The sequence below is a fragment of the Jaculus jaculus genome, chromosome 16 (genome assembly GCF_020740685.1).
Source record: "Jaculus jaculus isolate mJacJac1 chromosome 16, mJacJac1.mat.Y.cur, whole genome shotgun sequence".
Classification (NCBI taxonomy): Eukaryota; Metazoa; Chordata; class Mammalia; order Rodentia; family Dipodidae; genus Jaculus; species Jaculus jaculus.
The window spans coordinates 22,873,500-22,945,588 of NC_059117.1; positions in this window are offsets into that span (position 1 = coordinate 22,873,500).

Consider the following 72,089-nt stretch of genomic DNA (forward strand, 5'->3'; position numbering starts at 1 on the left):
AGACCTAGATGAGCTACAGGGAAATTTACCAATCTAATTGAAACTAAAAAAAAAAAAAAAAAAAAAAAGAAAAAAAAAAGTAATTGGACAGCCTTTCTAGGATGCCCCGAACTGCAAAATACATGTACATTAGCTATATCATTAACTTGGTGCTAAAAATTACTCTGGGCTTTGCAAAGGTAAAGCTCATGGTGGAGAGAAGTACAGCAAAATTTAACCACATATTCTGAGTCCATATGGCAAATTAATAAAAGACATCATTCTGGATCCCTGAAAGTTATATTCCACATTTTACTTCATAAATTACTTTGAAATTTATTCTTCTATCTTGCCATGAGATTAGTTCAGCCACCTAAAGGCTACCAACAGTGTATTGAGTGACAGACTATGTATTGGAAGTTAAGTTGTAATTTGCACTTCAAAGCATTAATTTATAGGCAGGAGAAGTCAAAGATCCTTCCAGAACCATCCTACCTTCTTAAAGTGAGTGCTTAGACATTTCAGTGCCAGAATTGTGCCTTAATCACTGCCAGCTGTCATGGGCATCCATTTCCTGCTGACCCACCTCCATGAGGTAAGAGGAGGAATTGGAGCCCTACTTCTGCTTCCATGCCTTGCCTTTTACTGGAGTCTAGGGGGCACACGATAATCCTACAGGAGTAATGTGGTTATATTTTCACTGGGAACAAGTGACATCGTCAAAGAAGGAGCCTCTTTCAACTTCTATTTAATATTTTGTTAACTTTTAGGACCCCCCCCAAAATCCCTCATAGTAGTTTTATATAATATAATATTTATTGGGAAATTTCATGTATGAGCATACAGCATATTGGTCATATTCTTATCCTGTTATCATCTTTTATGCTCCCTCACCTGCCCCCATTCCACTGAAGGAATTCTGTAGTGGGATATCCTTAATCACTGAGGGGTTATGATTGCACCAGTAGGCTCCCATAGGGAGGACAATCCCTTGTAGTAAGGCTTCCAACCCTGTGACTCTTACATTCTTTCTATCCCTTCTTCCTCAGTGTTCCCTGAGCCTTGGAGGGTATGTTACCATTGAGCTTTTGGTGTCCTCACAGTTTCTGATAGGATGAGTTTTGAGTCTTCTCAGTGTCTAAAGTCATCTCTCTGGAGATGATTCTCTGGCCAGCAGTGAGAGCACCACTCACATTTAGTCTGCCACTTCCTCTGTAATGTTTCCTGGGCCCTGGCACACCTGATAGAGATGACTCATCCCTTTCTAGGCACTTGTCTTTCTCATCTTGATATTGTGATGGGTCGTGGCCCTCCTGGGTATCTGCTGCCATCTATAAAAGGCAAGATCTGAAAGCAGGAGAGCAGTGTGAGTCAAAGGGGATAAACAGTCCTTTAGAAGGCCTTTTGATAGGCATAATTTCCACACTTAGACAAAGAACAGTAGAAGCATCCCTCTAAGGTCTATGACCTTCTAAACTATAAGCTTCTGATTTGGTTTTCAGCTCAAGGCATGAGTTCCTTCCTACTGAACAGGCCTCATATCCACTCATGCAGTGGTTGATTACCCCACAATTTATGTGCTACTATTGTGAGTACCTCTTAGTTTTTCTAGGTTGAGATTTGAAGTTATTTTTAAGTAGCCAGTCCAGCAACTACTTACTAAATACCTAAACCAGTGATGACAAAGGGTTTTATTTTTCATAAACTAATTAGTACAAGTGTGAATTAGTGTAAATAGTCTGTTTATTTATAAAACATGATTTTTTTTTAACATCTATAAAAATAGTATTCAGTGAGAAGAAAAGACAGACAGACAGAGACACAACAGTGATCAAAACATGAAAGAAAATGTTAGGAAGTATAACAAATAAAAATACCAGGTAGAATGGGTCACATCATATGTTGGTAGATGCTGATGTAGCTCACAGTTCTACAGAGGACTAGGCCAATTTGGTCTCCCGCCTCCTAGAAAAGTAATGCCCTGCATGACCCTAACACTTGTGACAGGATGCCACTGGTGCAGCACACTAAGTCAGAGGAAGAAGGGCTTCGACATTGGTAAAGTAGAAGCTGTTGGATATGCTTCCATATGGTAGACATGTGAGGAGTTAGAAACATGGAAACATAGAGAGAGATGCTGAATTGGCACAAAGCAGGGTGGCTCAAACAATGGGCAGGGGAATCATGAGGGAGGCAGGGAGCCAGTTATCAGCACATTCTAATCAAGACATTGCTGGCAATGAGCTGATAGGTTATGACATGAGACTCCTTCTAGCTCTGTACCTGGACCTAGTCAGGACCAAAGCTATGGAAGCAAACTGGGACTAGACCCATAATCAAGAGCTTTGAAGACAAAGACAGAATGGCAGGATCTGGCAGAAATATTGTACTTAATACTTTTAAGTTCTTGGTGCATTTGATTTTTATCTCTCTCCAAAAGTATTGCATCGATTAAAGAGTTAAAAATAACTCTTACAGTTATATAATTCCCTTCCTAGAAGTATAATTATTCTTATTCTGTAGCTGTAAGTGTGAAAAAACAGTGTTCTCTTGAGAGAGGAAAACCAAAACAGATCTACAATTAATTGGAAGCAAGAACTTGCCTTGAGGTATCCTCCATGAATCCTTAGGGTTGAAGAACAGAGTTTGCAAAACCACAAAACAAGAAAAATGTGTGCGCATGTTCGTGTCCACCCACACCCACACACAAAACACAACACATACATGTAACTTTTCACTGTGACATAACGTTGTATGGCATATCACATAAATAGACAGGTTTATCAATTTTATCAAAGTAATCACATAGAAGAGCTATGTTACCAATGTTGCCTTCTTTTATTGTGACTGAAATGACTAATAGAAACAGTTTAAGGGATTTATTTTGGCCCATGGAGTCAGAGGGCTGAGTCTATGGTTGCTAGGCCCCAAGTACTGGAACAGAACAACTGTTGAACACCACAGCAGGGAGTCAGTACAGCAGTGGTGCTTCTTTTGTTTATTGGCAGACAGAAAAGGTCCAGGGAGAAGATACCCCTAGAAATCTCCAGAAAGTGGGGCCTGGAGAGATGGCTTAGCAGCTAAGACACTTTCCTGTGAAGCCTAAGGACCCAGGCTCCATTCCCCAGTACCCATATAAGCCAGATGTACAAGGTGGCACAAACATCTGGAGTTTGTTTGTATTGGCTAGAAGCCCTGGCGTACCCATTCTCTCTCTCTCTGCCTAGCTCTCTCTCTCTCTCTCTCTCTCTCTCTCTCTGCCTTTCTTAAATGAAATAAAATAAAAAAATATAAAAGAGTAATCTCCCAAAAGGGACCTATTTCCTTCAGTTAGGTACCACCTACTAAAGTTTCTGGAAACTCCCAAAATAGCACCACCAGCTGGAGACCAAGCATATAACACATCTGTCTATGGGGAGAATATTCCATATGCAATCTGTAACAAGTGTCTAGAATAAGAACTATTGGTCATATCCTGGAAAGATTGTTTTGTGCTTGTTTCTTTCAATTGCTAATCCCCTCATTGCTTATCTTGACCTCCCAACATGGAGGTTGATTTAAGTACTTGGTACATAATAGAATTCAATGTCATTTGGGGGTTTGCTTTGATTTTCTTTTTCCACACTACTTTTCTCTTTTCTCAAAAATGGCAGTGTAATATGTGTAGATTGGATAGCTCCTCAATTTAATTTTCTTTTTCTTTTGCAACAAAAATATGGCTGCAATAGAAAGTGAAGTAAAATAGAACAGAGATTTGAAATAAGATAAGAGATACTCAAAATAGATATCAGTGTTTACAAAGAAAATTTTTTATAGACTATAAATAGAAGGACATCAAAAAGCACCCAACAAGGTGGTGATCTGAGCCTACAGGGGCAGCACACAGTGTAGAGTATGCAGATGGTGCTCTGAGGCTAGAACTGGGAGACTTGGAACAATGCAGTGACACTATATAAACAGTATACAGGTCTTATCCAAAGAAAGTATTGTATTTGAGCTAGGTGCTCAAATACAACCGAAAGAAAATTGCAATGGATCATTTGTTGGGCTGTGTTTTTTATTGATACCATCTAGGGGTGCTGGTTACATTTTTTTTTTCCTGCTGATTAAAACATTAAAAGACAGGAAAGTTTAAGATAATAAAGTTTATTTCAAAGTGAGAGTTAAAGAGGGAAGAGAGCACCTACTCCTGGGAGGGAGAAGGGGATTCCAGAGCTGGAAAATCTCCAATCCCAGAGGAAACTGGACTTTTATTGAAGTGGGTAACTGCTACCATCCAGAGTCTCTGATTGGTCAGCTTAAATGAAGGAGAAGGCACTGATTGGTCCATAATTCATTCAATACTGTGCAGGTTCCAGAAAGCCTGACAAGGAAGCCCCCTAGCAGGAAAATTCATTGAGGCCAGGAAGGAAGAGCAAAAAGTTGCTGTTATTTCCTTCATCAGCTTGGTGAGAATATAGTCACCTACTGAGGGTCTTTTATTTCCCCATATGTCTGCCTAGCCAAGGAAACTGTTTAGCTCCTGTAGTGTTTCCTGAAGTGTTTGCTTATGGAAAGAGGAACAGTGTTTAGTCATGTGGTCATTATTATGATCTGTATACTTTTACCTCTGTGACTTGTTCTAATTTGTAAAAATTAAGCCATGCCCACTTTTGCAAGAGGCAGGAAGTTTAGATAATAGAAACCCCATAACTTGTAGCCAAAAGTGCAAAAGAAGATAAAAACTACAATAACAGCAAAGTTCTACTTAAAACAGCCCTGTAAATTAATCCTTCAAACATGTTAAGTCAGGAGGTGTGGTGGTGCCTGCCTGCATTTAGAAGGCTGAAGTAGGAGGATCAAGAATTTAAGGCAGGGCTGGAGAGATGGCTTAGCGGTTAAGCGCTTGCCTGTGAAGCCTAAGGACCCCGGTTCGAGGCTTGGATCCCCAGGTCCCACGTTAGACAGATGCACAAGGGGGCGCACGCGTCTGGAGTTCGTTTGCAGAGGCTGGAAGCCCTGGCGCGCCCATTCTCTCTCTCTCCCTCTATCTGTCTTTCTCTCTGTGTCTCTCACTCTCAAATAAATAAATTAAAAAAAATATTTAAAAAGAATTTAAGGCAAACTTTGACTACATAGTGAACAAAAGGCCACCCTGAACTGCAGAGTGTGCCCCTGCCTCAAAAAGAAACACAACAAAGCAAAAACAAAGCATATAGGTCAAACTAAGAAAGACTGCTGCTAAGTCAAATTAAATAATTGATACACAGAAAATTATACTAATAATCTAAAAATCACCTTGAGGAATTTGATTAATTCAGAAGTATAGTGGGACAAATGATATTCATTAAAAGAACTAAAAGCAAAAGTAAGAAAAGATGATATGTAAATTCACTAATTAAAATTCACTAATAAATCCTGGAACTGAAAAAAATGCACATGAAATAGAAAAAATGTCAGTATTCTGGCTAACTCTAATGTGAGCATAGTTAAATGAAGAAGATAAACTTATAGAGATATTGAGTTAGCAAACATCTTAAGAAGAAGTTGAGGAACAAGGAAGGCAGGGTTAAGGCTGTTTTAGGCCCATGCTATTAAAGAAACTGGTAGGAGGTCAACAGTCCAAAATATAGTTACAAATTTGTTTTGAAAACAAAGAAAGCAGACTGGAGAGATGGCTTGGTGGTTAGGGCACTTGCCTACAAAGCCACAGGACCAAGGTTCTATTCCCTAGGACCCACATAAGACAGATGCACAAGGTGACACATATATCTGGAGCTCGTTTGCAACAGTTGGAGGCCCTGGTATGCTCATTTTCTCTTTCTCTCTGCCTCTCTCACTCTCTCTCAAATAAATAAATAAAAATAAAATATTAAGGACTGGAGGGATGGCTTAGAAGTTTAGGTGCTTGTCTGCAAAGCCAAAGGACCCATGTTGGACACTCTTAAGCCAGATGCTCAAGGTTGGCATATGCATCTGGAGTTTGTTTGCAGTGACTAGGCCTTGGCATGACCATTCTCTCTATCTCTTTTTCTCTCTACACTCTTTTTCTCTCTGTCAAATAAATAAGATAAATAAAAATAAAATATTAAAAAAGAAAACTTAAAAACTAAAGATTAAAGTGCACACACACTTATCATGCACCAGGAGAGATACTATTAATTGTACACTGTCCCCACGCGAGCAGACATCAAGGTCAAAAAGGAAAAGGAAAATTTAAGTGTAAAGAGAAAAGACAAATCACTTACACATCAATTAGAATCAATGTTGACTTTTCATCAATGTTGTGGCTTGAATATAATGCCCCCATTAATCTCATGTATTTGAACATTTGGTTTCCAGCAAAATGGTGCTAATTGGGAAGGTTGTGGAACCTTAAGGAAGTGTAACTTTGCTGGAGGAAGTGTGTCACTGGGGAGCAGTGTCATGGTTTAATCTTGCTTGCTGTTCTCTCTCCCCCTCTCTCTCTCTGCCTCTACTTCCTCCCTGCTGATGTGATGATGCAACATCACACCAGCACCAGGTTATTGATCTTTCTCTGTTTTCCATACCATTATGGACTCCCTGGAACTATAAACAAAATTAAATGAGTTTTCATGAATGAGCTGTTTCTGATGAGGTATTTTCTCCTAGCAGTGAAAAAAAAAAAATAACTAATGCCATCAGCAAAGCTAAATACTAGAATATAAGGAAAGGATAGACAAAAGAAGATAGTATGAGGGTATTCTGTAATATTTTTATATTTTTAAATAAAAATTAAAAAGAAAGAGATGACAGACTAGATATGGCCCACAGGCTGTAGCTTGCATCCACTATGCAGAATAATATAGAAAGTTTTTTTTTTCTTTGTTTTAGTTGTCTTTAGGTAGGGTCTCACTGTAGCCCAGGCTGACCTGGATCTCACTCTGTATTCCCAGGCTGCCTTCAAACTCATGGCAATCCTCCTACCTCTGCCCCCCAAGTGTGACACCCTGCCTGGCAATAGAAAGTATTTTAGGAATACTAAGTCCCTCCTGATCTAGGCTTATGTAGCATTATGACTAATATAGAAATGAGATGGAATTCTCAATTTCTGTGTTTGCAACATCTCCACATACAGACTTCTAGAATGTAGTACTCAGACTCGTACTTTGACTGCCTATTCTGTTCTAGCTGTTATCACAAGTTTACATAACCCTCTCCTGATATAAAGGCTTTCTGGTGCAGAGTCTCACTGAGCACCGAAACGGTGATGGCAAGGACTCTTCATGAATTTTTGTGCCTGTGGATCAAACAATAATGTCACCCGGGCTGCATGCCACTTAGAAGACTTGGCATGATCACTCAGCTGTCTATCCTACAGTGCTGTTTCTGTCGCTCGTTTCAGATAGCCTTTCCACAGAAACATCTTCCTCTCAGGGCTGGATTTTGCAGTCAGGGTTTGCTTGACTAATTTATTCACAAGCAATGCAAGAGTCCATTCATATTACTGGTTATTGGCAAGGTTAGCAATTTTTTAAATTTAATTGATTTCTTGGCACTCAAGGTTAGACTTTTAAAAACACTTTTTATCAGAAGAATTAGGAAGCAGCAGCTGAACCTGAGACCTAAAGTCACCCTCGGGATTTGCCGTAACTGTTCATTCATGCAACTTGAGATAAACACTATGTCCCAGGCAGGTGGTGGATGCCTGCTAGTGTTAACAAAGTGAATACATTATAGAAATATTTTATTCCTAGAAACAAGATTTTTCTTGGGCTATGAACTCTTCTAAATACTTCTTACTGAGAAATACATGATTCCTTTAACTATTTGCTGACTTCATTTTTATATTATATGTAATGTTAAATGTTAAAAATACATAATGCACATGCTATATAGAAAACTTTTTAGGGCTGGAGAGATGGCTTAGCGGTTAAGCGCTTGCCTGTGAAGCCTAAGGACCCTGGTTCGAGGCTCGGTTCCCCAGGTCCCACGTTAGCCAGATGCACAAGGGGGCGCACGCATCTGGAGTTCATTTGCAGAGGCTGGAAGCCCTGGCGTGCCCATTCTCTCTCTCCCTCTATCTGTCTTTCTTTCTGTGTCTGTCGCTCTCAAATAAATAAATTAAAAAAAAAAATAAAAAAAAATAAAAAAAGAAAATTTTTTAAAAGAACTTAAAAAATCTGAATTGTGCTCATGGGGATATGGAAAAATTAGGATTTTTCAAATATGGGTCAGTAGTGTAATATGCATTTATTTAAATTCTTCATTGCTCCAAAAATGATTTTAAAAGATTCAAGCATAAAATATGAAATGCAAGACCAATACTGAAATAATATAAAAATAGTCTAGAAAGAAAATTAGAGAAGTAATGTCATGTAGAATTGAAGTTTATTATAACATTTGTGGTGTTAGACATTTCATTTGTGTTGGATTGGGCTATAAATTTCATGCTTTGTGTCCAAATAACCAAAGTAAAGAAAGTTAACAAATCACTTCTGGTTAAGGAAGAACAATTTTTCTTTAGTAAGTAAATCATGGGTTTTCATAAAGACCAGCATTGTGATTTATTAAACAAAGCCTTCTTTCATATATGGCAACACATTCCAGGGACAGTTTGTAAAAACACACTGTATGCAAATATCCATACATACTGTAAGTATGTAATGAAAGGAGTTCAGCTGTCCTATCCAGAAATGGACAGCATAGACTGAGTATAACTACTCCCTTATGGTGGTGGGGTTTACTGAAGAGCAATTTTGGGAAATCTACTGGAAGAGATAAAATGAAAATCTTTTAGTTGGTACTCCACAAAATTATATAGCTGAGCTTTTTTATTTAAAAAGTTTAATTTATTTATTTATTTGACAGAGAAAGAGGGAGGGAGAGAGAGAGAGAGAGAGAGAGAGAGAGAGGGAAAGGGAATGGGTGTGCCAGGGCCTCCAGCCACTGCAAACAAATTCCAGATGTGTGTGCCCCCTTTTGCGTCTGGCTAATGTGGGTCCTGGGGAATTGAACCTGGGTTATTTGGCTTTGCAGACAAACACCTTAACCACTAAGCCATCCCTCCAGCCCTGTAGTTGAGCTTTTTGTATAATTAGTGTGACACATATTTCATTTTTGTGTGGTGTCAAGATTCAGAAATACAGAAGGAACGTAGAGCATGTTGCTAAACGCTGATCTAAATGCCTTGACAAGCAAATGGCAGTGGATAGAGTAGACATTATAAGAGAGAGAAATCGAATGAAGGCTATTTCCTGTGTGGATAAATCTCCTTGAATGTGCTGTGTTGGTGCATTTCAGGTGGCAATATGATTCACTATTTCAAGTTATTAATAGCCTAATCAGTTAACTCTACTGAAACAAAACTAATTCAACTATGAGTTTACAAAGCCTTGATATGTTAAAGAAACTTTCAGAACTCCCAGGTTGTAGGGTTTTTAATTTCTTAGATCTGTGTGGAGTGTAGTGACAAAATTAAAATCAGAATAAGCTAGGAAAAATTTAAGTTTCTTGTTATATGAAAAGTACAGGTGGAGACCAAGCTGACTGGAAGTGGTAAGGTTTGTCTACCAGCAGGTACCCATTTCTAAAGCACATAAGATGATAGGTTTTGGCATGCTTCTATGATTGGCTATTATACATTAATAACCTTTTGAGGAGAAACACAGATGTTTTCAATGATTTGTTTGCACTTGATAGGTTTAATTTCACTGAACCACACTGACAAGGAGAAAAGCTTTTGTGTTTGTGACTAGAAATAATGTTTTAGAGAAGTCAGAGTAACTTAAGCTTGGGTTGCATTGCTTAGAGCTGTTGGTTTGGGAGATATCTAAATGGTGGCCTCAATTTTTGCTTTTCTTTAGTGACCAGAGTCTGAAGTATCCAGGGAGACTAGGACACATTAGTTTTAACACATTGATTTAAGCATAGTTTTGCTTTACTTTGAGGCTGAAATTATTGCAAAATTAACCAAAATTGTGTATATCAACACTTATTTATTTTTGGCACAGGATTGTTTCTCTATTCATAAGATTTTTATATAATTGCCTTTTTATTTGCAGCTCCGTGATGAAGGGAAGATGAAGATTTCTTTGGATATCATAAAAGTCCCTTCTAGTAAAAGAATTTTCAGTGAATCTCTACCTTGTGCCATCAATCACCAGGTCAGCAACTCTGCTTTTACAGTGTATTAATATAGTCCATTGACTTTTAGTACTGTTCTTGGAAACTTCTGTTTATTGTTTGCAGAATGCCTAAGGGAGGCTGTGTTATTCATAGTTGTGTGGTTATAAACAAATCAAGAGACAAGTTTCTCACTAAGTGTCCAAATAGGGACAAAACAGGGCAGCAGTTTTCCCTCTCACAGTCTACTTAGGTGCTGGTGAGAATGGATCATTGAGCACCTACTTGAGTGACTCAGGTGGACAGGCTGCATATTTTAGCCTCTCTATCATCCGTTTATTTTCTTCAAAAACAGAGCTGCCAAAAACACTGTGTCATGCTTAAATTTACACTAATAGCACTGGCAGAGCATGAGCTATTTATTTATGTATTTGAGAGAGCGAGCGAGAGAGAGAAGACAAAAAGAGAGAGAGAGAGAGAGAGAGAGAGAGAGAGAAAGAGAAAGAGACAGAGAAAGAGTGCACCAGGGCCTCCAGCCACTGCAAATGAACTCTAGACGCATATACTACCTTGTGCATCTGGCTTACATGGGTCCTGGGGAATCGACTTTGCAGGCAAATGCCTTAACCGCTAAGCCATCTCTCCAGCCCATGAGTTGTTTTTTGTACATCTTAAATTGTGCATCAATTAATCACATCCAAAATGGAATTCTCTGTCAAACACTAGAGAATTCAAGCACTCTGAATAAAATTGCAAAACTGAAATGTGTCCTTTCTACTCTTTGCCAGGCAATATTTGTTCTTGGAATGTAGAGGTGAAAGAGGAAAGCTGCTATCTCCATGAGATCATATTGAACCCTCTCCTCTCATAAGATTCTGATGGTTTAGTTCACCCTCTCTTTACCCAGATATTTCCCTTTGTGAGACACATACCAAGTCAGCATGGTTTATTTTCTGCTATTGGGTTATAAGTTATTATGCTTTTACTACAAATTTCATTGTGTTTCTATTTTCAGAGAATTGAGGTATTAAATGCAATTAGTTTTGATTAGGAAAACATTAATGGGACAAAGGGGAAACATGGAACAGGTAATGAAATGGCTATGATTTTTCTCTCTACCTTGGAAATTGACTGGGGTTGCATGCCACTTATGTAGGTGTTGTTGGCTTTCTGCCTCCTGCAGGGATCAGATGATATCAGCTATGTCCAAGTGATAAGGAAATTCTGGGAATATTGAGTGAGACCATTTCTTTCCTTAGTTAGTTGCTAGGCTTGTCTGTTGTCAGAGTGGGCACAAATGAGTGATCCTGTCATACCTTTACATGTGAGTGAGGTTACAAATTTTGTAGAAAAGCCAAGTTTTAGAGACACATAATAATCAAGATAGCTGAGTTGAAAGGGATTATTCTATTTTACCTGGATGGCAGGAAATAAAGCCAGACTTAGTAGTAACTGATAGCAAATGGGTTTTTCAGTTGGTATTATTTAGAAAATTAGCTGCATGTCCCCTGAATATTCAATTACTTGAATTTAGATATCTATTAATCTTCCCCATAGTTTTATGATATATATTTATATTTGGTTTATTAAAACTCAACAAAACTAATTCAACTATGAGTTTACAAACATTCCATGTACATTAATATTATTGATTAAAGAATGTATGGACTCCCATTGTATCTGTGAGATGATTAATTATTAGGATATAGTGGCCATAAGATAAGACCGTGCAATAACAAATGTATGAAGAAACAACCTTCAACAGACTTGCTATAAGATTATATTATGTCACCCATGGTGTTATAGTTTGAAGCTTAAATGTTTCCCAAAGATTCATGTTCTGAAAGTATTATCAGCTCATGGCCCTATAGGCAGCTAGCACATAGTTGGAGAAAGCAAACCTCAAAGGCCATCCCCAGTGATACAACTCCTCCAGCCAAGCCCCCCACCTCCCAAAAGCTCCACAACCTTCCCAAATTGCCACCAGTTGGGGACCAAGTATTCAAAAAACATGAGGTTAGTAGGGAAATTTACATTCAAACCATGGCGCTGTGTATACAATTTATACCCTAATTCACTAGTGGATAGACTGTAACCTATTGGTGGGGAAAGGGGATTCTAGACAAGGAATTCCTATAGAAAGTAGTCTATGCTTATTTGGAAGGGCATATTGACTTGATTTGTCCAAATTACTGAGATCAGCATTCCCCATCTCCCATGCCCCCTTCCTCACACACATCTATATAGACTGATACATATTAACAGTCAAAGGGAATGATGGAGCAACTATCACAAAGCAGTGAATGAGAAATCCTGATCGAAGGCATAATAGACTTCTACTTCATGTTGTTATATACTTTATTTTTTAACTTTCAGTCATTTACTTTTTTCTATATTTCTTACTTTATTATCATTAGCAATGTTTGTATTTTGTTAATGTACTGTGCTTAGACTTCTCTTACCATTAAGGACTAGCATGATTGTTCCTTTATTTTATGCACCTATAAAAAAATCTTTGCCATATTGCCACAGTAGAATATTGCTCTCCAATTACTCCTTTACATCCAATCTATTCATTTTCCTTCTCATTCATCACTCACATATTGTTTCACCTTTCCTTCTTCAACTCATGATGTAAATGTTTATATATTTAGCTCCAAAATATCCATAAACTACATTTTATCCAACCATTATCGAAATGTTACTTTTTGTGAACCTTATTAGTGGCAGAGTTGAGGACAGTTTTCTAAGAGGACTCATATAAAATTAAAAAATATAAAAATAAAATTGAATAAAAAGGAGAAAAGTCAAAACTGGAATACATTTGTATTTAAATAGATGTGTAAAACCTAACAAAGGAACAAGGATATAAGATGACCCACCACAACACATTCTGAGCCTCATACTTCCCTACATGAAAACCAAAGATACTGAGATGACTGAATTGTCAGAGAAAGAATTCCAAAGCCAATATTACCCTTTTATCAAAGTCAGATAAAGCCTATTGATATATGGAAAACTACAGAACAATTTCCTTGAACATAGACCTAAAAGTTCTCAACAAAATACTTATAAATTGAATTTAAGAACACATAAAGAAGATCATATGAGTTGGTTTCATTCCAGGAATTCAAGGTTGGTTCAACATACACAAATTAATGAATATATCATCTTGATAGTGTAGAAATGGTATTTGACAAAGTTTAACATGTCTCTATTGTAAAAGTCCAGACAAAATTAAGAATAGGGCTGGAGAGATGGCTGAACTATTAAAAGTGCTTATATACAAAGTTTGCCAGTTCAAGTTGTATTCTTTAAAAAAAAAAAAAAAAGCTGGACTTACAAAGTGGTGTGTCTGGAGTTGATGTACACTGACAAGAGGCCTTAGAATACCCATACTTACTCACTTTCGCTCTCTTCTTCAATCTATCTCTCTGGCAGATAAACAAATATTTAAAGATATTAATAATAGATGGAACATACCCCCAAAAGTGTCATACTTGGCAAACCTATAGCCAACATGATATTAAATGGGGGAAAAGGGATCATATGCCTCTAAAATATGGAATAATCTAAATATTTCTATTATTTTTTATTGAATATAATGCTCAAAGTCTTAGCCGTAGCAATGAAACAGAGGAATAGTATAAAAGACATAAAAATAGGAAAGGAACAAGCCATACTACAACTATTTGCAGAGATGTATACTTAAAGAACCCTACAGACTCTACCAGAAAACTTCAGATCTAAGAAAAACTTTCAGTAGGATACAGAACACAAAATCAACATACAAAATTAGTAGCATTTTATTTGTTTATTTACTTGTGTGGGTATATATGGATGTGTGTGTAATAAACATTGAAAACATTAGTATTTAACTTGATTATTTGTCTGCGTATATACGTGTGTGTAAGTAACATATAAAAATTAGTGACATTTTACTTATTTATTTATTCTCTCATTTGCTTAGGCATGTTGGCGTCACAGTCAAATATGGCACATTGTATCCAGTTTTACATTGGTGCTGGAGATAATTGAACTTAGGTCATCTGTTTTTGGGAGCAAGCTGCTTTATTCACTGAGCCATCTCCAGTTAGTAGCAATTATGCATACCAATAATGAGCTTCCTAAGAAAGGAATTAGGAAAGTCTCACTCACAAAAGCTCCAAAATTAAAAATGCGTAGAAATAAACCTCACTAAGGAAGTGAAAGATTTTTACAATCAAAATTTTAAGACACCTTAAAAAGAAATTGAAGTAAACACTAGATAGTCATCAAAATCTCAATACTATTCTTCATAGAATTGGAAAAAGCAAAAGGCTATCCTAAATGTCAAAAACATAAAAGATCACACGTAATCACGGGGTCCTAAGCAGAAAGAACATTCACAATACCTGACTTCAAGTTATACCACACTGTGACAAGGACAGCATGGTCCTGCATAAAATAGACATGCAGGGGCTGGAGAGATGGCTTAGCGGTTAGGTGCTTGCCTGTGAAGCCTAAGGACCCTGGTTCGAGGCTCGGTTCCCCAGGTCCCACGTTAGCCAGATGCACAAGGGGGCGCAGGCATCTGGAGTTCGTTTGCAGAGGCTGGAAGCCCTGGCGTGCCCATTCTCTCTCTCTCCCTCTGTCTTTCTCTCTGTTTCTGTCGCTCTCAAATAAATAAATAAATAAAAATTAAAAAAAAATAGACATGCAGACCAATAACTACACTAGAATAGGAGACTCAGAAAGAAACCCACACAATGTGGGAAACTTAATGTTTGAAAAAAGTGTCAAAATCATACACTGGAAAAAGACAGCCTAATCAAAAAAAAAAAAAAATGGTGCTGGACAAACTTGATACACTTTTGCAGAAGCATGAAATTAAATCTATATAACTTACCCTGTATAGAAATCAATTCAAGTGGATCAAATAGCTCATTTTACAATGTGAAATGCTAAAATTGCTAGAGGATATATTCAATATACATTCATACACAAGAGCTTTCTGAGTAGGACCCCAATAGCCTAAGAATTAATTGAAGTATTGGCAAATGGGATTACATGGAATGTAAAAATCTCTACATAGCAAAAGAAAGTATCAGCTGAGTGAACATAAAGCCTATGTTCGTGGGCACCACATGGGAGAAGAGCATTTTGAGGAAAGAGTTAGGGTAATAGAAAAGTGGAGCGGAAGTGTATGGGTAGTGGAAGGACTAGGAAAAAAGAAAGGAGGAAGAGGATGAAAGAAACAATACCCAAATTGTTGGTCTGGACAGATGATTCAGTGGCTAAGGCACTTGCCTGCAGAGCCAGGTTACAGGTTCCATTCTCCAGTACCCACAAAAAGCCAGATGCACTATGTGACAAGAGTCTGGAGTTTGTTTACAGTGGCTAGAGGCCCTGACATGCCCATTTTCTCCCTCTCTCTCTCTCTCTCTCTCTCTCCATATATATATATATATGTAAGCTGCCTCTCTCCATCAGATAAATAAATAAAACTTAAAATGTTTTAAGAATGCATGTAACCCTGCATAGTTTTGTGGGCACCAAATGCCAGTGGAATATAGTTTTGAATGTGAGAATATTATTCTCATGCACGTATTAAAAGCTCTATTCTGTGTGTGTTTTTGTGTTTCTTTGCCCCGCCTTAATTCATGGTCCCAGGCATAAGGTCTTTGAGAGATGCCATCTATATCTCAGTCTTGTAATCAGTAACACTTAACAGTGAAAACCTAATGAGCCAGAAAGGATTTTAATTGTTCATAGTCATATTTTCACTTTTTACTAATCATTTTGTGTGTATTTTCAATACATCTTGTTCTGTTAAAAGGGTTCTCAAAAAGGACAGAAGAAAGGCTTTTAAAAAACGTCCTGTAGACACTTTCAAGTTATTCTTGACAATTCCATAAGCAATACAAAGGAAAAAGTAATGTGTCCTGCTGCTATCAAGGCTCCTCAGTGATAAGTTAGGCTTTGAAGGGTAGCCTGCTTCTCTTTTAATTACCTTTCACATTTGTAGCTCCCTTTTGCTACCTTTTCTACAAAATATATGTCTTTAAATTTTCCCAGGCTAATATCTTCATGTTAATGATTACTGAAAGAGAGAAGAAACACTGTAATGAGTGTATTTCCTTCACTCATTTTGATTCCTTTTCTCTCTTCCTACATGTGCGTCACTTGACTCCAGTGTCTGTTGTCATCTTCAAAGCACACTTGGGGTCTGTGTCACAGTGTCGGGGAACTAGACAGACACTGAACCTTGGAATCTTGCTGTTCTTTGAAATTTGAAAAGTTCGGAAAAATCCATCCTGTTCCCCACTTGGTAGGTCAGTCTAAACTTAAGCATAAGTTTCACTTTTAAGAGGTATAAAGTACGTCCTTTCATACTAACAAAAATTCTACCGTCTTCCTATCAATAGAACTTGCACTTTATTGATAGAAAGGCTCAATCAGGATCACTCTGAGACCAACACCAAGCTACGAAAGGTGTACAACTGGTGATACTAAGCAAGGGAGACTTCTTTTTTTTTTTTTTTAAATTTTTATTAGTTTTGTACTCAGTGAATACAGTCAGGTTGGTGCCCTTGTTAGCCTCCTCCCTGATCACCTCCCTCTGCAGGGTCTCTCCATGTCATGGGTCCTGCTTTGTGTGGTTAGCCATCTGTTATGAGTAAGAGGCAATGCCTCTGTGTGTCATGACCCAACGTGTGGCTCTCACATTCTTTCTGCCCCTTCTTCCTCAAGTTTCCTTGAGCCATGTTGGGTTCATTTTAGATCTGGTTCGGTGATGACACAAGCATGTACAGTCATACATGTGCACAAGGGAGGCTTCTTGCTAAGCACAGAACCCTATTCTGTGGTGTGATGTTTCTGCAAAAAGAAACTTTTATGAAGACCACTGTCATAAAATGAGGCAGTAGTAAGACTTTAAATCCATGTCTCTGATCAGTTGATGGTGGGTAGGTTGTAGGCAAAAGAAGAGTAGGGATGCTGTATGCTGACTGGATGGTGAATAAGGGAAGGTTTGGTCATCCTTTTCCTCAGACTTAGATGACAATCTTGTACCTTCACAAGTCATATATTTATTTTGGTAGTCGGGGGGGGGGGGCATGGTTACCATGCTCTGTGTCCATTCTTGAAAAGACTAGCCTCAAATGATTACCAATCAGCTGGCGAGGGTCTTTTTGTCCTACTCAAGTGGAAATTGCAGGTAAAGAGGGAGTAGCATTCTGTCATTGGTAGACCTGGTTCCTTGAGGGCAACAAGCTAATGGGCCATGCTGGCAGACTGAGGCTAATAGCTCATGTTAGAGGCATGTGACTTTAGCTTCTTGAGACCAGACACTTAGGGCTGTAGCTACTCAAGTCAGAACATTGCCATGGGTTTTGATTTCCACTGGCCTGGCACCAGGTGGTTCCTGTTATCTTCTGCTCTTAAGCAGCAGTCAGTAGTAGAAGCAATTAGCACTAGTGACAGAGCTGCCAAGCTCGGGTGTCAGGGCCATGGCTCCTGGCAGTGGCTAGTGGCATAAAAATAGAGCCTTGGATATCAGGCCTCTTTCCCTCACAGTGACTAGCATTATAGAAAGTGGGTCTTGTAGTTTTAGGACCCTTAACTTTAGGCTTGGAAGCCCCCTGGAACTCCTTTTGTGATTAGGACCCACAACTATCACGTTTGGCTTTTCATGGCCCCCTTGAAAAGCTGACAGAGTACGAAGGACATAGTCCTACTGGCTCAGGGACCCAGGTGGGGAGATGTGAACAGCCAAAAGAATGGAAATGGAATTCTCTCACGTTAGTCCAGGTACAATTATTTATTTAGAGTCAAGGAATCTTCTCCAGGAAGAGGTTGGCGCACCTGCGTCAGGTGTGAAAGCCAATTGCTCTGGGCTCAGAGAATGAGAGAGATCTGATAGAGTGAGTTGAGCAAACAGTTAAGTCCATTTGTGTAGCTTATTAGGTCAGGACAAAAATGGAATCACAGCAGGAAGGCAACAGAGACATAAGGTAGTGGGTCATCCACATTCCTCAAGGAACCACCCAGCCATCATCCCTTCCTTGCCTAACAATGCTCCAGGTCTAGGTGTCCTGGCCCCTTGTCTCTCAGGACACCTGGTTACTGTTCTGGTGTCACACCCTGGCTATCTTAGATCTCCCCTAAAGAAACCTTTTCTTTACTTCTCCGTTCCTTACCTTCCCCCAACCAAAGAGCTCTATATAGTCCACTGTCTGCTATCCCAAGTCGACTGCTCCACTCTTGAGAGTCAGTCCTGGAAGCTCATGTTTTTCCTGAATAAAAGCTTCCATCTTCAACTCAGAGTGGTCTCTGTGGTCTTGGTCACTCCTGAACTTTACATATGGTGCCCTGGGTAGGAAGGCTTCTTGTTGCTCTCTTGGGAGGCCAGACCTCCTATCCCCTGACCAGACCACTGAGCTTCCATTTGACTCTCTGAAGGCCTCAGACCATCTCTGTGTGATACAGGCTCTCACAGCACCACAATTTGGCCTCACTCTTCCCTTCTCCATCTCCTCCCTCCTTCTTGGCAAGTGTCCCTCTCAGGTTGGCCTGAATTCAGGTTTGAACCCTCCCAGTGGAAGCTGTGCCAGCATGCAAGGCTGTATCCCTCGGCTTCTAGGTCCCAACCCTAGGTCTCAAGAAAGATGCACTCTAAACACCTCAGATCTCGCTCTCTGGTCTACTGGACCCTAAGGAGTGCTTTTTGGTTCAGTTACCATCTCAGGACACTCCTTCTCCCCACTTCCTCTCCCTCTCCCTCCTGTGGTTTCATCTCCCACAGCCAGTGGTTTTTGCCATCTGGCGCACAGTTGCCCTCTTTGCCCACTAACAGGCTACGAAGCAGACAGTTGTTACCTGTACAGCCTCTGCCCACATGGGAGGTGCAGGCCCCGTTCACCCTAACAGGCCAGGGGGTCCTATTGGAGCTCTGTGTAAACCCAGCTTGAGCCCTAGTTTATTTTCAATCACAATTGTTTTGCTCTTTCCCTGTCTCTTTAAGAAGTTAAAGCCTGGGCTGGAGAGATGGCTTAGCGGTTAAGCGCTTGCCTGTGAAGCCTAAGGACCCCGGTTCGAGGCTCGGTGCCCCAGGTCCCACGTTAGCCAGATGCACAAGGGGGCGCACACCTCTGGAGTTCGTTTGCAGAGGCTGGAAGCCCTGGCGTGCCCATTCTCTCTCTCTCCCTCTATCTGTCTTTCTCTCTGTGTCTGTCGCTCTCAAATAAATAAATAAAAATAAAAAATAAAATAAAGAAGTTAAAGCCTCTAAAGACTCTTGGATGACATCTTATCTTTCTCTACAACTCTGCTTGGCCACTTCCATAAGCTGGACAATGGGTCCAAATGGTCTGAGAATGATACTTTTGATTTCTAAATTCTCACTGATTAAAAAGAAAAAAAGAAAAACTTCTGCCAATGTATAGGCAAATGGTCTGAAATACCCTATTTTTCACTCTAGATGCATGGCCTTCTCTCTGCTGTACATACTTTTCTCACCATGTCCTTGTAGCCCCCTCACCCCAACAGCTCCTCTGTCTACTCCAGCTCCCTTGGCTTCTCATGCTACCCTGCCTGGTAAGAAGGTTTGATTTTAGTTTCCAGAGTTGTAAATAGAATAGAAGTTTAAAATGGGAATGCATAACTTCTGAATAAATGAAGGAAGGAAGGAAGGAAGGAAGGAAGGAAGGAAGGAAGGAAGGAAGGAAGGAAGGAAGGAGAAATGGTTGTCTAGAGTCTATATGCAAAGTGCACTTAAAATGAATGCGTGTTTGAGTACGTATGAGGCTCACAGCCGTGAGGCTGCGGAATGATTTCTGTTCTGAGCAGTGCCATTTCATTGTGGGGATGTTTTCCACCAAGCCCACTGTACTACAGAGCATAGCCAACTTTTACTGTTGAAAGTGTCCCCCAGAAGGAACACTAAAAGTAATTAAGATCATGGGCAAAAAAAAAAAAAAGATTCTCCTACTCTTAAAGAGTTGTAAAATGGCAGGATCAGAAAGCTGCCTTGTAACTTTCCTTGGAACTTAGTGTAGGGGGCAGGGGAGGAAGGCTCTCTCTGAGCTTCCGGCCTTGCAGAGCCAGGGGGCTGCAAGCACAGGGAGGCGCAGGACCCTGACCCCAGCATGATGACGAATAGCCAAGTCGCTCTAAACAGATAGGGACTTCTTATAAGAAATTTGTAACTATGTTATGTGTACTTTATCTTTTGATGCTTTTATGGAACTAACAAACAGCAGCCTCAAAATTTATGCTTAAATTTTGAAGTACCCCATACTGAATTTGTAAAAAGAATTTTATGAAATTTCTAATAATGTTTAAATCTGCGTTGATATTTTAAAACATGTGTTTCAGGAAAGTTATAAGAAACAAAGTTCCAAAATCTATGTTTGTTCTGGGTAAATAGTATAAGTCAAACCTGAGCTACTCTCTTCTTTAAAAAAGTTATTTCAAAAGGCTTTTTGAGGGGAAAAATGGTCATATTCCAAGTGTTATGGTAAGGACAATAAAAGTTTTTGTTGGTAGTTATGAGATGTACTGACTAAAAAAGATAAACTGGAGTGTAAACTTTAAATGTTGGGTTTTGAATATTTGATGAAAAAAGACTGTTACATAGTGGTTACATAGATTGTAAAGTAAAGGCATGTAGGTGAAGGTATGGGTAAAGTATGTAGATGCAGATATGAGTAAGCTTAAACAGAAGGTTAAAGACAAAGTACTTAATCAGATTATGGACTTCTTGAGATATAAAATGACTATTAGCCTAGGGCTTGCATCTGACTCACAAAGTATGGCCCTAGCTGGTAGTAGGTTGCTATGGTATTCAGGTTGTAAGCTTAACTTTAACTCATTGATGTTAATCTGGTAATAATAAGGGTCATGAAAGAACCAACCAAATTAACTAGGTTCCTTTATTTGTCAACCTTTTAACTAAATATTAAGGTTAAAATTGACTCATTAATATTTATTTCTCTCCTAAGGTTATTATATCTAAAACTTTGCCTCAAAATAAATCTCACAGAAAAACTATTTACTCTTTCTTTCCGATTTTATAAGGTAGATAGACTATATTTGAAACATTAAACAGTATTTATGTGTCACACACTTTAAAAAAACTATTTACTTCATGGTAAACAGTAAAAGAAAATTCTAAACAAAATTATGTTGTGATTTTAAGATGTAAATTCCTCAATTCCTCCAACAATCAGTCTTAATACTTTCATTTTAACTTGTCATTACTGAACAAGTTTACTAAATTATTACAGGCAGAGTTATAGGGTTGGTTAAGGCTCAAATAGTTATAGAGTGTGCCATAAAATATTGTGTATGTTTGGAATTCAATATAAGGCTGTAAAATTTATTTGGAAGAGATTGAAAATATTTCTTTTTGGCTCACCAGTTAAAGGTACTTATTTGCAAAGCCAGATGCACATAGCTTTCCGGGCTTCCCAAAAGAGGGAGGATCACTTGGTCAGCATGGCTTTGATTTTTCCTAGCAGATGACAATGCTGAGCATAGAACTCCTCATAGGTCCCTGAAAGTCTCTCCCACAGTGCCATTATTCACTTCCAAAATATACAGTTAATTCTGGCAGTCTAAGTGATCTTAATTACCCAGTACAAAAAATATAACTACAATATAAACAATAATTTGGACTCATAGGCTCCCCTTTCTGATGCTGACTTACACTCTGACATTAACTCAAGTCTTCTGCCTCTGCCTGTCCCTGATTAACTTCACCTGCCCTGACCCCAGCTCCTCCCACTTGCCTTAGCCAGAATCAGAATTATTCCTCCAGGCCCCCTCCTTCCTTAGCTCTTACCCTATCTCATCCAGAGATAAGTACACTGCCACCCCACCCCAATGGACACTCTCAAACTTAAACTCTCTTGTGTTCCTACTCTTCCCCTGATTCCAAAATGCCCCTCTGCCTCCTCTTTCCCCAAGCCCTCTATCTCTCACTTCTGCATGCTCATCCCCCCCTCCCCCCATTACACCTGGCATTTGATGTCATAGCCATTGACAAAAATAACAAGCTCCTTTATTTTCCCTTCTGTCTTCTCATGGAGTGTGCAGAGCCCATCTCCCTCACCTTCTCTATAATAGATGTCTGCCAGTGACTACCCTGAAGCTAGCTCGATAGAAGGGTGGTATGAGAGAAGTCTCTGCTTCACTCAGGACCAAGTCATAACAACATGCTAAGCTGGTGCTATTGATCTCATAACTCTGCCACCTCTAGCCACCATGAAACTGCCTCCTCATCACCTGCCCTGAAGAGAGACCCATCAACTACATTATGTAGCCTCTCTCATAAGATCTCATTGCCCTCATGGCCAGCATGAAAAAATTAACCTTAGTCTTTTATCATTAACAAAAGGCTGTAATGCTAGGTCAGGACAAAAAAGGAGTCACAGCAGGAGGGCAACAGAGACATAAGGAAGTGGGTCATCCACATTCCTCAAAGAACCACCCTCATCATCCCTTTCTTGCCTAACAATGCCCCAGGTCTTGGTGTCCTGCCCCCTTGTCTCTCAGGACACCTGGTTACTGTTCTGGTATCACACCCTGGCTATCTCAGATCTCCCCTAAAGAAGCATTTTTTATTTTCCCCTTCCTCACCTTCCCCCAATTCAGAGAGCTATAGAGTCCATTGTCTGCGATCCCAAGTCGACTGCTCCACTCTTGAGAGTCAGTCCTGGCAGCTCATGTTTTTCCTGAATAAAAGCTTCCATCTTTGCCTCAGAGTGGTCTCTGTGGTCTTGGTCACTCCTGAACCTTGGACAGCTGAGGTAGGAAGTTGACAGAATAACATAAGGTTCCCCGTTGTTGAGCTTCTCCTCCAACTCCCTGCACCAAAGCTACCTGACTAGTCCCTCTCACTCTCTATACTTCCATCATCCTTTGTTATCTCTGCTGCCTCTCTGGTCCTTGCTATCTCTGAGTCTAACCACACTCTGTAACCCTTCAGCAACCCTCTTCTTCCGCTGCTGCCTCCACCCCCGCTGTGATCCTACTGTCTCCTCTTCACCAAACCCCTACAGACTACTCATGCTGACAACCAAAAGCAGATTCACCAATCACACTATCACATAAGGACCAATATTTAAGCCTCACATTGTACCAGCCATAAACTTTCTGCTGAGCCACTAGGAGAAATAGTTCCACAATGTCTAGAATGAGAACAATTGCATGGTGAACAAGGTCATCTGGTGTTCACCAACGCTTGTCTTGGACGGATGTTTCTCAAGACCCAAGACCCATTCGGAAGCAGTCAAGACAGCAGCAAAGTTTCCCGAAGAAGGACTCAGTTGTGGTTGCAACTGCCTGAAAGTGTTCTCAGAGTGATCATAAAGTATTTGAAATACTCAATCCATCTCCTGCCTTCTCTAGGCCAGAAGAGCCTGTCTTTGGAGGGTTATACTCATTCATAGACAAAAACATTAGAGGATACTTAAAACAAAGACTTAAAAAAAAGTTTCAATACAAAGCGAATATTTATAACAGGGTTTCATAGTGATTAACTGTATTTAGTAATGCTTGAAAGTAACCTGTTGAGCAGTGCCTAGAGAGGGTTTCTCCGCTGTGTCTTGAGCTATCCTTGAATGGAATCTGGGAACCCATCCTGAGAAACAACAGTGGCACTTTGTTATTGTTATTTAAAGACTTCATGTCCTGGTGTGTTCTGATCTTTGGTTCACTGGGGCTGTGGATACAATCCATTCTGTGGCTGTGAAGCAAATAGTCCATCATGTGTGTGTTTTAGAATTTTATTCCAAGGTGTTTGAACTTAATATTACTCAACTCAATAGATATTTTTCACAGGGGAAGAAAGAATAATTTTCTCTCTGTCTTCTTGCTTTTAGATGAAGTGCTATATCAAATGACAGAGAAGAATAACAGAAAGGGCCATGGACATAGTGGAACACTTGTACAGCATAACAAGGCCCTGGTTTGATCTCCAATTTTGTAAAAAGAAAACAATAAATGAGTCAATTAGGTTATATATTTCATATACACCTGGGAGATGTCTGAGGAATGGGTAATTCTCAGAGTGATAGCCCAGAACTTGGGCATATAAAGCACATCCACATAAAGCAAAGAAATGAATTTAGGAGTGGCCAGCTATGGGAAGATGAGTAGGAAAGTTGTGGTACATAAGAGTAAGTTTTCTTACACAGTTTTAAGCCACTGTCTTTTCTAGTTGAAAGGCTCTTGTGTTTTTTTCCCCTGTTCAGAGCAGGAAACACTGGAACAGAGGTTTTCTTTATAGAGAAAATTTCTCTTAGAAAAACAACCCCAGTAACTTGTATTCTGTTTGCAAGGCTTCTACTTGTGTTGTTTCTTAAAATAATCAGTTTCAAATAAAATATTTTGGGTGATTTATTCTGGGTTTCTACAGTGATTAGCTTTGTTTTGCAGCATATGAACAATGACACCTACATTTTTCGTTTAGAATTTTCAGGATACAACTTTCTTTTTTATTTTTCATCTTTATGGATTTATGCCTTGGTTCAGCTGCTCATTTTTTAGCCAGCTCCTTACATGTCAATATTCTCCAGCACTTGACTTTCAGCTCTTTTTCTGTTACTCTGTAATGTTTCCACAGGCTGATCTTCTTCAAACCCAGACTTCAATTGCTGTATCTAACCCCCCCCCCCCCGACCTGGCTCCTACAAAGTCCTCTCTTTCTTGTGTCATCCCTTCTATACTGTGTATATCAATTAGGAAGATGTCAGCTGTAACAAAAAGAAATTGGCAGTTAAAAAAAAAAAAATAGAATGAAACCAGGCATGGTGGCACTCAGGAGGCAGAGGTAGGAGGATCGCTGTGAGTTCAAGGCTACCCTGAGACTACCTAGTGAATTCCAGGTTAGCCTGGGCCAGAGTGAAACCCTGCCAAGAACTGCCCCCCCTCAAAAAAAGATGTATTTTTCGCATATTAAAAAGTCCATTGGTAAGCTTTTATAAGACATATTCTAGCCATTAATGTTGTAAGTTCCTGTTTCCTTTCTGCTCCATATTATTAAATTAGCCTATGTCCTAATGCTTGTTGCTTCCCAGTTATACCAATGTACAATTGCTATCTCCTGGCATTGCTTCGGTTTGTCAGAAAGCTAGAAGAGGGTGAGCATGTGAGTCTCTTTCTTTTTATTAGGAAGCAAAATCTCCCTAGAAATCCCACCAAAGATATTGCTTAATCAAGTACTAAAAGAAAATAAATAAAATTCTCAGGATATTGAATGGAAACTACAAAAAGGAGAAATGGGGAATTTTAGACTCGAAAAACATGTGGAATGAAAAATACTGTATGGCTTTAACATGACAAAGAAAGTGTTAGATTTGGAAAAAAAAATCCATTATGAAGATAAGAGAAAAATATCAGAAAAATAGAGCAGAGTTTCAGATCCTAGTAGAAAATTATCTACACATTTAAAATGTAGTCAATCATGTGTGAAAAGGAAGGAGGAAAGGACGACATTAATTCTCCTCCCTGAACAAGCTCTCAGTTATCACGAGCCTCAGCTCTGTGGGTTTCAGTGAGATGGTGACTCCTCCGATGAGACGGGTCAGCACTGGGGAGGGCTAGCATTCTGTCATACCCCAGGTCTTAGAGGGCTTTGGCTAGACGCCAGCTTCCGAGGGGAAATTATTACTTCAAAGTTAGCTACACTGGAGGCCTGAGAACAAGAAAGAGTCACAAGTCATGCAGACTGAAGTCAACCTGCCAGTGTCTTTGGGATAGAGACAGTGGAGGGAGGCATTTTTTAGAGAGAGGGAGGGGCACACAATGGCAAGCCCAAAAGTGCAGGTGGCAGAAGGCTGTGCTCAGGCAGTGAGTTCTATGGGGAAAGCAACCGTAGTCTCTGTGGCTAGGGGCAGGCCTCATCACTTGAGAGTAATTGTAAATCTCACAGTCAACACGTGGATCAACCTCAGAAGCCAAGTATAGATTCTCAGGTTTACTGTTGTGCACCCTGAGAAGTCAGGAGTCACAGTGGATTGTTCGACTTCCACCACTGCACACCTCAGCCAGGTAATTAATGCCTGGTGTGTTTTGAAAACAAGAAGACAGAAGAGGTCTGCCTACAAGGCCAGTACTGTGGCTGTGGCCCCATCCCAAATGTACTTGAGATATACTCCCAGGCAGAACGTTTGCCACCCCAGGGCATACAAACTGGGAAGGCATCTTGGGATGGTAAGAGAACCCATACAGACTGAAGAACTAAGTGTGGCCAGCAAAGGTTCCTGGTGTTCAAGTAAGGGAAGCTACTTTGGTGAAGACAGCGATAGTGGTCACTGGGTACCTGTATATTCAGCAAAGGGCTGGAGAGATTTCTCAGTGGTTAAAGTACATGCCTACAAAGCCTTATGGTCTGTGTTCCATCCCCAATACCCACATATAGCTGGATGCCCAATGTGGCACATTCCTCTGGAGTCCTTTTGCAGTGGCTGCCAGCTCTTGTATACCCATTCTTCCTGTTCCTCTCACTCTACTTCCAATTCTACACAAGTCCAGAGTTCAACTGATCCTCTACCTGAACTACCTGGCAGATGTCAAGTGTAGAGTGTCCAAAAAGAAGTACATACAATATTTATTTACTCTTATATATTTCCATTTTTATTCTTTTAACTGGGTTTTTAATAATATTTTGTCTTACTTTATATTCCTCATATTTCACCATGGAATATATGAAATATACGCAGGACTTAAAAACTTATCCCCCAAATAATCCAGTTAATAAATGGGCAATTAAATTGAACAGACAGTTCTAAAAAGAAGAAATGGGAGGGATTATGATAAAAATGTATACAGATATAAAACTTCCCATTAAAAAGTTTTAAAATACAATAAATGCAGACACAGAATATCCCATGTTTTCTTTTATGCAGAGTCTATATTTAATACTATATATGTGCATACATATGACATGAATTTAGAGGAGGAGTAATGTGTGAGAGAATGGGGAACAGTGATGGGAGTGGAAAGATCGTGCAGGGTGGGATAGGGGCAAATATGAGCACTGATGTATAAGTGTGGAATGTTATAATAAAGTTCAAAAAGATTTTTAAAATAATAACTCAAAACCTTGAAAATACTAGAATTTTGTGTGTGTGTGTAGAGTTCAGGAATCCAGAACATGTTAAACAGTCTAATTTATAAGAATTTCATGTAAGAAACTCATAGTTGAACTAATGGTGGTCACTCATAAGTAAAAAGAAACAGGAAATCTTAAAATGAGTGAGAGAAAACACAATGTTACAAAGAGAGGAACAATAATTCAAATGATGGGACAGCATTTTTAAATGTATAAAAGAAAAAGCTGCCAACATAACTTATTCTTCAAAATAAATATATATTTTTAAGAATGGAGTAACAGGGTTGGTGAGATGGCTTAACAGTGAAAGGTGCTTGTTTACAAAGCCTGTCATCCCACATAAAGCCAAATGCACAATGTGGTCCATGGGTCTAGGGTTTGTTTGTAGTGGCAAGAGGTTCCTGTGTACCCATGAACTCGCTCTCTCTTTTTCTCTCAAGGTCTCTCACAAATAGATAAAATATATTCTATTAAAATAATGAAGTACAATACATTTTCAGAGGAAACAAAACCATGGGAAGTCTTTCCCACCAGACCTGCAATACATAAAAGCTAAGAAATCTCTTTGAGTTGAAGCAGATTGACTCTAAAAATGCACTAAGCCTTTCAGAATTGAATGGAGATCATTAGAAAATGTGATCTTTTTAATAATTTATTTATTTATTTATTTGAGAGAGGGGAGAGAGAGAGGCAGGTAGAGAGAATGGGTAACACCTTAACTGTTAAGCCATCTCTCTAGCCTAGAAAATGTTTTGTACAGTGGATGCTTACTTGAAAATGGCCTTTCGTTCCTCAGAGCACTCTCTCGCCATGCTGAAACAGGCCTGCAGGCTTGACCTCTCAAATCTCCTGTCCAAGCTGGGACCCCTGTCTCTCCTGTATGCAGAGTCTATTTCTATTCTTGTTTGAAATTATATGATTTTTTAAAATAAGGATGCTTACAAAAATAAGTGGAATTTCAGGCCTGATATCCAGAAAGAATGGCACCTCTTTGAGTGATAAAATACAATATTTTTTTAACTTATTGCTGATGTCATTTTTAGGAACTTGAGATTTATATGAGATAGGCTGTGTGTAGTGGTGCTTGCCTTTAATTCCAGCACTTGGGAGGCAGGGGTAGGAGTATTGCTGTAAGTTTAAGGCTAACCAGAGACTACATAGTGAATTCCAGGTCAGCCTGGGCTAGAGTGAGACCCTATTTTGAAAAACTGTAATAATAATAATAATAATAATAGTAATAGTAATAATAATAATAATTTGCATAAAATTGTAATGGCATATATGACTCTCTTAGTCAGGTTAATGTAGTTGTTATTTTCAGGTGTTTCAGTCCCTAATTTTCCAGTCTTATCTTACGTGACAGAATGGTTGGATAAGTAAGGGTTTTAAGATGATATTTTCTTCTACCTTTTATGAATAAACTAAAAAGCTCTCCCTCCATATTCTTCATACACTTGTGATTCTTTACCTTTCTCCACATTTTTCACTAGTACTGTTTCTCTCTTATTTCACACTTTTTGTGTCTGCTTGCTTCTTCTCTACTTCTTTCCTAATTTCTTCCACAATGACTTTCAATGAAGACTGCTTTTTAAGATTTTGATGTCTAATATTTACCTGTTATATGTGTCATAGTGTTTTATGAAGGATGAACAGAAGTAGACATGATTATGGTTGTTGAGAACAATAACACTGCTGGGTGTTAATAATTATGATAATAATAAATGCTGGGGTTATCAATCTTCTTGAAGGGATGGTGAATGTACAGTAGAGTCCATTGCTTTACACAATCCTTCTCTGGGGGGGGATAATGTTGCATAAATTATATTTAGGATTGTGATTAGCTAGAATAAAGCAATATTTGAAACAAATGGTGATGTTTGCTTACTTTTTTGTACTGAAAACATAATCTATAGAAATTGATTGTAGAATATAATTGTGTTGAAGTCATATCAATCTTTCTTTTGAAAATTGTTTTAGATGAAAAGCTTGAAGCATCTTTTCTAAGTGAAAGTTTCTAAAAGCAACTCAATTCTTTGAATGCACACAGAAGGACTTGGTACTGCTTTTGCAGCATTTAGTGCAGAACTATCTGTCAATCCATCACTTCCACTTGTGACAGAACATGACAAGGTTGCTATAGTTGTCATTTTTAGGGCAAGCTTGAACAATGTGCTTACATCAATTAAATGCTGAATCTCCTCTAACTACTAAAAACAAACTTTGAAAGCCAGGGTACAACATGCAGTAGAAAAAGTTTCACTTACAGTGCAGATTTTTCTAGACATTTAAATATGTGTAAATATGCTTCATGAGAAATTCTGTTTTCTTGGAAAGACAATTGACTCCATTTTCTATAGATTAGTGATGGCCATTTAACCTGTCAGTGCTCATAAACATGTGAGATCGGTATGCAGGAGTGCAATTATTTCTAAACCAAGCAAAAAGTGAACATGTGGCATCAAAATAAAAGTGTTTTTGTCACCAACATGAATTCAGGTTCTGGAAAAGTGCATACATAGGGTCAAGATGAATAGGAAACAGGTTTCTCCTGAACCCTTGATTACTCAGTTCACCTGAAGATGAAGCTGGGTGTTAATTTGAAGTAGCAGATGGATCTCAGTGGCTAGAGTTCGGGAGGCCAGTGAGACAGTCAAATGCGCGGCTTGGCTAAGACAGCTTGATGAACAGATCTCCTTTCAGGCAAAGAGGAAGAAACGCAACCAGAGACTTCATGGTCTGATCAAAAAGGAGAGAAATAAATTCATTAACGGCAGGAAAGTACAAGGTAATTGACAACTTAATACCAAAGGTTACCGACACACTTGTTAAGTCTCCATCAAGTGTGCATATTTGAAGGTTGGTTAGTCCAAGGTTAAATTTTATTCTACATTAATGCACATAATAGCTAGCTTGCATTTAATTAAAATAACATGCACATGCTTATTCATAACGGCCATTTATTCTTTTTATTTTACATTTAGAGAGGTTCTATAAGTTTAGGAAAAGCAACACGGAGGTAGTATGAAGGGATCCTGCCCACAAAAGGAGGGTGTAAAGCCCCATATATTATTTATTTAAAACATTTTTTAAATTAATTAATTTATTTATTTATTTATAAGTAGAGAGACAGAGTCAGAGAATGAGAGATGGGGAAATGGGCATGCCATGGCCTTTTGTACTGCAGACAGACTCCAGATGCATGTGCCACTTGGTATATCTGGCTCTATGTGGGTATTGGGAAATTGAACCTGGGACATCAGACTTTGTTAGCAATCGACTTTAACCACTGAGCCATCTCTCCAGCCCTCCATTTATTGTTTTAAGCCAAAGGATCTACCTTCTGTACTCAGCATTCTTCCTTCAGCATCACAGTGTAAACCAGAGCTTTCTTCACATTTATCTGCTCACTGAGTTGTTTTACTTACACATATATTTATCCTATTATTTTGAATTTTTTTCATTGGGTCATTTTCTGATTCAGTTGAACAAATAATAATCTCAGAAAAATGTCAATTGTGTTTTTAGCTTCCTGGGAGAAATTAATTTTTCCTTCCTTTTTTTTTTTGTTTTTTTGTTCTTTTGTTTTCAGTTAAGCCCCTTGCTTAACTCCTTTGGACTCATGAGGCTGAGCACCGAGACTCCTTGCTGCTGTTTGTAGTCAGCCCGGCTTTGTCCAGCTGATGTGCACTAAGCACTTACTGTGGGTCATGTGCTGCCCTAGGGTCCACGAGATAAAAACTAAGGAAGATAAAAATAAGCTCAAAATGAATCATAAATATTGCTGTCTGCAATGGGTACAGTAAATGGTGTAAAAATGTGACTGGATTTTAGGGGGCTTTGGAGAAAGAGAGAGAGAGAGAGACAAAGGTGTCTTCAAAGAAATGCCTTTTCAGCTGAATTGTTTGGTCAATTCAATAGTCATAGCATTTCTTGCATATCACAGAATATTCTTTCCCCAGGGGAAAAATATAAGATGTCTGATTAGAAGGCCAGAGACAAATGAAAACATAAGAAGTTTGGGTTTCATGTTTTTAAATTATGAATTTAGCAGAGATCGTCTATATGGGATTTTCTAGAAACATCATTACATTGTAACACTAAGAAAATATTAGTTTATCAATTCTGCCATATGATTAAGCACACTTGCTTTCTAAAAACTGGATGGGGCTGGAGAGATGGCTCAGCAGCTGAAGACACTTGTAAAGCCTGAAGATCCAGGTTCAATTCCCTGGTGCCCATGTTAAACCAGATGAGTTGTGACACAAGTACCTAGAATCCGCTCACAGTGGCAAGAGGCTTTAGTATGCCCATGCCTTCTTTCTCTCTCTCTCATTTCCTCAAATAAATAAAACATGTTATAAAAAACCTTTTATACTGACGATTTTCATACATACATTAAAGGTATTTTTTTTTCAGAATCCCCTCCCATTACCTTCTCTTGCCCTCTTCACTATATCCTCCTTCCATCAAACTGCTTCTTTGTTCCAACTAGTCCCTCTCCTATTTCGATTTTTCTTTTGCTTCTCTCCATCATTCATACTGGAATGCTGATGGGCCCAATGTTGTGCAGGTCTTGTGTAGGTAAAGACAGTCTCTGCAAGATCATGAATGCAATGGCTACTTCATGTCTGAGGACAGCATTCCAAAATACTCCTCAAAAAAATTATATATATATATATATATATATATATATATATATATATATATATATATATATATATATATATATTTAAGCCAAGCATGGTGATGCACATCTTTAATCCCAGCACTGGGGAGGCAGAGTTAGGAGGATCACTGTGAGTTCTAGGCCACTCTGAGAATACATAGTGAATTCCAGGTCAGCCTGAGCTAGAGCAAGACCCTACCTCAAAAAACAAACAAAAAAACAAACAAATAAATAAATAAAACAAAATACTCCTCCACATCCTCTGGCTCTTACATTCTTTCCCCTCTCCCACAATAACCTATAAGCCTCGGAAAGAGTGATAGATGTATCCCATTTAGTACTGAGTACACACACACTAGTCACTTATTCTTAGCACTCTGATGCATTTTGAATTTCCCCAGTAGAAACCACCAGCTGCAAAAAGAAAGTTCTCTGACTCAAAGTGAGAGCAGCACTAATCTATGGACACAAACTTCAATATTTAGTGAGCGATTTGATGAGTATAACATATCCATTTAGCAAAACAACAGTAGTAGCTTCCCCACTCAGGTCTATGATCTTCCTAGCCATAGGCTTTTGACCAGGTTTTTAGTACCAGACATGAATTCCTTCCTGTGCAGTGGACCTCAAGTCTAATCATGGAGCAGTTGATTATCACCATGACAGCCATCGCATTATTGCACAGTAGCCCATCTTGCCTAGCCAGTTGGTTGTATAGCCTTTAGGGTTCACTGCTTGATAACAACATTGATGACTCTCTCCCCAGCAGTCAGCAATAGCACTTTCCAATAATATGACAGGTAGACAGGAGGAAGTAGGCTTCAAATTCAGTTACAGCTTTATTTCTCAGTGATCTAAAACCAAAGCATGTAGAGTCTTCAGAAATAGGGTATTATCATCTACCTCTGGTCTAAGAGCATGAGAAATATCTTGTGTTTTACTGGGAGACTCTGGGACCTCCCTGACCACTAGCTCACTGGAGGCATCCTAGCCCTGACAATGGGATTTTCCTATAACAATCTATGGATTCTAGGAATAGAATTATCTACCCCCACAGGGTACTTCTGCTCAAATTACTTCTTAAATTTTACTTTTAAGTTATCTAACAAATACATCGGTTGCCATATGGCTTTTTCATGTTTTTAGTTTTGCTTAGCCCTTCCCCTACCCTCTGGTCTCCTCCATCCCTCTTCTCCTCTCCACTTAAATCTTTCTATCCTCACTATCCCCCCTCTGTACTTACAAATCTGATATCATTCTCCCCTTAAGCCCTCCTTACTCCTGCATGTCCCCTTTCCTGCTTCATGTCTGTACTAACCTACATGCCCATGTGAAATCTCAAAGCTCACATCCATATATGACGGAGAGCTTGAGGTGTTTTTCTTTCTGAGAATGGGATTATTCACTTAGTATTAAACTTGAAAGATTCATCCATTTTTTTTCCTACAGATTTCATTTTTCTCTACACCTGAGTAATACTCAACTACATGGGTATTGCATTAAGTCTTTATATTGCTTTTGATAAAATCACCATTTTCATGATATTGATTCTTCTGATCTCTAGGCATAGGGTGCCTATTAGTTTCTTACTGTCTCCTTCAATTTCTCTCTTGAGTGGTTTCAGGTTTTCATTTTCAGTGGTCTTTCACCACCTTGGTTGAATTTATTGCAAGATTTAAAAACATATTTTATTTTTATTTATTTATGAGAGACATAGGGGAGAGAAAGAAACAGAGAGGGGATAGGTGTTTTATGATCTTTTGCCATTGAAAACAAACTCCAGATGCATGCACCACCTTTTGCATCTGGTTTTATGTGGTTACTGGCGAGCTGAACCTGGGTACTTTGGCTTTGTGGGCAAATACCTTAACTGCTAAGCCATCTCTCCATCCTGATTCCATGATATCTTTTGGAGTTGACTGTAAATGAGATGTTTGTCCCCTGATTTTATCCTCAGCATGTCTGTTATTGCTTTGTAGGAGGTTATTGATTTCTATGTATTAATTTTTGTATTGGTTCTTTGAAAATTGTTTATCAGCTCCTAGTAGTTTTAGAGGTCTCATGTATAGATCATATCATTTTCAAATAAGGATTCTCTAGCTGCATTCTTTCTTACTTGAACCCTTTTATTTCCTTCTTTTGTCTATTGTTCTGGCTAAGACTTCAAGAACTATGTTGAGTAAGAATGGAGTAAGTAGCCAGCCTTGTCTTAATGTTCCTGATCTTAATGGGAATGCTTTAAGTTTTTCTCCATTTAGCACAATGTTGGTTATAGTTATTTCATATTTAGCTTTTTTATTGTGCTGAGATATATTCCTTTCACTCCTATCTTTCCAGGACTGTTATCACAAAGGGATTTTTGGTCAAATGCATTTTCTACATCAACTGAGATGCTCATGTGATTTCTGTCCTTGGGTCTATTGATGTAATAAATTATATTTACTTATTTACATATGTTGAACCATCCCTGGATATATGGAATGGAGCCTGTTTGATCATAGTGTATGATCTTCTTGATATGTTCCTGAATTTCATAAAATAGGAAAGAAAGGAAAACTATCAAACTCCTTTTATGAGCCAATATCACTCTGATAGCAGCACACATGATTTCTAAGAAGCAGACATACTCAATTTCACACAGAAGGAAGTACTACATTCTTTTCTTCCTGAAGGACAATCAAAGACAATGGTGTCTGAAGGAGATTGCTTTAAATTGAATTCCCAAGTGTATTGGGCAGTATTTATTGCTATGACAAAAATAACTGAGAAAATCAACTTCCAGAAAGATGAACTTGTTTTGCTTCACAGTGGTCGAGTTTTCAATTCATGACTGGCTGACTCCATTGCAATGGTCCTTTGGGGAGGCAAAAGCTCATGGGCAGTAGAAAGTGACAGAGGAGACTATTAATTTCATGGCAACCAGAAAGCAGATAGAGACAAAGAAAGGAAGAGGCAGTTAATAAAACGTATACTTCAAAAGCATAACCCCCCCCCCATGACTTACTTTCTTTGATCAGTTTCTCCCACCTCCTCATAGCCCACTCAGTTATGAAGACATCGAAAATTCACAAATAAGATCAGGGCTGTTGTGTTCCAATCACTGCAAAACTCTCACCTCTGTCCGCTGCACTGGGGCCCAAGTTTTCCATGCATGAGCCATCTAAGGATTACTTCCGATCTGAAACATAACACTTTGCATCTCACCATATAATATTTGTCCATATAGTTATAGCTTCGTGTTTTGGGCACATTGTTATATAGTTTACAAGGCATAGTTTGAAACAACAGCGAATTGGAATACAGAAATTTAGACACCAGTTATAATCAGGGATTCTATCAATGGAACAGATAGTTTGAGCATTGTTATGAAGAAACATGTTGGGTACATTGGAGGATATATCTAAGAGCATGGTGAGATTATACATAGATTGACAGCGAGAGAAAATTATAAAATATGTTAAGTTTGGCTTCTGAAACAGGCAATACAAAATTGTGCTAAGAGGTTTTAGAGACATTTAGGGAGCACAGAGATAATTAAAAGAAGACCATGGGGGCTGGAGAGATGGCTTAGTGGTTATGTCCTTGCCTGTGAAGCCTAAGGACCCCGGTTCAAGGCTTGATTCCCCAGAACCCACGTTAGCCAGATGCACAAGGGGTCGCATGCAACTGGAGTTCGTTTGCAGTGGCTGGAGGCCCTGGCGTGCCCATTCTCTTTCTCTGCCTCTTTCTCTCTCTCTCTCTCTCTCTCTCTCTCAAATAATAAATAAATAAAATAAAGAAGACCATGGTAGTATCCATCTTATAATCCCAGTACTAAAGAGGCAGAGGGAAATGAATAATGGAATTTGAGATCAGCCTGAGCTTAAAGACACTATCGTTTAAAAAAATCAATAACAGCAAGAAGAGGATGAGGCAGACTCTCCTTGGAACTATAGTGCTTTCACTGTTTTATGAAGGATTTGTGTCTCTACCTGAGAGAAGAATGGCCAAGGTGCATGGCATGTAAATCACTAAGAACATTGGTCCTTCCAGTTTATATTTTAGTAAATGTTAGAGAATATGATATTGGGAATTGTGTAGACATTTGAAAGCCAATATATGAGTCCTTGGTGCATTTGAGAAGCTCGTTGATTCTTAATAAAGTGCTATTCCTTCCTATGCCTGGGTTTCTGGAGAGAGATTATTGACCTTCTTGCCTTGTTAACTTTTCCTGGGGATATTAAAAAAAAAAAAGTCAATTTTCTCCATATAGAACACTGGCTGCAGACCAAATTAAGTATTCCACCAAACTTTAACATTGCAAACCAATGGATTTACTTGGCTTACCTACAGGAGTGTGGATGAGGCATTACTTACAAGAGTGTAGATGAGGGGTTACTCACAGGAGTATGGATGAGAGGTTAATTACAGGGGTGTGGATGAGGGGTTAATTACAGGGGTGTGGTAGGGGCTTACTTACAGAAGTATGGATGAGGGCTTACAGGAAGGAGTATGGTTCCAGGGTTACTTACAGGAATATGGATGAGGGCTTACAGAAATACGGATGGAGTGTTACTTACTGAAGTATGGATGGGGGATTACTTACAGGAGTGTGGATAAAGAGTTACTGATATGAATGTGGGTGAGGGGTTACCTACGGCAGCGTGGATGAGGGATCACTTATAGGAGCATGGATAACACGAAGGAAGCGGCTCCACTGCAAAGCCTACACTAGCATGGGATGTTGTCACCCTGGAAGCTGCATCCCTGGATGGAGCTCCCTGTATAAGTTGCAGGTAGCTTAGGGGCTAGGAATGTTTACTCTGTCCAGAACTTGTTAACTGTTTGTGTAGCCATGGGGAGGGTCTGTGGTTTTTGTAAGGTTTGGAAGTTTGATGACACTCCCGAATTTGCTTAAGTTCTGTACTTTAAGGAGCATCCCTATGAGACAAAATGTTTCATTTTGGAGGAAACAGCTACACACTTCTCTAAATGACAAAGTAGGTTCATGTAAAACAACAGCTGGCTCTGAGCCACAAGAATATCCAAGTAGTGAGAGAAACACTGAACATTACATTTCTATGTCACAGGCTATGCACACTGCTAAGGAGAGCAATGTTTTCTCTTTGTTTTCCTTATCTTGCTAATCATTTGGATTCTAAGTTCTCCTAAAAGAAATAGTCTATTCAGTTATGCTATTAAAGAGAATTAAAAAAAACAGTTTTAGCTTATGGCACTATTGTTCTAGCAGAGGTATGAACTATGAAAACAGTAACATATTTCAAATTGTACTTTGATGAGAAAATTGTACTTTTAGTCTTGTATAAATTGTAATTTTTTATAGTGACTTCTATGAGTTCTTATAATAGGCAATGGGATGCTGGAAAAGTCAGCTAGTTCAACATCAGAATAGATACCTTTCATTTTTAAAGGCTTGCAGGACAATTTTTTTTTTTGGAGACAGGGTTTCATATGTTGCAGGCTAGCCTTGAACTCATCTCATATGTAGACAAGGATGATCTTGGACTCCTGGTAGCTGTGTCTCCACCTCCCAAGAACTCAGATCTGCAGGCATGCACACCACACCCAGTTTATGTGAGGTGGAGGATTGAACCTCGGGCTTCTTATCTGCCAGACAACTGCTCTGCTAAGTCACATCCATAGCCCCTTTCTGTGGATTTGTATGTTTTATTGGAAAGGAACATGAAAAATCAGGTACTTATTCTCGAAGTAAAATGTGAAACTGCATGGAGAGAAAGGTGTTGTATGTTCTGCCGAAAGGCAGCAAGCAGTTACGTAAACACAACACAGGAGTAGAAATAGTAATGACTGGCTTAGACAGCACTGTGGAAGTTTCCCTGTTATGAGCAACAAAGTATTGCTGGGATTTACTATATGGGCCTCAACTGGGAAGGCTAAACTGTTAACCTAAACCTACTACTAAAATCATGACTATGGCAAGTAAAAACAGATACTTACACTACTTTTTTGTAAAACCAAATGAAATGACATTTTCTTTTAAATGGTATCAAGATTTTTATTAAAAGAATGCCAAAAAGAAAAGCAATAGATTTGGAGATATCATGTACCTCCAAGGAACAGAAAATAAATGCAAGTTTTATTTACAAATAAATTTGGATTCATATTTAAATAGTAAGGTTTATAGAATCTAGTACATCTCATCCTTATTTTTTTCTAGAAAAAAACCCCCTGATTTAAGTTTTGTAAAAATTATGTCACACAGAAACTGTCTTTTTTTAAGGAGCAAAAATGTACCAAGCTGAATAGTTAATTGAATGTGGTCCCTACTGTCTGAGTCATGAATAATTGAGAAGTGGAATGAATCAGGAAGAAAAGAAAAACCACTTTAAAGTTAGCATGTTATCTTCATTTAGTCTATGTGTACTGTCCCTGTTATTTCAGCCAAAATATAAATTACTATAAGAACCAAAACTTGCATAATGTTGATTACTAAAATCTTACTGTACTGCTTTCTTTTGGATGGTATAATATACTCCTTACAAGAATATTAATGTATGAAATAATTTATTTTCTTTCTAGAAGCTATACTTTCCTTAACTCCATTCATTCTCTTCTCAAGTGTAATTATAAAATAATCAATGATACTGAAACAGCAATGAAACTGTAACATACTGATTCTGAGTATAATGATAATGGTTGTACCCTGGAAACCTCTAAAGAAAACTCTGTCTTCTAGACAGAGCAATCCACCGTTCTGCATGGCCTGAAGAGATCTCACAAAGAAACCGATGCCTGTGAGCTGACTGGCCTGAGCTTATCTATGAGCCAAGAATCAGGACAGATAGTATTCATTAACATTTAGTAAGTGTTTAGAAAATACTTACTGTTAAAAGGCATGCATGCTCATTTAATGTAAGTAACAACATTATAGTTAGATATGATAATTAATCCTACATTGCAGATGGGACAATTAAATACACCTCAAATAAGTACATTGCTCTAGTTCATACAGATATCAAGCAATAAAATTTCTGGTGAAATCTAGTCCACCTGCCTGCTAACCAGGATGCAACAAAGATGCTGCTGAGGGGCTGTTACTAGACCAGGATCAACTCTGACTATGCAGGGAAGACCTTCAGCTCCTGTCTCTAACATTATAAAATTCTGATACATGTTTTTGCCTTCAAGAACTCAATGAAAAAAAATCTCTGAATAATAATATGACACACGTTTGGCAATATATTTTCATGCATGTAGGACTAGAAAAGCCATCAAGTTAATAATAAAAGCTTGAAAAGGAAATAAGAGATGGCATTACAAGTTATTCCAGTAAATTTCCTTTGTTAGGAAGTATAGGATTTCAGTGACCCAGTGTAAGGATGATCCAGTATCACAGTTGTATTTACATGTTTATTGGTATCTGGTAAGAATCAAAGCATTTATAAAATGATATACTTTAGAATAAACAGCTCTAAATTTGAGACCATAGAAGTCAAATTTACAAACTGTGAGCATTGCCAAATGTTAGTTACATAATGTTATTATAGATTAAAAGTATTTACACGATACAGCTATAATAATATTTTTGAAGCTTACATAACCCATCATCCAAGGCTTTAAAAAACAATTTTCAACTAGCTTGGAACTTTTCTGACATTCTAGTAAGGTAACAAGTGTATATATATATATATATCTCACTGATTTAAGAGCTAAAGAACCATAACTGAAATAAGATTATGTAGTATATTCAATGCCACTGAGTACTGAGTAACTAGGAATTCTGGAGGAGGGGGCTAAATTACACTCCTTGTATGAATGCTTATCATATCTATTTTCTTGAATCAAACTTGAAATCTATCTCAGAATCGTGCTGCACTTAGCTTCTAAATTCACCTTCTTCGGAATGTGATAATTTCCACAAAAAGTCCATCACCTAACGACCACCCTCACTTACATGATCACCAAAGAAGCATATGCCAGAAGGGTAGTGATGAGAAGGAAGCAGTGAGGAGGAAGGAGGCCATGCAGCCTGACCCCTCATGAGCTCTAAAGAGCTGCATCATTCTGATCGAGCATTTGTGATTGTTGTACATCCAAAGTTAGTGTTTGTACACTATTTGAGATGAATGTTCTACTTGGTGCCTTATATTGACCTGGAATATGTTGAAGAAGCTATTTTTCTACTGAATACTCATGTTGCCCTTAATATATTTGGCTGGTCATAGGTACGGATTTATTGTTGTATTTCTGCATGCTGTCTTTTTATGTCTGTCTTTTCATCTGTACTTGTTTTCATTACTTTTGTTTTAGAATAAGATTTGAAATCATAATTGTGAGTTCCCAATTTTGGTCTCTTGTTCTGAGATTATTTTGGGGTATTTGGCATCCATTGTGATCCCATATGGATTTTAAGATTAGCTCTAACATATCTACATAAAACAGCAACTGAGCCATAGGCATGGTGGTGTGTGCCTTTAATCCCAGAAGTCTGGAGGCTGAGGTGGGAGGATCACGGTGAGTTTGAGGCTAGCCTGAGACTACATAGTGAATTTCATGTTAGCTTAGGCTAGATCGAGACTCTACCTCAAACAAACAAACAAACAAACAAACACAATTGGATTTTATTAGGGAATACACTCACTGTGCATATCAACTTGTGTACTATTGCTAGCTTAAATTTTAAGTCTTTTAATTCATTAGTACAAATCGTCTTCCTTTGGTTGCTTTAAATGATTTTTTATTTATAGTTTTAAGTGTGTATGTATTATACCTCCTATATTAGTATCTTAGACCACTGCCTACACCATGCACACTAATATCAGAGAGAGGAGGGCAAGAGGTAGCCAAAGTGAAACAAAATACATATATTGAGATTTCTGCAAATATGTTTTCATTACATGGTCACATGGTTGTTCTAAACTTTGTATTACATTTTACCAAGGTTTGATAAATGTTGATTTTGACAGTTTTTCTGAATAGAAAAATTTGATTTTTAGATTTCCTTATGCCATCATTTTCACTGAAACTTTTAATTACATTTTTCCTCTAAAGAATAGTGTATAAATATTCTCTTGTTCTTGTACTCCTCCTGATGGGCATGATGGCTATTTCAGTTATTTAAATTACAAGTAAATTTCCTTCACAAAACGTGCATGTGTCTATATTTATATAATTGTTAATTAATTTAAAAATATTATTTATTTATTTATTTACTTGAGAAAGAACTATGTGTGTGTGCACACACATGAGAGAGAGAGAGAGAGAGAGAGAGAGAGACAGAGAGAGAATGGGCAGACCAGGGCTTCCAGTCACTGCAAATGAAATCCAGACACATGCACCACCTTGTGCATTTGGCTTATGCGGGTACTGGGGAATCAAACCTGCTTTCTTAGGCTTTGCAGGCAATGGCAAAGCCATCACTCCTGCTCTTAATTTAAAAATTTATAAAAATACTTATATATTTCCCTCCCACAATCCTCCTTTGTCTCCCATTCCATATACCCCCCACACTGAACCCCTCTTCCATCCAACTATTTCCTCTTCTATTTTGCTGTCATTTTTTTTCCCCTCCTCTATCACCTATAACAATATGTTGATGGTCTCAAGATTATGCAATCTTGCACTAATGACACAGTTGATGTGATGTCTGGAAGATAGTATTCCAAAGCACCCCTTCCCATTCTTTGGTGCTTAAATTCTTTGCCGTACTTCTTCCACAATGGTCCTTGAGTCTTAGAAGGTGTGATTAAGATTTTCTCATTTAGTGTCAAACAATTCACTATTACTTCTTCACAGCACTATGAGGAGTTTATCCAGTAGTCACTGCCACCTGAGATAGAAGCTTCTGAAACCAAAACCAAGAGCGTAACATCTGAGTAACATCTGAGCATGAACATAATTGTGTAGGTGGCAATTTGATGGGCATATTATATGCATCTAACTAAACAAGAGTAGAAGCTTCCCCTTAGAGCTTGTAACCTTCCCAGCCATAGACTTTTGACTGGATTTTCATGTATTTATTCATGTATTTATTTATTTGAGAGAGAGAGAGGCGAGACAGACAGAGAAAGAATGGGTGTTCCAGGGCCTTTAGCTACTGCAAACAAACTCCAGATTCATGTGCCACCCTGTGCATCTGGCTTACATGGGTACTGGGGAATTGAACCTGGGTCCTTTGGCTTTGCAGACAAACACTTTAATTGCTAAGCCATCTCTCTAGCCCTTGACTAGATTTTCAGTATCAGGTGTGAATTTCCTCACAAGGAGTGGGCTTCAAATCCAATTTGAGAGCAACTGGATACACCCATAGCATAGATGCCACTACTGTACTAGTGGGTACATCTTATCTGGCTGAGCAGGTATGTAGCTGTCAGAGTCCACTGCTGGTTATGATTGCTGATGGCTTTTCTCCTTCAGCAGTCTGAACAACCCTTTCCAGCACTGTGATGGCTAGTGAGAAGGGAGGAAGGGAGCCCCAAAGCAATTGGTTGCTTAAAAAAAAGTCCCAGTGGTAGGGTACTTCTTCAGGCAGGCCTTGGAGGCCTCCAAACAACACAGGCCATTGCCAAGCTCTGGGTTGCTCACCAGAAGTACATAGTCAGATGTTATTGCCAAAGACAACACATGCTCCAAACCTATATTTGTATTTCTTTTGAAAGAGTTAATTACCTTGAGGAGAAGTTTCTAGCTCATAAAATAAATATAGATTTAACACTTAAGAATGTAAAAAACTGCTCTCCCAAAATGATTGTATCATGTTAAATTTCTGCTGCATTCCTTCAGTGTTTTACTTTCTTTGTAGCCACATTGATATTAGAAGGTTGTTTTGTTAAAAAAAAAAAAACAACTATCTACCATCTATCTATCTGTCTGTCTGTCTATCATCTATCTATCTAACTATATATATATTTGAGGCAATCTCAACAGACTGGCCATTTTTTTTTATGGGAGAGAGTGAGAAAATGAGAGAGAGAGAGAGAGAGAGAGAGAGAGAGAGAGAGAGAGGGAGGGAGAAAATTGTCATGTCACAGCCTTCAGCTACTGCAATTAAATTCCAGATGCATGTGCCACTTTGTGTGCATTTGCAACCTTAAAGACTAGTGTTGCTGTGTGTCTGGCTTATGTGGAACCTGGAGAGTTGAACATGAGTCCTTAGGATTCACAGGCAAGCACTTTAACTGCTAAGTCATTTCTCTAGACCTCTCCCAACCTATTTTTAAGTGGTAGTCAAAAACATATAAACTGCTCATACTATGGGATAATACAATGCAGTTTTGGATATATATTACATATATATTGTTAAATGTTTAAACAGTTCTATCTCCTCAATCATCATGTCTTTAGGATAAAACTTTGAAAATTCTTTCTTTTAGCCTTTTGAAAAGTGAAATATCATATAGTTACCTTTAGTCACCCTACTGTACAAATAAATAATATAATGATATTAGATAATTGCAATCTATAATTTTGCTCATTTTCATTGATATAGAATAGCTAAAAAAGAGTGACTTCCTTGTTCTTTTGTCAGCCTTAGATTCCATAATAAGATCAGCAGAGATTTTCTTTTTCCTACCCATTCATGGAATTTTGCTTGATTAATAGAGGATCTTGAATATGTCCATTAATTATGGAACTGAAGTGTGTTTGCATTTTTCAATATTCTGCCACATGAGTGATGGATACTACTGTGAGAGAACTCTGTTAAGCACTGGCAGAAACCTATACTTCCCCTGGGATATTCTGCAGATATTCTTTTCAGGGTTATAATGGGAAGTACATTTATTTCTTATCTCTACTCATCTTTTATCTCTAAATTCTAAAAGTGGTTTTAATTTGACAGATGTCATGTCAAACCGTTCCCTAAGGGTGTGAACATGTTTGCATGCAACTGCCACAAACAATGAAAGTGGATAAGTTAGATAATGAACTGAAGTTTTACAGCAAAGAAAGTCTTCTTTACTGATTCTTTTAAATTTCTGACATTTCAACAAAGTGGGTGGTGATTTTTCCACAAAGTTAATACTTTAAAATACACTTCAGCTTGCTTTTTGAATTTTGAAAAATAACTGCTATTTAAGGCAAACATGAAAATTATTAGGAATTGTTTGGAAATGTCTCTAAAAGAAACACTGTTCCATTTATTATACATAATTTATGTATACATAACATTCTCAGAGAAAAATAACAGCATTCATAGGATAAATATGCCTTTCCAATGTTATGATTCAGTTTGTTTCAAATTGCATAGAAAGCATACTTTTGTGGAAAAAATTGTCATCATATCTGAATTTAAGATACCCTTTGACATGTGTTTCTTCTTACATGACAGTTTTGTAGAACACCATTATTAGCATGTATTGTACAAGTGAGAACATAAACAACTAAACAAACCAAGACCAATAAAAATGTTCTTGTGCAGTGTAGTATTGCTGAAAAACTCTTATACTAAAACTGAACTTAAAGCTCCTATCATGTACCTTGTTTTAGATTTCAGTGTAGAATATTATACTTTGTGATATTTTCTTCTAATTTTGATGTAATTTGTGTTATTACATTTATGTAGTTAACTACATTGCAGCAAAGTAAAATTTTTCTTTGTCTTGATTATCTCCTGTAAGACAGAACTCACATCATCAAGATATGTTATTTAATAACTGTTCCAGAGACAATGCTGGTGCATAAATCTGGAATACCATCTATCAACCTAATGAAAAGAAATATTATTATCTTGCATTTTCTTTTTCTGTTATTGATTTGTGATGCCCCAAGTCCATTTTAAAAATGATCAGTGTAGACCTTATCTGTCGTGCAAACAAATTCATTCCTTGGGTGGCTGAACAACATGAGAGAAATAAATTTCTTAGAATTGTGTCCCCTGAAGGTTGCTATCCATTATTGTTACATGTCTGCAATGAAAATGGCTTTCTTGCAACACTGAGAATATGATAAAATTTAAAGCAGTGAAAGATGATTAGAAAAGAAATATAACACATATGTAATATATTCTCAACAATATATTTGCTATGTGTAATACATTTATTTATTTAGACAATGTTTTAGTACATTAAAGCAAATGAGGACCAACTCAAATTGGAATGTTAATCCAAAGAGTAATAAAAATGAAAAATTAATGTCTGCAGTGAGATGGGAATTAAAATACACTTGCTTTTGCAACATAGAGCATTTATATTTTCTTCGAGGATGGCAGGTGCAAGCCCTATAAATCAGATCTCATCATTTTAATCTGTTTTACTTAACTTTCCCTCTTCCACTTTGCTCCTAGCCTCAATTTTAGCAAGGCTTTATGAATCTTTGTTAAAGATGCTTTTAGTAGAAAAATAAAGTAAGTTAGTGGAATGGATTCTGCTTCTTGAGTTTAGGCTTAGCTCTTTACTTTCTGTAGCTCTTTTCTATGAAGTACATTGTATAAGTTGTGATATATTATGGTCATGTATAGCTAAGCAAATCCTTCCTTTATACATTTATGTATAGCAAAACACACATTACAAACACACACACATACACACACACACACACACACACACACACACATTCCAAATAATGATATATGTTTCAAATTATGTGTAGATGCATCAACAAAGCTATTAACAAGGCTCTTTAAAAAATATTGTATTTACTTATCTGAGAGAGAGATACAGACAGAGAAAGAAGCAAACAGAGAGAGTGAGTACGGGCACACCAGGGTTACCTGCCATTGCAAATGAACACCAGACATGTACACCACTTTGAATCTAGCTTTACATGGGTATTAGGGATTCAAACCTGGGCAGTCAGACTTTTCAAGCAAGTGCCTTTAATCATTGAGCCCTCCCTCCAACACAAGGCTCTTTTTTATAATGGGTATTAACTGGAATATTTGTCCTACGAAGTGGACTAATTTCATTCTCTTTGGATACTGAGATTTTTCACTTTTTTAGCTGTTCTTTTTGTCTGACATGTGTATGTTTATGTGGTGTGTGTGTGTGTGTGTGTGTGTGTGTGTGTGCATGTACTTATGTGTGGGAGCATATGTGTTCAGGTACACATGGGTTTGTGTGTACAAGCATGAAGAGGCCACATATTAACATCAGGTGTCATTTTTAATTTTTCTCACCTTAGTTTTTGAGACAGTCTCTCCCTGTGCTTGGAGCTAATCAATTCAGCTACATGCCAGCAAGCGCTAGGGATTCTTTTGTCTCTATCTTTCCAGCACTTTGATTGTAGGCTATCATAATCGTGCCTGGCTTTTATGTGGGTGATAGTGAAGGAGGATATGAGAAAATTATCTTCTTTTAGACAGTTTTAGTGAGATATTGAAGTCCAGAGAGAATCAGAGGATGCCACCCCACATGCCACCTCATCCTAGCGCAAGAATAGAACTCATGGCGGAAATGGAGCTCCTGACTGATCAAATCTGATCTATAGCGCCCCCTCCTGCCCACAGTCTAAAATGCTGCCTAAATAAATAGCCCAAGTGGGCTGGACCTGGGGTCCACCCTTCAGATCTATAAACCAGTAATGGGATCTTCCCCTTGCATGCCTGAGTCTGATGACAGAATACATTTTCTATACTATAAAGGCTGTACGTAGACTTTTTCCTTCTTTCTCTTGTCGTCTCTCAGAATTCCCTCTCTTCCCTGCCTTGCTGGGTGGCATGGTGGCAGGTGAATGGGTGAGACAGGTCAGAATATTGTTTCTTGGTCTGGATGGTTTTTCTGCTTTACAGTTTGGGGCACCTTTTCGCTTTAATTACATGTATGTACATCCTCTGTTCTCCACATGCGTATTTTTCTTATATGCTAGATCTATTATGTGGGTGGGTGCTTTCTCTAAATCTAGGCCTGTTACCTTTGTATTTACTTTAAACTCAGGGTAACCATGAGTGTAACTCTCTTTATCACTCATTTCTCCACTGAATGTCTTGGTCTCTGTTTTGACATGTACCATCTAATTTTTCCTGGAACATCACCATTTACCCTCTTAACTACCCTACACAGAAAAACAGATGGCAGATACTATTCAGGTTCCTCCTCAATTTCTCTACACATGCTCGTAGATTCTACTTTCCACGTGTTTGGATCTACTTTAATCTCTTTTGAGAAGCCTCAGTTTCTCTTAAGTGAGCTTTCCACATGCCTGCAGCTTTACTCTAATCCCTCTTTAAAAGCCTCAGGAGGCTGGAGAGATGGCTTAGTGGTTAAGTGCTTGCCTGTGAAGCCTAAGGACCACCGTTCGAGGCTCGATTCCCCAGGACGCACGTTAGCCAGATGCACAAGGGGGCGCACGCATCTGGAATTCATCTGCAGTGGTTGGAAGCCCTGGCGCGCCCATTCTCTCTCTCTCTCTCTCTCTCTCTCTCTCTCTCTCTGCCTCATTCTCTATCGCTCTCAAATAAATAAAAATAACCCCCCCCCAAAAAAAAACTTTAAAAAAAGCCTCAGGTTCTCTTACCTTCCACGTGTCTGTGATTTTAATCTCCCTTTAAAAGCCTATTTCTCTTAAATTCTAATCTCTCTTAAATAAACCCAACAATTTGTGATTCCCCCATAAATATTCTTATTAATTCATAATTTATCCACCTTATTAATTCTTTATTAAAGATAGAACAGAACCCAAAACGTGGGGTTCATAGGTTCTGAGGTATTCCTCCTGAACCTCAAAATCCTGCATCAATGGGAATCTGAACTCACATCCTCATACATGCTCCAAGAACTTTAGTCACTAAACCATTTCCTTAACCCCTAGTTGCCCTCATATGTAATTTTGAATTTGTTTTTGGAAATGGCTTTGTTTTCCTTCTTGGATCACAATTAACATACCTAAGTAATCGTTTACCTCTATTACCTATATGTTTTTCAGAATATTTTCCTTTCTGTTTTGAGCAACACACTCTTTGAAAGTATACAGATAAAAAACAAAACAACTTTATTATAGCAACCAAAAATGGAAGAAAATGACATGCAATGTTTTAGAGGGTTATGCCCTACCAAGAAAGGCATTTTTCAGATTAGCAGTCAGATTTCAAAATGCATGTGTAAGCCTGTACTTTGATTTCTTGGAAGTAGAAAAGCTATTATTTGCATTTTATTTTATAGCTATAATTGCATCAAGCTTAAGGATTTCCAGTTAAGGATCACTGCAGTCAATAAAAATAGTCATTTAAAAATATTTTTTATTATCTAGATTTAATGACAGCATTAAAAAGTTACCAGCATTCCTGATAACTGTTATATGAATGTTCTGAAGTTACGAAGTGCAGCTTTGATACCTGTGAGCCTGACACTTTGATATCTTTGACTCTAAGAGTTTAAGCATGGTCTCTGTTGACCTTGCCAGATATGTGCCCCTATCACTATGCAGAAAAGGTTTCCCACCTACCTAAGTCCCCTGCCAGCTGGACTCGTCATTCTCTGCCTGGTCCTCTGCCTGATTTTGTGAAGCCTTGGATCTATCTAGACCAATCATTTTCTTGCAGGGACCAGGCGACACACACAGCCTTCTTTCTACAAAGCCAGCCTCCAAATTCTTGTTCATTTTCCAAGTACAAACTCCACATGGACCTGCACGGCATGTGTGGTGAGTATAACCAGACACTGACTTCAGTTTTATGTGACCAAAGCAAAGTGCCATGCACTAGGGCACCAGGCACAATTCATCCTGTACCAATGGGATGTACGAATGGGATGTACCAATCGGATGAATGACATGAACAGCGCATACACATTATGAAAAACATAAATTTATTGAATTGTTCTTTATTTCCTTTCAGACTTTAATGTCCTTAATATTAACAAACACTACAGTAGTTTGGACATAATTGTTTGGAGCCATCTGAATAAAGTAACATAATTTTAGCATATACCATAAAAATGCAATTTCAAGAATATAAAATGGAACAGCAAAATCTGATGACTTTTCTTTTTGAAAATGATGAGCTAGCAATTTATATTTGCTGCTCTAACTCTGGAATAAATAGTTTCTAGACATGACCTGTGCATGGCACTTTGCTTTTCAGTTTCGAATGCATCTAACATGGTGGATGGTGGCAACAATGTTAGGTAACTAAATCCTACTGGTGTTGATAGACCCATTTGTGGTGACTAGTACTGACTTCATTCTGCATAGTTTGTGGAGCTCTCATTTAGCTGTAATTCAACCAAACATACACAGGCATTTGTATGTCCATACATTCTAAATGATACTTTGCTTACCTGTCAATTCCAAAGTTTATTAGTTCAACAAGCAGGAAGTGTAGGTCATATGCAGATGCAGATGCAGATGCACACACATGTACTTCACACGTAGATTTTATACACAGTTCTCTGTTAACAGATAAGGAATGGTCAAGCTAGATTGCTTGTTCACCCAAATGTAGTGCTTTCCCTGGAAGCTTGCAGAAGAGACTTATTTTGAGGAAAACAAGATACACAGCTAAAAGTTTCACTTTATGAGAGAGATTACAAAAAGTAGTGAATGGTGAGAAGTGAGGGGGAAGAAAGAACATTCAAAGGGTCTTGCTGTTGAAGAAAATAGTGAATACGTAAGAGGATGAGGGTAAAAAAATGAAACTGCTCCAAAGAACTCAAATTATCAGATTCAGAAGCTTATGAAAAAAGTGTTCTTAGCTGGGTGTGGTGGCGCACACCTTTAATCCCAGCACTCGGGAGGCAGAGGTAGGAGGATTGCCATGAGTTCGAGGCCACCCTGAGACTCCATAGTGAATTTCAGGTCAGCCTGGGCTAGAGTGACACCATACCTCGAAAATCCAAAAAATGAAAAAATAAAAAATAAATAAAAGTTCTTGGGTTGGAAAGATGGCTCAGTAGTTAAGGTGCTTGCTTGCAAAGCCTAATGACCCCAGTTTGATTTCCTAGCACCCACATAAAGCAAGATGCACAGTGTGTATGTATCTGGAGTTTGAGGCAACTGGAGGTCCTGGCATGCCCATTCTCTCTCTCTCTGTGTGCTTGAAATTAGCTAAATGAAAGAATAAAGTTGTTCTTGGTGAATAAAGACAAATTTTAGTAAAGGAAATTCTTAACACATAATGTCTGAATACATATTGAGAAAAATGTTCTTGGCTATGACAGCATTAAAGTTGAAAATAATCATTTTTGGCATTAAAAACGAGCCAAAACTTACTAATTAATAAGTAAATAATAGAAAGTCATTAAGGCAAAACAATTTAGGAAAAGAAAATTAAGATAAAATGTAATATGTGATAGAAGTAATTAAGATGGCCATAGAAAAGCCAGATATTATAAGAAAATGCACTGAGTTTAGATTTAATTTTCACAAGCAGCCATATTTCTATAAGAAACAAAGTTTAATAATACCAAAAAAGGTTAAAAGAAAAAGAAATTCATAAAAATATTTGGGGCTGGGAAGATGGCTTTGTAGGCAAGAGTACTTGCTACGTAAGTATAAGAGACTGTGGGAACATGATAAACCCTAAATTTAATCCCTAGTGTCTACAATAAAAGCCAAGGATGGTCATATGCAGATATAACTCTAGCCTTATGGGAAGCAAATACTAGAGGGTCACTAGAAAGAGTCTGACCAAAACCACCAGCTCCATCCAGGTTCAGTGAGAGACCCTGCCACAAACAAACATGTGGATGAGTGATAAAGTAAAGTAATAATGTAATAAATAAAGTAAAGGATATCTGACCTCTTCTGGCCCCCATGTGTATGTGCATGGGCACATGCAACTGCACACACATGCACATACACATACACAACATAACACACGTGCTATGTACATGAAAAAGCTATAAAAGGCAACAAAATGTTTATGGTAATATCAAAGAATAATTTAAGCACTATCTACAATAAAATGGAAATTACAGAGTTTTAAAAATGACAAAGAAACAATTTATGATAAAGACATACATAGATCAGTGTGTGCAACCCTCCCCTCTGAACAAACAGCAACTAAACATGTGCAAAGCATTTCTTAGAAAATTAAGAAGAAGGTGATTAATAATGAGGCAGAGTAAATGATGGATTTAATGTTGCTATCAGAGCTTGATGGCTCTAATAAGAAAAAGGAATGTCTTGGGTGAATAGAATTGTATAAGCGCACATTTCAAATTTGATTAGTGCAGTCTATCACTATTATAAGATTTTTACAGCCATATATAAAAAGCGAGACAGGAGTAACTATAATCATTAAGTAAAGAATATATATTTGTTTTGAATGTCTAGTGAAGTTTTAAAAATAATTTATCACTCAATTGGGTATTAACAAAGACATCTTAAAAGTAGAGCTTTTGTGTGTTATATTTTCTGTGAAATTGTAAACAGCAAAGTGTCCATAGTATTTTTTCTTAAAATTTTACATAGCTAGAATTGATATATAAAACCTTGCATATTTTTAATAAATACAATTTTATGGGTTTGCAAAGTCATAAACCTGTGACACTATTAGTGAAATCTACATAATAAGTTAAGTGTTCTTCGCCTCCAAAAGCGATGTCCTCTTTTTTTTTTTTTTTTTTTTTTTGGTTTTTCAAGGTATGGTCTCACTCTGGCTCAGGCTGACCTGGAATTCACCAAGTGCTGGGATTAAAGGCATGTACCACCAAGCCCAGCTACCTTCCCAATTTTGTAGCATAAACACTTAACATGAGATCTACCCTCCTACAAAACCATAATTTTAATATTAATATAGTATCAAAAATAAATGAAATAAAATGGAAAGCAATATGAAAATTAAAGGGAATACAATCAACCTACAAAAGAATGAAAGCTATATTTAGGTAGAAAATGCCTTAGACAAAAAGAAAAAAATAAAGCTCTTAGAGACTAATCTTAAGACATTATATGAAACTATGATAAGAAAAATGAAATAGAAGTTAATAAGGATAGCATACAAAGTTAATGTGATTATAACCCAGAAAACACAATAAAACACTAAATTCATCAACTTTTGATTTGAATAGTTCATCATGTTTGAGACATAATAGGCTAATGGTATGAGTGTATTCACTTTAAAAATTTATTATTATTTTTATTAACAACATATTTTGTATGGATATATCATGTATTGGTACCTGCTTTTCCTTTGTCCCTGTCTCCATTCTGCTGGGAACCCTCCTCAGTGGGGCTGCAGGTGTTCCCCATGGGATTGTGAGTTATGTGTTGTGGGAGCAGCTATCAGTTTTATTTTGGGGGGGAGGGAGGTACTACAGCTGGGCATGATGTCTGGGCCTGAGGCTCTTACACTCTTTCCACCCCCTCTTCTACAAAATTCCCTGAGCTGTGGAGGGTGAGTTTTAAGTCTACTTCAGTGATGAGCTCTTAGGAGCCTCTGGATCACTACTTTGGTAGGTGTTGAGTATTATCAAGGTCTGTCTCCTTCATGCTGGCGCTGATTTTCAGGTTCAGTGTGGAAGCAGAACTTTTGCTTGTCTCCCCCATTCCTCTGTGGTTACAGCTGTGGCTGAAGTGTGGCAGGGGGTAGATTATCTTCTGGGGTATCATTACCTTCTGAAAAAGAGCAGATTCCCCAATGGAGAATGAAGCCAGCATAGTTTAAATGGGATGAACATTATTAATTTAGGAAAAAATTGTATTATGTAACCCCTATTTCTGCCAAAGACTAGTGATAGCTTGACACTGGAAAGCATAATCTTTGTCTCCATAGGATTCTGATCTGGTTCCCAATTCCAGATATGGGTTCCTTTACACTAAGTGGACCTCCTAGCCAGTCAGAAAGCTATTGATTACCCACCAAGGCTATGTGCCACTATTGCACTGGCGTGTACATCCTGTGAGGGTGTTTGCTTCTGAGTAGCTCAGACCTCTGGTTGCTCAGACCTTTGTTGGCTACTTTCCCGCAGCAGCTCACATACTGCTTTCCAGTGCTATACTGGCTGTCTGGGCACTGACTCTCTTTCGGATTCCAGCCAGATCTCTCCATGTTCTTTATTGGTAGCATATGGTATCTTCAAGGATAAAGGTTTTTACAGTACCAGTTCATTTTGGATTTAGTTTTCTGCTTGTTTATTCCCCACCCTCCACTTTGCCTCCCACCCAAACCCTTCTATCCCTGTTGTCTGGGAATTGAGTTGCCTATCAGGTAAGTCATCAACTTGAGCATGTCCAGGTTAAGAAGAGCAGATAAGTGAGACCATGCAGCATTTGTCTTTCTGTGGTTCTGGGAGTTTACTGAGTATGATTTGTTCCAAGTATGTCAATTTTTTTCTACAAATTTCATTCTATCGTTTTTTTTTTTTTTTTTTTTTTTTTTTTTTTTTTTTTTTTTGCTTACTTCTGAGCAGAATTCCATTGTGTAAATGTACCGTAACTTTGTTATCCAGATATCCATCCAATGATGGGCACCTGACCTAAGGCCCAGGTCTTAAATTCTGTTTCAATTGTCTATATTTCTGTTTTTATGCCAATGCCATGTTGTTTTTGTTACTATGGATTTGTAATATATCTTTAGATCAGGGATAGTGATGCCTTCAGAGGTGTTTCTTTTGCTGAGGGTATGTTTGGATATCCAAGGCCTTCTACCATTCCATATGAATTTCTTTTTAATTTTTATTTATTTATTTGAGAGCGACAGACACAGAGAGAAAGGCAGATAGAAGGAGAGAGAGAGAATGGGCGTGCCAGGGCTTCCAGCCTCTGCAAACGAACTCCAGATGCGTGCACCCCCTTGTGCATCTGGCTAACGTGGGACCTGGGGAACTGAGCCTCGAACTGGGGTCCTTAGGCTTCACAGGCAAGCGCTTAACTGCTAAGCCATCTCTCCAGCCCTCCATATGAATTTTGATATCATTTTTTTCTATCTCTGCGAAGAATTATGCTGAGATTTTTTTTTTATAGGTATTGCATTAAATCTGTATATTGCTTCTGGTAGAATTGACATTTTCACAATATTAATTCTACCTATTCAGGAGCATGGGAGGTCTTTTCATCTTCTCAAGTCCTCCTCACTTTCTTTCTTGAGTATTGTTACATTTTCATTATACAGGTCTTTTACATCCTTGGTTAGTGTTATTCCAAGGTATTTAACTTTTTGTTGCTATTGAAAATGGTACTGCATTGCTGATTTCTTTCCCTGTATATTTGTCCTTTACATACAGAAAGGCAACTCATTTTGTGTGTTGATTTTGTATCTTGCCACCTTACTGAAGGAATTAATCATCTTTACAGGTTTTGAGATGGAGACTAATGGATCATTTATGTTTAGGATCATTTCATCTGCAAATAGGGCTAACTTGACTTCTTCCCTTCCAATCTGAACCCCTTTTATCTCTCTCCCCTGTCTTATTGCTTGGGCTAGGACTTCTGACACTATGATGAAGAGCACTGGTGAAAGTGGGCAACCCTGCCTTGTTCCTGATCTCAGTGGGAACTCCTTGAGTCTTTCCCAATTAAGCATTATTTGGGTTTCAGGTGTTTTATGTATAACTTTAATTGTGTTGAGATATAAACTCTGCATGCCTATTCTCTCCAGTGCTTTCATCATGAAGAGGTGTTGTATTTCATCAAAGGCCTAATCTGTATCAATTGAGATAATCATGTGGTTTTTGTGATTAAGTGTATTTATATGGTGTGTTACATTGACTGATTTATGTATGTTGAACCATCCCTGCATCCCTGGGATGAAGCCAATTTGATCAAGATGGATAATGCTTTTGATGTGTAGTTGAATTCAGTTACTGGGGATTTTGTTCAGGATGTTTGTATCTAAATTAATTAAGGATATAGGCCCATCGTTTTCCTTTCTTATTGTATCTCAGTCTGGTTTTGTTGTTAGGGTGATGCTAGCTTCATAAAAGGAGTTGAGGAAGTTTCCCTGCTCTCTGATTGTGCGAAACACTTTGAGAAAAAATTTTCAGGTCTTTAATGGAGGTTGGTAGAATTTGGCTGAGAAGCCATCCAGTCCTGGACATTTCTTTTGGGGGAGGGTTTTGATTACCTATTCATTCTCCATGGATAAGTTTGTTTAGGAGATTAATCTGCTCTATGTTTAGTTTTAGTAGGTGGTATGCAGCTAGAAATTTATCCATTTCTTCCAGATTACTCAATTTTGTGAGGTAGAAGTATGTCCTGATGATTCTTCCAATTTCACTGTCTGTTGTAGCCTCTCCTTTTTTATTTCTGATTCTGTTAATTTGAGATTTCTCTTCTTTTCACTTGTTCAAATTGGCCAAGAGTTTATCAATCTTGTTTATTTTTTTCAAAGAACCAGCTCTTCATTTTGATCTTGAAAGAGAAAGGAAATGGGTGTTCTAGGACTTCCAGCTTGCTGCAAACAGACTCCAGATTTGTGTGCCCCCTTGTGGCACATGTGCAACACTGCATCGCTCATCATTGTGTCTGGTTATGTGGAACCAGGAGATTTGAACATGAGTTTTTAGGCATCGCAGACAAGTGCCTTAACAGCTAAGCCATCTCTCCAGCCCTCGTTGATCTTTTTTAATTGTTTTCTTAGTTTCTTATTTATTACTTTCTGTCTGATCTTGATTATTTCCTTATGTCTGGAGCTCTTAGGGTTGGATTCTTTTTGTTTTTCCAGTGTTTTTAGGTGGACAGTTAGGTTATTAATTTGGGATCTCTCTGCCTTTGTTATGAAAGCATTTAGCACTATAAATTTTCTCCTTAGGATTGCTTTCAATGTGTCCTTTAAGTTTTGGTATGTTATGTTTTCATTATCATTCAATTCTAGGATTTTACAATTTTTTTTTTTATTTCTTCTACCACACATTCACTGTTTAAAAGTGTTTTCAGTCTCCAAGAGCTGGTGGAGTTCCTGTTGGGTTTCTTGTTTTTAATTTCTAGTTTTAAAGCATTGTGATTTGATATGTTGTAGGAAGTTACTTCAATTTTATTGAATTTATAGAGGCATGCTTTATGGCCTAAAATATGGTCTAGTTTGGAGAAGGTTCCATAGGTTTCTGAGAAGAATGTGTATTCTGTAGAATTGAAGTGGAAAGTTCTATAGAGGTCCATTAGGTCTAGTTGAACTATGGTGTTGATGAGCTCTATTATTTCCCTGTTGATTTTCTGATTGGATGATCTGTCTATTGATGGTAGTAGAGTATTGAAGTCCCTAAATATCATGGCATTGTTTTTTATTTTTGTTTTGTTGTCAAGTAGGTTTTGCTTTATAAACTGTGGTGCACCTATGTTTGGCACATATAGATTTATGACTGTGATGTCCACATGTTGAATCATTCCCTTGATGAGTAAGAAGTGGCCTTCTTTGTCCTTTTTGGTTACTTTTGGTTTGAAGCCTACTTTTATCAGATATTAATGTAGCATTACCTGCTTGTTTCTTATTCCCATTCACTTGGAATATCATTTTCCATCCTTTCACCCTGAGGAGGTATCTGCCTTTAGGGGGAGGTGGGTTTCTTGACGACAGCAGATAGAAGGGTCTATTTTTATGATCCACCATGATAACCTGTGTTTTTTGATGGGTGAGTTAAGACCATTAATATTTCAGGTTGTTATTGTGAGGTTTGAATTAATCCCTGCCATGATGGTGTGCTTTAAGGTATTAATGATTCTTTGTGTTTTGTACTTTTTTTGAGCCTGGTCTAGTTTTAGTTATTGTGATCTTCTTCCTATAGGCTCTTGAGATTTAATGTTTGACTCTTCTGTGTGGAGTATTTCCGAAAGTGTCCTCTGTAGGTTTGGCTTTTATTTATTTATGTATTTATTTTGAGCTGTTGTCAGCCCATCTTGGGGACACATTTTATTTTACTGAGGGGGAAGCAAGTATTTGCCCTTGTAAGATCTTCAGTGTGTATTCTGTTTTAAATGTGAACTGGATTGGTGTATGATGGGGTTAGAACCACAGATGTGCAGATTGTGGAGATTGTAAGCACATCAAAGGTACCTGGGGAACTGGAATGTGGGTAACTGGGGTCTCTGGCCTACTACCTCCACAGGCACACAATCTTCAACACACAGGGATCAGGAGTTGGGGAACTGGAAGCTGGGAAGCCGGAGATCTAGGGCAAGAAGATAGCTCCTATAGTGGCCTGTGCACCCTCTGACTTAGTGGAATAGGGATTTGGGTACCCAGGGACAAGTCAATCAGTAAACCAGAACAAAAGGCCTGCTTCTGCAGCCCACAAGCAGGGAGAAGTCTTACCCAAACGAGCAGCAGGGATACCAGGACTAGAGAACTGGCAGGTGGGGAACAAAGCTGGAGGTCTGGCCTACTCCCTCCAAGTTCACGCCATCAAGAGCAGGAAATCCAGGAGCTGGGGTATCACAGGACATTCAATCAGGAAGGTAGCGCAAGAGGTCTGCTTCTACAGCAAGCTCACGGGGTCTAGGTACCTCTAAGCCAGCAGCAAGGGAACCAGGACCAGGGATCTGGGAGGTGGGAGGGGGGAGCAGGGAGATCTGGCCTACTCACTCTGCATGTGTACCCACAGAAGCAGAGGAAACATGAGTTGGGGACCCAGGGGCCCTTCAAGCAGAAAGGCAGAACAAGGAGCCTGCTTCTGCGGCAAATTCACAGGGTCCAGGCAGCCTGAAGCAAAGCAGGGTAACTGGGATCAAGGAACTGGGAGGTTGGGAAGGAACCAGCAGCTCTGGCCAACTCACTCCACAAGCACACCCTCCCCCTCTAGAGCCTGTGTTCACTTTTATCTGTGAATTTTCTCTTCTAAGAAAATGTAGCTAAACAACATTATTCGAAGAAGACAAACTGTAGTGAGATGTTGCTCCACTGAGTGCTCCCTTAGCCCCTCCTGTCCCTTACCAACCTTGTATGCAGCCATCCCTGGAACAAGTCCTATCAGTAGAACTGGCCTTCATTTCACCACCATGGTCAGCCCTGCCCTGGGCTTCCTGCTACCTCTGTGTGAGTTGCATGCAAGGACTGCTCAATCTGCCTGACACATGTATCATCTTAGAACGACATAGTCATTAACATCCCAGGAAGCAGCGGTTAGCAAATAAGGTATGGGAACCAGAAGAGCCCTACAAGCCTCTCTTCTTTCCTACCCTGGGAACCATGAATAGAACCCAGATCCTCAGGTGGTCCTGCTACAGCAGGATCAGATTCATTACCCACAGTGCTTGGCGGCCCCATTGCTCATACTCTGAGCTTTTTTCCTTCCTTCATTCTGCCAGAACACACCTTCTTTTCTTGGAGTCACAGCTTTTAACCTTCAGACCTAATCTAGGAGAAGTCACACTGTTATAAATCAATTTTGACTTTCTGTGTTTTGTATATCATGTAAGATTACCCTTACGTAGATGCCAGTCCTGCTCCATTGGAAAATCATGGCTATCACAACTTAACAAGGAAAAGGAGAGTTCGAGAAGAAAGCTCAAAGGCCTAGGGCAGCTGTTCACATATGATCTTAATGGCCAAGAATGGCCTCACTGATTTAATACCAAATTCTTACAAGTGATAGTCTTTGTTGAAGTTTTTGATTGCTAACTAAATGGCTAATTCTGATGAATAGAGACTTTTCATATTAGATGCACTTGATTGTTTCTCAGTTGTCATTCTAAACCAACATTTTCTGTCTCTTGTTTGCATTAATTATAAACTAAATTTAGTGAAGCAAAGCTAATAAATAATATACTACCACAAAATCTTATGTTGTTTATCACTTATTTTTGTTCAGTGTTCTTAGCCTGTCTTCCCATAATTTTGTATTTGCCATTGGACTGGGCCCTTTATATTGTATTTCTCTGAGTTGTCAAATATTACCTTTATAATGAATGAGAAATAATTTATGTAAGCTAATTGTTGTGGCATTGTAGACACATTAAAAGCATATTTACAGTGCTGTATATTTAATTGAGTGATGAAATAAATACCAAGAGAAAAGTTTTTAACTTTTCATTAACAATTTTCATACATGTACAGAGTGTATTTTTCTCATCATCTCCACTCATTGCCTTCTTTTGTCCCCACTCTTTCTTCTCCTTCCAGTGAATCCCTTCTTCTTTTTAGCTAGTCTCTCTCTCTCTCTCTCTCTCTCTCTTTTATCACCCTCCATCACCCATGATGAATGTTGGTGGGTCCAATACTGTATAAGTCTAATGCAGGAGACAACATTTGCTGAGAAGTCATGCATGCAATGGCCACTTCAACTTGAGAAGATACAAAACAGGGATTGGGGGATGACGAAGATAAAGAGTAAGAGAAGGCAAAGAAGGGTTGCTGGTCAAGGCACAGACCTGTAGTCATCCTAACACTTTGGAGGCTGGGGTAGGGGGATCACAAATTCAAGGCCAGTCTGGGATACTTCATAAGATCCCGCTTTAAAAGCAAATAAGCAAACTAGCAAAACAACGATAGCAAAACCAAAAGAAAACGACACTGAAACCCCCACAGGTAATGTATACTTAACCAGGGACAAGATGAAAACACTGATAGAATGAAATAAATGACTTTACTGACAAAAACAAAGCTTGATTCTTTTTCATTATAAAAGAGGAAAAATAAGCTTCTTATTAGGTTGTATCTAACAGTAACTTTTAGAATGAAATTGATGAATTCCAATTAATTTTTTTCTCTGTAAATCTTTGCTTTTATTTATTTATTTATTTATTTATTTATTTATTTATTTATTTGCTTTGTATTTTTGGCTAGGAGATAAGATCAAATTGCCTTCTTGTGGTACCTGTAGGGATAATTTCATTTCCCTAGTTAAATCTTGAATAACATGAAATTGGATGACGTGGCTTTCTGGCTTGGATTTCTGCTGACATGGTAAATGAATCTAAAAGTGCAGGCGGCTCAAATAGTGGTAATGCTCATGGTGGCAGGGAAAAGCAGCCTTCTCACATTGTTTCTTCTCCTGGGCAGCTGCTACCACAACCTTTAGTGGTTTCTATGGCTGCCTCGCAGATACTGCCCACAGTCACAGTGTATGTCAGTTACTTTCTTGTTGCTACAGAAATACCTGACAACTGGAAACTTGTGGTAGGAAGGGTTTATTCTGGCAAATTGTTTGATGTCACAGTCTATGATGGCAGGGAAGGCAGAGTGGCAAGAGCAGGATGCAGCTGGCTGTCAGGAGGAAGAGAGCGATGAATGCTCTTGCTCATCCAGTTTTCTCCTTTTCGTTCTGTCTAAGACCCCACCCAGGGAAAGGTGCAGCCCAGTTAGACTGTGTCCTCTCACAATTTCTCAAAGATGTTTCTAGAGATTTGTTTTCACGGTGAGTCTAAATCCTGTCAAATTGACAACCAGAGATTGACCATGATACACAGTGAATAACTATAGGCAAGACCTCAAGAAGAGAAATCCTACCTCTAAACGTTTATGCTATTGCAGGGAAGATTCTAGTCACACTATTATACAACTTCCAAATGGTATAAGTGAGAAAAAGGGGGGGGGATGTTTTAAAAGAATAGTATAGAATAGAAGTGGAATTCTATATGCAGTTGGTAAATATCATAAAATATAAAATCATTTTATAACAATAATAGATAAATTATGAACCATCTGTCCCCTCGCAGCAAGGAGGAGGGCAGCCTGTCCTACTTTTACAGTGAGGCTTTTTGGTTGCTGTTGTTGTTTTGTTTTGATTTTGGTTTTTCAAGGTAGGGTTTCACTCTAGCTCAGGCTGACCTGGAATTCAATATGTAGTCTCAGGGTGGCCTTGAACTCACAGTGATCCTCCTACCTCTGCCTCTGAAGGGCTGAGATTGAAGGTGTGCACCACTATGTCCAGCTTTACAGTGAGGTTTTAAAGACAAAAACCATATTCTTTTACAATGACCTACCCCTCACTCTTCATTGCCCCCCCCCCAGCCCAGATATTGTTTACAGGAGCAAGCAAGCATGATTTACAAAAGGAGGACTTGGGCTGAGTGAGCTCCTGATAAGGGCAAGACCAAACACCAGATGAAGCTAAGTATGGAGTACCAGGTCACCTTGACCTCAGGGCAAGACTGACCTCAGATGTCTTTACTGGAATCATGCCTTCAGATGCCCTCAGGCTTGTAATTCCTGCTCTGTGTTAGTCTTTAATCTATGTCCTCTTGAGAATGTCAATATGGCTGAGTGGCCTAAGATGGTTTCCCTTAGGTCTGTTCACCAGAGGTTGTTTCATTTTAAATATGCATGTTGAAAGTTTTTAGGAGGCAATTACAAATAGAGACAAGATGAAAAATTAATCAATATCAGTAAAAGCACAACTGTGCTTAAAAGGAAGATAAAGTTTTAGCATTATATAAGCCAAATAAGAGGACTACAATTTCCACTTAGAATATTACTAAGGTAGTATCAGAGTAGGAGGTAATAATCACTTATGTCAACAATGAGAAGATGTATCCTATTTATAAGACATTGTATTAACCTGCAGGATAGAAATGCTAGAAGATAAAACCAATATTATTCTAGAAAATTAGCATATAAAAAGGTAGCATCACTATATTATTACTTGGTAAAATAAAACAAAAGTATTCATAGGAATCATTGCCAGAAATATTAGGTTCTCCAGAAATATGTACTATTTTTAAGATTTCATTACTTGTTTTTCTAACAGAATCTTGTAATATTATCCTGACCAGCTCAGATCTAGCAGTCTGATTTAAAAATCCATTTGTCAGTAAGTAACTCTGTGGAGCCCCAGTTGTAATTGCTAAATTACATTTTCTACTATAAGGAACTAGGATTTCTTAGATAAGTAGGTGAATATAGGTCCAGGAAAGGAAATGGACCAAATGAGACTGGAAATTGTTGCAACAGAAAGGAAGAAAAGTATCTAAGTCTTTTGAGGTTTTTAAAATCCCTAGGACCAAAATTCTAAGGTTCTTCCATTTCATAAATAACAAAAGAACATGTACAGTTGGAATGTAGCACATCAGTTATGTTAAGATCAGAAAAAACCCACCTTTGCTCACTGGTCACATTAGGAAAATGCTATGGAAAGTAATCCTAATTGCAAAAACTGGGGAAAAAAAAAAAAACATCAAAAGGCCAACAATTTAATCTTCACTTTCTTGTAAAAGCCATATCTCAAGCTAACTATTAGAGGAATTATTTTTGTCTGTGTAAAAAATATGTAGTGGGCTGGAGAGATGGCTTAGTGGTTAAGCTCTTGCCTGTAAATCCTAAATACCCTGCTTCGAGGCTCGATTCCCCAGGACCCATGTAAGCCAGATGCACAAGGTGGCACATGCATCTGGAGTTCATTTGCAGTGGCTGGAGGCCCTGGCATGCCCATTCACTCTTTATCTACCTGCCTCTCTCTCTCTCTCTCTGACTGTTGCTCTCAAATAAATAAATAACAATAAACAAAAATATGTAGTTTGGACCACAGAAGAGATGGCCCAGCAATTAAGGATATTTTCTAGCAAGGCCTGATGGTTGGTGTTCAAGTCTTCAGACTCACATAAAGCTACATACACAAAGTGACTAATGAATCTGGATTTTAGATGCAGTGGAGGTAGGTCCTAGCATGCTCTTTCTATCCTTGCAAATGAATATTAAATAAAAACAGTTTAAAAAAAAATATTCATCTTGCTGGGCGTAGTGGTGCATGCCTTTAATCCTAACGCTCAGGAGGCAGAGGCCAGAGGATTGCAGTGAATTCCAAGCCACCCTGAAAGTACATAGTGTATCAGCCTGGGCTACAGCAAGACCCTACCTTGAAAAAACAAAACTAACAAACAAACAAGCAAAAAACAAAAAAAAGGAAAAAGAAAAAATCATCTTGTTAGTGTACAAAGAGCAATGGACTCAAAGCTTCCACTTTGCAATGTTGGGGACAGTGAGGAATCTTAACGGCTGCTACTCTGCTAAAGTCAATACAGTAGGAGGTGAGATATGTTTGCATGAGAGAAAGGGTCAAAGTGGCAGCACCAACGTTCATATAGAGGAGTGGCCATTTTTAGGTCCTCAGAGTCATTTTTATATAATTTTGCACAAAATAGAAAGAGGAAAAAAAAAAAAAAAGAAAATACAGCAGAAGAAAGAAAAGATAAATACTCAGCAAAATGTATGAGAAATCTGCTGGAATTTATATATTGGCTCAGTACTTGATAAATACAACAATTGTTCATTTTAGAGTTTTAATTATATTTCTGTTATATTTTAAGAATAATCTCTTTAAGTTTTCTTCCAATGTCTCTAGAAAAGACATGTTACAGGAGTTAAGGTTTGTTTCATGCGAGCACAAGAATTACTCCATCTCTGAACTGCGACTGCCAAGAGTGACCACTCCTCCCAAGTATTACATGTCCAGAAACCGGACCACCCCTTGCCATTGTCACTTTCCTGGAATAATCCAGATCATCCATCCCTTATTATCACTTTTCTGGAAAGACCCTAGCCACCGGTCTAATTATCACTTGCTCTGAGGCAAGGCGGACCACCCTGCAACCAAAGAATTCCAATGACTCCCACAGCCCTACAAGTGTCCCATAGTCTCTAAGACAGTGGTGTTTTTTTTTTTTTTTCTTTTTTTTTCTGGTTTTTCGAGGTATGATCTCACTGTAGCCCAGACTGACCTGGAATTCACTAAGTAGTTTCAGGGTGGCCTTGAACTCATGGCAATCCTTCCACCTCTGTCTCCGGAGTGCTGGGATGAAAGGTGTGCGTCACCACACCCAGCCGGGAGGTGATTTTTTGACCTTCCTTGTCAGAGCCCTTCTCAGGATGGCCCAAGAAAGTCTACTGTTGAGCTAGACCTTTCCTCTGGTTTATTTCCCTGCTTATTCTAACATTTCAAAATAATTACAATGTGAAAGAAATAAAATAGCACTGGTGGATTGCTGAAGCTCTTTGACGGAGACATGAATGTCTATTATACTATTCTCTCTACTTCGGCTTTTGCTTAAAAATATCCATAATCAAAGAGGTTAAAAATAAAATTCTAGTCATATTATTATTCCTTTAAAATGCAACTTTATTATGATAAGAAACCCTTTGGCTGTATTTCTAATTTCAAGAAAATCTGCATATATAGTCACAAATAAACTCTGAAGATAAGAAAAGCAATAAAGGAAAAACATTTGATTCTCATTTCATCTGAGCATTTCATTGCAGAGGGTTCTTTTATGTTTATATCTTTGATGATAATATAGAGAAAAAATTCTGAAGTACTTTGGAAAATATTAATCTAAACTTTGGTAATATTCAAATTAATCAAAAAGAAAGTACTGTCACCATGAACCTGTGTGAATTGTTCAGTTAATGGGATGAAATAGTTATTTGTCTGTGAAGGACATAGGCACTTAAATATTTTGATGCATAGGTAAGTACATATAAATCTGCTTAAACTAATCATGGCTTTGCCATTTTAATAACTTTTTGTATGTTCAGTTTGATAAAGTGATTGATTCTAGCCCCTTTGAATACTACCTGACCACAATCTATAATAGAAACGATAGGTCAGTAGTTAAGAAATAATAACTGTATACTGAATAAAGAGCAGTTACTTAAATGAACAAACATATACGCTCAAAATGATTCATTGGCTATTTCAACATTACAATTTTAAAATCATTTCAGTGATCAGAATTTGGTGAAGAATTTTTTATGATGCACACTCCTTATCTTGGCACATTTCAAATGTGTGTATGTTAATTTAACAAGGACATGAAAATTCAACCTTATTTAAAGTTCATTGATTAGCTCCATGACTGAGTTGTCTTTCTTTTATTTATTTATTTGGAGAGATAGAGATAGAGAGAGGGAGAGGGAGAGGTAGAGAGTGAGAGAGAGAGAGAGAGAGAGAGAGAGAATGGATGCACCAGGGCCTTCAGAAGCTGCAGACAAATCCCGGATGGTTGCAATTTCCTTATACTAGTGTAGTTCTGGGAATCAGTAGAAGGTAACTGAATTTTACCACCATGCAAGAAGCATTGGGAATAGGCTTTAAAAGTTAACTTGAGAAATATCGAGGGGCTCTCTTATTTTATTTTATTTTATTTTATTCTGATTTAAAAGTTAGGAAAGCCTAAAGACAGGATAAAAAAGGAAACCAAAACCTTCAAACAAACAACTGTTCTCAGTAGAGTTCCAGAAGGTATTTGTATAGCTCAAGGAAAAAAAAAAAAAAAAAAAGCAAAACATGAAATTAGAGCAACTATTAAATTGAAAAGCAGTGAAAACTGCAAATTTTATGGCGTATCTTTTTTTTTTTCCCCTGACACAAATGGTTATCTAATTCTTTTTTATCTGTTACAGTACAAGTGCTTTCTTTAATCTTCTTAAGTCTCCCCTAAGAAAATTAAACTGTGAGCCAGAAGAGTCATGTCAAGGTCTGCCTCCAGCAGGCCGCATCATCACTCGGGGCCATTCACTCCAACTCTTTAGTTTCGGTTTTATCCTCTTTCAGCTATGGTTTCATTTTCTATTGTGACAAAAGAATCGTTATAATACTTATCCTTCTTTCCTTGGGGCTATTGTAGGATCAAATAATTATTTGCATGAAAGTGCATTTAAACATCTTAGGAGTATGTCAATATAAATGTCAGCTCAGAACTGCACCCTGCAGGTCTAGTGAAAGAGGCAGACGGGACAAAGGAGTAGGTAGAAAAGAATGGGGACCAATCCTGACTGGGGAGGTAACCATGGTACTCCCACTTTCAGGCCAACATATTCAGCCAGAAATTCTTTTCTTTAGCATGTACCTTGTGTGGTACCTCAAGCTGTGCGCCCCTTAAGAACCTTTAGGAACAAATCATTCTTCACAAAGAAATGCTAATGCTTGCATTTCCCTTTGCTTCAAGGAAGGCACTGGAGCCAAACACGATTGAATCAGAGCTTTCATTCCCCTGCCCTGGCCTTCTGCGCTTGCATGCGCTCGGGTAGATTAATTTGCTCTTTGAACTTCAGTTTCTACTGTAGGTACAGTGATGCCACCAACCGACGTTACACTGAAAACATGGAGGTTTTATTTATTATTATCTATTGCTTGTTTTGTGAAATGGGTGTACTCCTAGACTTCTGTCTTGGCGTAATTCTGCTGAGGGTCTTTTTCCGGTGGGGTTATTGATATTCGCTGTGGGAACCTAGAGGCCACAGTCAGCTTCTGCAGGGATCCGGGAAACACGATGCCTCGGGCTATTACCACCCACCCTGAGGCTCTTACAACCTTTCTGCCCCATCTTTCAAACTATTCCCTAAGCCTTGGTGGGCAAAATAGGGATCTGATTTGGTGGTTTCTTTCTCTGTAGACCCTGGATCTCTGTCTTGGGGAGGTTTGGTGTCTGTAACTATTTCCCTGGGACTATTTTAAGGCTAACTCCAATGGAAGTAAGTATTCGTGCCACCACTTCCTCTATAGTGACTTCTGGGCCCCCGCAGATGAGCTGGAAGTCCAAGTTTTGGAATGTTACCTTAATTCTCAGGATTACTTAAGTCTTGTTCAGAAAGTTTTTCCTGATACCTCTATCTTGGAGTCTTCTCCCTACTTTTTCTTCTAGTCCATTTAGAGCTTTGGGTTGTATATTGAGGTTCTCGACCCATCTGGAGTAGATTTTACTTCAGGGTAAGAGAAGGGGGTCCAAGTTCAATCTTCTACATGTAGCTATCCAGTTTCTCCAGCAACATTTGCTAAAGGTGCTGTCTTTGTTCCAGTGAGAAATTTTGGCCCCCTTGCCAAAGGTCAGGTAGCTGTAGTTGCTCAAATTCATATCTGGATCTTCAATTCTATTCTTTCAATTTTTTTTATTAATTAGTTTTGTATGCAGCAAATACAGTCAGTTTGGTACCATTATTAGGTTCATCCGTGACCTACCCCCTTCCCATTGGCCCCTCCTTGTTGAGGTATATGGGTCATGCATTGTGGAGTTAACCCACAGTTATGGGTAGGATAAATGTCTCTGCATATCATGACCCAACATGTGGCTCTGACATTCTTTCTGCCTCCTCTTCTGCGACATTTCCCTGAGCCATGTTGGGTTCAGTTTTGGTCTGCTTCAGTGATGAGGTGTTGGGGGCCTCTGGGGCTCTGGCTCTCTGATTTGGAAGGAGTTGATTTTTCTCTGTGTTGGTCTCCTTCCCCCTTCTGCCAACCTGGTTCACCAGGAAAACAGCACCCTTGCTTGTTTCGCCAATTTTTCTTAGTTTCAGCCCGGACCCTTTTGAGGTATGATGGGGTGGCTCTCTCCTTAGGATCTGCATCTATCTGAAAAAGAGAAGCAGATTCTCCAACGGAGAGTAAGTTAGCCCCAGGACAAATGAGATAACCCTTACTTTTTTTAATAGAGAATTTAATAGGTGTAGGCCTTCTTGTAGCCCACAATTTATGGTAGCTTGATAATGGAAAGTGGGCTTATGTTTGGATATGGTTATGACTTGTTTCCCAGCTCCAGCTATGGGTCCCTGTGCCCCCAAGGGGATCAGTTAGCCAAATCAAAGAGCAGTTGGTTACCCACCATGGCTGTATGCCACTATTGCACTTGTGTGGGCATCAGGACAGGATTATTTGCTGCTAAATAGGTTAGACCATGAGTTGCTTGGACAGATTCAATTCTATTTTTGATCTATGTTCCTGTTTTTATGCCAGTACCATGCTGCTTTTATTACTATGTGCTTACTGTATAACTTGAAATCAGGTGTGGTGATACCACCAGAGGTGATCCTTTTGCTGAGAACATCTTTAGCTATCTGAAGCGTTTTGAGCTTCTATATGAATTTTGAGACCTCCTTTTTTTTTCTAATCCTGTGAAGACTATGGCTGGACATTTGATTGAGTCTGTATATTGCTTTTGGTAGGATGACCATTTTAATAATGTTAACTCCCCAATCCATGAGCATGGAAGTTCTTGTCATGTCTTCCTCCAGTTCTTTACTTAATCTTTTTATGTTTTCATTGTATAGGTTTGTCACTTTTACTTATTTGGTTAGGGACACTCCAAGGTATTTGATTTTTTTTTTTTTTTGTGGCAATTGTACATGGGGCAGCTTCCCTGATTTATTTTTTCATATCATTGTCAGTGATAAAAACAATTAGTTATTGATTTCATATTCTGTCACTTTGTTGAAAGCACTTGTCATTTCTAGGAGTTATTTTGGTGATTTTGGATCTCTTAAGTATGGAATCAGATATCTGCAAATAGAGATAGTTTTACCTTTTCCTTTCCCATTTGTATCCTTTTATTTTTTTCTCTTGCCTTATTGCTCTTTGGAGCTTGTGGTGGTTTGATTCAGGTGTCCCCCATAAATTTAGGTGTTCTGGATGTTAGGTTCCCCAGCTGATGGCAACTGGAAATTAAAGCCTCCTAGAAGCAGTATATTGTTTGGGGCAGGCTTATGGATGTTATAGCCTGTTTCCCCTTGCCAGTGTTTGGCACACTCTCTTGTTCCTCTTGTCCACCTTATGTGGGTCAGGGGGTGATGTCCATCCTCTGCTCATGCCATCATTTTCTCTGCCATCATAGAGTCTCCCCCTCAAGCCTGTAAGCCAAAATAAACCTCTTTTCCCCACAAGCTGCTCTTTTTTGGGTGATTTCTACCAGCAATGTGAACCTGACTGCAAGAGAGCTTTTAGAACCCTTTCTTTGTTTTCAGTTTTGAGAGTTTTAACTATAATGTGACATGTAGGATTTCTCCTCTGGTCTGCTTGGTTTTCTGAGTATCTATTATACTTTGATGGGAATTTCTTTTGGGAGATTAGGAAAATTTTCTTCAATAACTTTGTTGAAGATGTCCTCTGCCTTTGGTCTGTGTTTCTTCCCCTTCTTGCATGCCAGTGAAGTGTCCCACATAAGGTTTGTACATGTTGTTTGGAGCTTATTGGTTTTGGACTGCTGGATTATTTCCTCTGACTTGTCCTTAAATTCTGATGAATAGAAAACTAATAAAAATTTTTTTAAAAAAATTTTGATAGTCTCTTCTTCATATGGTCTTCTTTCCTGGGAGCCTTTTAAAAGAGTTATTCAATTGTTGTTATTTCTTTCTTTCTTTCAGCATCTCCAGCTATTTGTGGAATTCCAATTTCATTTCTTGATTAGACTTGCTTGTTGTTTGTTGAAGTTCATTTCTACATTCGATTATATCTTCATTGAGTTTATTCCACTGCCCACTAAGATCATTTTTTGTTGTTTATTTCTCCATTTCCTTTATCCTTCTATCAAGTTCTTTTGGATTGTCTTCATTTATTTTTTGAGACATGTAAGAAATTCTTTATGATGATTTGTTTCTGTTTCCCTCAGCCATGCTTTGAGTTCATTCTTCAATTCTATCTGTTGGTTTTCTTCTTCATTTAGCCATACTTTAAATTTGTTCATAAGTTGTTTATTTCATATCTCAACTAATTCTTCCATCTGTTTATTCATGAACTCACTAATTATTTTGACTATACTTGTAATAGCTTCAATTTGGGCTTCTATGGCAGGAGTTTCCTCTAGGTTTGCAATGTAGGGTTCCATCATGAGGTTAGGTATCCTAGGTGGGGATATTTTGTCTTGGCATCTTGTGTTCTTTGTTTTGCATTGGAGTTTGCCCATCTTGAGGTAGTTATGTTGTTTTGCTGGGACTGCAGCAGTTAGTATAACATATGGAATATGTGTTGATTGCTTTTTTCCAAGTTTTGTTAAGATAGGAATAGGAAGATGGTATATTTAGAGGTTTGGGTTGTATGCTCTTGAGCCTGAGCTCTGTCTTTATTGTGTATTCACTCTCCTGGGAATTCTGGGTGAGGCACTGGACTGCCTGGCCAACTTAGTGGCCAGGAAGGGTACTATTGTCTCACTAGTACTCCCTTCATCATCCTTGGTGGTGGGCTTGGCTTTGACAACTGGTGTTGGGCAGGATGAGGGCATAGTAGTTTTATCCATCTGGCAAGTTTGAATCTCAGTCACAGTGGTTATGCCTGGGTCACATGTTTGGGATTGAGATGAGGGCTGGGAGATGCCTGCTCATGAGCCTAAGCCACCATGTCTCCTGTGGGGATCCTGTGGTTCACCAGCCCCAGATGGGTGTGTGAGGAGCAGGGGTGTCAGAGCCTACCTGTCCTACACTCAAGCATTGTCAGAAAACGTGGGAGCCGGTGCCTGCTCACCCCATATCCATGCAGGGCTCTACTCATCCCCCAGGAGCTCTTGTAGAACCTGTGATCCAGGCTCTACCCACCCCACATGCCTGGTGCTGCTGGGGAACCAGGAAGCTGGGGCCTAGTCACCCATATGTGTGCCAGGCCTTACCCAGCCCATAGGTGCCAGTAGGTAACCAGATAACAGGGTCTACCCATCTTACATGTCTGTTGCTGTTGGTGAACCAGGGAGCTGGGGCCTAGTCATCCCAGCTGTGTCTCAGGCCCTATCCACCCTAGGAGAGCGACCATAAAACCAGGGAGTCAGGGCCCACTCTCCCCACATGCACTTTTGGGGAGCCAGAGTGTACTTTTGCAACATGCATACTGAGCCCCACTCAACCCATAGGAGCCTCTGGAAACCCCCATTTGTGAGATATGATCTCATGTAACAGGTTGGTTTTGAAATCACCATGTATTTGAGTATGGTCTTGAACTCCTAATACTCTTGCATCCATGTACTAAGTGTTTGAATCACTGTTCTGAGCCAACATGCCTGGTTTATGAAATACGAGAACATAATAAAATTTAATCACTAGGCAGTTTTATTTTCTTACTAATTCTGTTCAGACAATCTTAGATGAGTTTTTTTAAATTTTATTTTTATTTATTTGCAAGGAGAGAGAGAGAGAGGAGAGACAGGGAAGTGAGAAAGATAGAGAATGGGCATGCCAGGACCTGTAGCTACCACAAATGAACTCCAGACACATGTGACCCTTGTGCATCTGGCTTATGTGGGTCCTGGGAAATCGAACCTGGGTCCTTTGGCTTTGCAGGCAAATGCCTTAATTGCTAAGCCATCTCTCCAGCCCTTAGAGTAGTTTTTACAGTCTCCTAGAAAGGCATCTCAGAGAACTCTCCCAACTTTTCCAATCAGGATGGAGGGGCAGGGAAGAAAGAAAAGAGATAGGGAGGAATGTGAAGAAAAGGAGGAGGAAGAGAAGAATCCTGTAGATGCTTCTAGTTAAAAATGCAAGTAGAGCTGGACAGTTGGAATTCCAACCATAAGTTCAGGTTGAAACATTGTTTCTTGCAGTTGAGTATTTTTGAAGGTGGAAAACAGTAGTGATAGATATTAACAGCAAGGTAGCCTTCTTTTTTAGGCAGTTATTAATGGCCCAGGCCAAAGAGATAAATGTCAACCTGCCGTAGTGAGACTAGAGCACAATTCCAGTACTAAATTAAACATGACTCATCAAGATGTCAATCAGGAACATCTTCCTTGTTCTTCCTCTTTTTCAGAAAAATTTTTATGGGCTTTACTCCCACTCGAAGACCCATCCTGGTTCTGTATTCTTCTCCTTGAAACCCCAAGCAACCAAGGTCCTCTATATAAATTTACATTTAGCCAGTGAAATTCATTATCAACATGATGTCTATTATATATCCCCAAGATTAGAGGAAACCCCAATCCAAGACACTATGTATGTTATCTGCTTAGAACCCCTCCCAACTTGGAGCTGTCTGCTTTACTTTATTGTTTAAATTAAGCCTTGTTTAACTTGCCTTTTGCTGTGACTGCACTTGTTAATCATTTGCAAGTCACAGGATAGCAGACTTGACAGCCCCTGGTTTAAGAAGCTCTATCCCTCTCAAAACCAATAACAGTAATAGAGAGGGCAGGAGTGGTCTACTTCTTGCTTTCCTTATCTTTGACTCACCCCTGTCTTCTTTTGTTCTCCAAAAGTAAGCTCCACTCATGAGTTGGGATGGTATTTTTTTTTTCCTCAACAGAGCAATCACTGGAAGTTCATTCTTACCACAGACACTTTTGATTTTTCAGTAATTCCTTCACTGCACTCTCTAGCTAGACTTCCTATATTGCAGCACACACATATTTTCTCATGTGGCTGCTTACTTTTTATGCTTCCCTCAGACATTGTTATCATATTCTATAGAAATAACCCTGTGTCTTTTTCTCAAATCTTCATTTTCTATGTCTAGAATGCTGCTTTGCATGCCGAAGATGATCCAAAAATATCTGTTGAAGAAATGATAGATAAATGAGCATTTGGGGGAAGATTCCCTGTATTGGTCATCTATTGTCTGCATGTAGCCCTCTTGAATCTAATGCTTTCTCTTTAGTGGCTTTTGTCAAAATACGAGCAGTTCCTCTAAGGGCACTTATGTTTGACAAATGGAAGAGCAGCTACTTTTTCATGTGACCCTTCTACACACTTGGAACAGCAAGATAACCAGAAACTTGTTTTTAAAATTGTAGCATGTCTCAGTATCTCATAAGGGACAAAGTCAAGTTCTCTGAGGCATAAGGAGATCTCTCACTGGCTTGAAGTGAGTAGTGCTTAAGTCTTCACTTGGGTGGGTACCT